Below are 52,884 nucleotides of genomic sequence, written 5' to 3'. Positions count from 1 at the left end.
CACCTCCCCCTTCCTTTCCCAACAGCGAAACAACAAAAGCTTCCAGGGCAATCTGGAAACTCATTGTGGGACATTGCTGTTAAAGTAGCTCTTTTGAGGTTTGTTTCTTGTAGAGCTCAAGGCATTTCAGCTTCAAAATAGTTCCCTTTTCATTCTTTGTTAGCCAAATTAAGCAGTGTTCCTAGGCTTGGGTACTCTGATGCCTGTAGCAGAGCAGGAATATTAATAAATTGACCTTCAGGAGAAACTAACCACTGCTTCCAAAAGCAATAGGGATAAAAAACTACCCAGTCCCCTGCTCTCTCCCCTGTGTAAAGCAGCTAAACTTCCCTCAGCACAAATGCAAGTCAAAGGCTGCCTGCACCAAGTTCAAGGTGGATGGAAGTGAATGCAATTGAAAGCAGTAGGTGATTAATATCCTAATAGCATCTACATCTTTGTTAAGTGATCTGAATATCTTCCAGTGAAACAAACACCACAATATTACTACAGTCTAAACCCAAGTAGAGGGTTATTCTTATTCTGCATCAACCTACTGTTACTAATCTTGGGTTTTTCTCCATGGCTACAGCATCAAAACAGGAGATAACGATAACAGCGAGAACTTATGCCTATGAAATTTAAGACCATCTCTCTGAAGAACTTGGATACCGAAAGACAATACATATGTTCAATGCTCTGCAGATTCTGAAATTTTCACAGAGGTTTCTGTGCCACACTTTTCTGGCAGAGTCCTCATGTTTACTTAATGGAGGTGGGATGGTGTTTGGCTTATGCAGAAATAACAACAAAAAATTAAGTTTACAAAGCACAAGGGTAGCCTTTTAAGAAAGAACATCAGCATTTGTTAGCAGTCCCCCTCAAAGAAATACCTTGGAAAAATGCTAATTTTTGTCTCTTGCAAGTTCAGGAACAATTACAACATTTAACTATTCCTGCTCTCTGAGGATCACAGTGCAGCACTTGAAGAGCTGCTGATGATGTGAGAGCACTCTGAGACCCATCAAACTGCCATGCAGGACACCCTGCCCTGGCTGCTTCTGCAATCAATGGGTGCTGAGCCCTCCCTCACCTCCCAGAGGCAGGAATGTAGAAATGTAAACCCTGAATCTCAGGGGCCATTTCCAAAGTATGTGTATTACCTTTTGGGCTTCAAATTTCCCCAAGGTTCTCCTGGCACCTTATTCTCCAGAAAGAGGAGAAATCTCTTTCAGCTGGAAATCTGACCTGAAATTTTTGGAAACAGAATAAAAATAAACTCTAAAGCACTATCGAAAATAAAAGCTCTTGAGATTTGTTGAGGCCAGATCCTTACCTGGCAAGCCTGCAGCAAGCTCTAGAAGGGGGCAGTGTTCTCAAGCCCTTTGCTTTTCTTCTTGCAGAGATACCAGAATCTCTCCTGGGAAATCCACAAACACCTAGACTCTACAAACACCTCCCAGTTGTTCCATTCCACACTGAGAAGGTGGCAGAGAAGCACCAGGTAACTGTTTAAACACTGTTAAAACAAAATAAGAGTGGAAAATAGTGACATCTTTTTGTCCTCCAGTAATTGTCAGATCAGAGTCTGCTCGCTGTATATGCGCGCGCGCACACACACACACACACACACACGTTTTACACGTTTTCTGTAGTTTAATTTACTCCTGGGCACAGCTTGGGAGTGTTTCTAAAATAAAACGTTTTGGTGCTGCAGACAGCTTGGGAAAGGATTTGCCTCTGCAGGCAGGAAATAATTCCAAGCCCTCCTGTGTCTCTTGGAGGAATTTTTAATTTTAAAGCATTGATGATTATGGTAATTAGTGCTTTCCCCCAAATGACAATGGAATATAAATGTTGATAGTAGCTAAAACACACTGCAAATGTGCAGCAAACTCTTCCTCCAGAGACTCATCTGTGTTACACGATAGCTCAGCTGGGAAGAGACAGAGTTCTTCCACATGGAAAAGCAAAGCAACTGTATCCTCAATCCATATCATCCCAAGGGAGAACTTTTAGACTTTTCTGGCTAGCCATGAATCAGTCCTTACTTCATTTACTTTTCCATATAAAATGCATTAAAGTGTCCAGTTTAGTTCTCAGGTAAACATGAACCTTTCCCTTAGGTCAGATGCACAAACAATATCAAGGATTTAGCTAGGATTCTTAACAAAAATATGAATTGGAAGTGAAGCTGTCCAAGGATTGAACCCACAAGGGGCTGAAAAGCCTGGTTCCCAAAGTGGATTTCAAGAGGACTGTTCAGGGCCTTGTCTTGCTACTGGCTTGAAACTCACGGATCTAAAAGCTTGCAAAATTCTGAATTCTCTAGGCGCTTGCTAGAACTGAGGAAGGAACTCAGGAATACGTTTTCATAAAGTTGTACTTCTTAAGCGTAGGGGAGTAGAAATACCAAATGAGACACCTAAGCAAGCAGTCCTCAATATAAACAGGCAATAAGCCCTGCTTGGATATTCTCTGGTAGATGCTGGACTTTGGCACTCGCTCCTTTTTGGCCTCCCCTTGACCCAGGTCTCCGGATACGAACCCTGCTTCATCTTCCAGCAGGAGCCCTGGAGAAGGCAGCCTGGGCGCACGCGGCTAAAACGCTGCACGCGGTTATGGCATCTTCTGCTGCTCACAAAGAGCCAATTTGCTCTTACAAGCACGAGGGCCCTCCACGCTAATAACCAATACATAATACATGAAGATTTCTCAGTGCCTCTTCTGCATGTTTCCAGACACTCTGAAAAGGACAAATTCTCCCACAATCTAGCAGGAACTATGCATACCAATTCCCCCCCACATGCAACCATTTTCCAAAATCCTAAATACATAATTTTTAACATTTTTAAATAAATTATTTTTAAATCGTTAGTTCTAGCTCACGCCTGTTTTCATCTAAGCATTAGGAATTTCAGTCCAAATAAAAAGCACCACCGTTAGGTACTCCAAAACCTTTCAAGCAGACTGGGTTGTTTGACTACAGTGCTTAAACCTGGGGAGATACCAGGTAAAATCTGCTGCGTTATTCTGCCAGAAGCTGATTGCCATTAATTCCTAATGACATTCATCTGAGCTCCTTCAGAGCCCTTGCAGTTTGCAGGGAGTACTGTCTACCTGCTCCTTTATCTTAGGGACAAAATACTGGCCCTGCTACCAAACCGAATTGCTGGTAAAGTCCCAGCTGCACCAGCCACTCTAGAACAAAGGTTGAATTTTTCAGTCCAACTCGTTAGTAAGAGCATCTGATAGGTGCCAGATCCTCATTAGAGATTTCCCCCTAGCCCAGTGCTAGCATAGAGGATAACACAGCTCCTTGAATTCACAACATTCACTGACAGAGTCAGTTCAGCAGCACAAGTCCTACCCAAAGGATGCCTGTTGGTCCAAACAGTCCAAAACCAGGTGGACTTCAAAGGATACAGCTGACAAAGAACGTTGTAAGCATGCCCTGAAGTTTTCTAAAGGAATTACAGACCCTTGTATAGCTAATTTAAACCTACTGCCAATATGCTTGCTTGTCTTGGTGATCTTTTGCAGACTGCTTCAATGTAGTGCCTGGAATTCCAAGGATTCCCAGCTCATAGGTCGAAAAGAGTCCTAAAAAAACAGAATGCTTGTATTTACTTTTGTGAAGATCATTTGCTAGATTTCCCTTCGGCACTGTCACAGGATGAATTTTGGGACCTAGTTGAACTCAAAAGGAATTTTGCCACCAATTTAAATGGAGCTAAAATGTCATCCCTGCTATTTATCAACTCAATTGCAACCAGACAATACCTCAACATCTGGATGCAACTGCACACACAGAATAGTTCACTTCCTCAGCCTCTGAAGACAACACAGGACACTGGCTATCTCATTTAAAATGAAAAATCTGTTCTTGGCAAGCTGCTTGTAATGAAGAGTGAATCCATCCACCAACACTATCAGAACTAAATCCCCCATTGGCAATAGCATCAATGGGTTCTCTGTCATTTTCTGGGAAGAATGTCAAAAGCACCCATCTACTGTCGAGAGTCATTGTGCTGTAAAAACTTTGTTTGTAACAGCAGATCCATCCTTGTCTGTGGTTTCCCACAGTCACGGGGAGTTTTCACCCAAGTCATCTTCAGTTTCCCAAGCACGGAAAGAGTCCCTTGCTAAGCTAGAGAGCAGTTGTTAATCCAGCCCTCTGAATATGGTGATCAAAGGTAGGGCTGAAAGATAACTAATAACGGAAGCACAACTGATGTGAGTTAGTTTCCCCCACTAAAAATCCAGTTGAGACACAGCATTGTTAGTTTCTTACAAAATATTTGGGCTAGGTCAACTAAAAGTGGGTACCTCTTTTTATGGCAATAAGAATAAAGAAAAATAGTGGATCAGTGGAGGCACAAAAAGTCTGCCCACATGAGAAGAGTCGTCAGTGTTTGTAAGGAAAGGGACATACACAGAGAGATGCTTTTCTGCGTGAGGTTAGAAAGGGATCCAGGCTGTTGCTTCCTGCTCCAAGTAGAGATGGGCTAACACACCTGTGCAAAACCAGCTTCCTTCCATCCTGTCCCATCCCCTGGGGAACAAAACCAAAATCAGGCTCCAGCATCTGACGAGCCTTAATTCCCAGCACTTAAATAATTAGCTTCTCAAATGTACGAAAACAACTCTCATTTTCTGGATTAATGAAGGAAGCTGGGTTCCACTGAGCAAGGCTATTATAGAGCTGCTAATGCACGGTTTGATTTCATCGCCTGCCACTAAGCACAGAGCGATGGGGGCTCCTGGGAGAGCAGAAACACAAGGAGGGCAGCGACGGCGCTGGCGGGTTAAAGTGGAAAGCAGGAGGGGAGGCCCCAGCAGTTCAGTGCTTTGTGGTTTTATGCAGAGGGAGGGCTGGTTTTGTTTATGCATCTGCTGGATTTTATCTGGGTTGCAATGATGCCATCTAACCCAAAAGAAAGCCAAAGGATCTCAGGGAGATCCTAGAGGGTGGACGGTTTGCTTAATCACAGACCATTCAGAAGCAGTTTCTGAAGCAAAGTGACAGAAATGTAGCACACAGAGACAAGTCTAGACTTTAGGTAGCCACTTAGCAGCTTCTGCGCCAGTTCAGCAGTTTTAACAACACAGTATTGCAAAGAGCTTTAGTGCAATGTCTTTCACAGCTGGAAACACTACAGTGCTATCTGAATATAATTGTCCTCTCTGCCTTTGGCTTACAAGTTGATAGGAAATTGGTTGAAAGGAGTCATTTTTTTTTTCATCTAGGCAGGTACAAGCATGCAAACTCTTCAAAACAAAATCCCCTCCTTTCTTTGTTATATTGGCAAAGGACTGATGACTTGCTGGTTGGAGTTCCTCAAGCGGATTTGGGACTAAACAGCTTCTTACAGTGAAGTTCTACCTGCACTACTGCCATATGCCTTCAAGCACATCACATCAGTCACACTCGTCCAAAAAGGATCAAACAAAGCCTTTGACCTTTGTAAGAAAAGCCTGAAGTTGTAATGGAAGCCTTGGGTTTAATAAAGAAACCTCGGTGCAGATATGCAGCAGTAGTTGAGATTTCCATAGAAATCAAGGGAACTGCAATGCTTTATGCAGCAGAGTTTGTGCGTCATAGTCTGACTTTCAGCCATAGGGACCAAGCCCTGTAGGGACTTGCGTGTACTCAGGAACCTCAGCACCTTCCCAGCTGGTTTTCTAGAGGTGGTCACTCAAAACTAACCATCTCTTTGGAAATGCAGACCATGGTGCTCCACATATTCTGACAATGCTTGTTGGACCACTGACTTGAGAGGAGTTACATCCCGTGTAATTTAGCTGAAGCACTCAGGAAATAATTATGTACAGTGGAGAGTTAAAACAAGGTAATTAAACTGTACAAATAAATAACTGAAGTGACTAAAAAAATTCACCCAAAGGCTACTTTTGGAACATTATTTAATGTAAATGAATCACTTAGTGGACAATGCAACAATCATCTGTTCAGCTTCTATTCATTATCAAAAACAATACAAAAGGATTGGCAGGGAATAGCCATGTGCCAGAGGGAGCCCTTTAGGAAATACCACAGAATCTGAGCTGGCTTTTGTCTGTTCTTCTATTGTTTTCTGAAAATGCCTTGCTAATGAGTGTCCAACTTTTCAGTTGTCTCTCTCTCTTTTTTTTCTTTCCCCAAAAGCTTATCACTATTAATGCTGCCCTTTCAAAATGACCTGAAATACTTGTTGAGGTTAGAAGAGCTCTACACATCATGGATGAACTTTGACTAGACCTAATATGCTAAGGATGGGTGGTCTTAGACAGCCTGGGAAAACCAACCTGAGATGATGAGGAGGCAAAATCCTTTATTTGGGAAAAAAATCCATTAAGGGTAGCATTAGGTATCTTTGAAACCTGCAACATGTCCTGATTTCAGTATATGAGTTGTATATGTGGCAAGTTCATCCTTAGTTACTCAATATGAAGCGATGCTAACTTCATTCTAAGAAGCAATCAACTTTGCAATGGGGCATATTTGTATTCATCATTTAAGCAGGAAACTTAAATTACAGGAATTCTCATTAAGGATTTGAGGAGGAAAAAATATACCAGGTAGATGCCCTCGCTAGAAGAAACAGAGGTTAAGAAGATACTATTAAGCGCTAAAATACCACAATTATAATTCTGAACTGACGATCCCCTGGCATTTGCATCTCTTAGAGCTATTTTGGAGTATTTGATAGTTCAGATGTGTGACAAGGAACCAGGGTACCTTGTTCTCACCTGGTCGCTTGGCTCGTTCCTGCTGCAGCTCATGGTCCCTGTAGCACTGCTGCTCTGACTCTCTGCAGGCCGCAGTGGCACCCAAGTCCCTGAAACCATCTGAGGGAAGAAAAAAAAGGCAAAAACAATAAACATGAGAGAAAAGGGTGGGTCAGATAAGCAGGCTTTGCTGCTGAGGAAAAGGCATGTGAAACTGCACCCGGATTTGATTTCTCAAGGTTGTCATCGGGAGCCGAGAAGCACTTGGTTTGTTTTAGTTTGCCTTGAACAAAAACTTGGGACTCTGCCGCAAATTTCTGCAGTCGGAACTTATTTATGTCAAACCCAGTGACGACAGAATATGTGGGTTTCTAGTTAACACTGGCTAGAATCCGAGATAGAAATACACTTCATAAAATCTTGTGACATTAACCCCCCTTGGGACTCACTCCTGCAAAATCCCCACTAAATTAGCTGCATAACTTGGCTTGCAATCAGGAAGGGGGTACTCATGGCACACTCGGAATCCCACTAAAGAGGGGGGGTCTCCAGAGGAGTCCTGTTGGCCCATACTGGGGCTGTTTATGACATTGCTGTTTCCAGCTCTTACCTGTCCTTCAGCTGGAGGTTAGTCCTGCTGAAGCAAAGCCTGCAAATGGGTGGCCTGTCCTCTCCGTGGCCACCAGAGTTCAGTGCTGGAATATTAACGCGACCTGAAATAGTTGGCAGTTCAGATTAATACGGTGGGCTGCGAACGGTGACGCACGGTCCCGCTGCCACCTCTGCTGCAGGACAGGAACCTCCGGCTGAGAGATGGGGCAGCCTCACCTAAAAGCTGCCTGGAGCTGCTCGAGCTGCACAGGAGACATCACTGCCCTTCCAGCCACTTCCCTCAAGGGATGCAGTTCTTGGTACCTCCCAGACGGTCTTGCACAGCGTGGTTAGAGCAGAGAGGGAAGCCTGAATGCGGCCTTTTGACTGAGTATTTTCACCCCTGGGCAGGGACAGCTCTGCCCTTCTGATAAACAACAGCTCATTGCACAGAACCATCACCACCGTTTGTGCCAGTTGATGCTTTTTGTATGGCCTCTACTAAAGACAAAAATTTCTCAAGGATGTGTTTAAAAGGAGAAAAATAAATAAACAAACGTGATTATGTTAACTCCCAGCTTCTTAAGGGCATAATCCTAATATTGGGATATGTGGAGAAGCCAGCAGCCTAAATACCCCTCCTTGTTCTACAAACTTGCCCTGAAATATCCCCAAAATGTACTCAGTAAAACCCTGTTCCTCCCTGCTCCAATAAAGTTTTCTTTTTTGTTGTTGGTCCCTTGAGTAGTTGCTTAAGTCAGGTCTCCCTGTAATTACATCCCTCGCAGTGGCACGGGGACGTTTAATTAAGGGAGTCGCTGTAGGTGAGTTGTCACACAGACACAGCGAGTCCTGCTGGCAGAGGGGCCTGGCTCCAGTGGGTATTTGAGGTATTTGGGGCATTTGGGGCTTTCGCACTAGGACAAAAGAAGTTTGCAAGGGGTTTCAAGGTCCTCCTGCAGCCGGACGCCCGTGGTAGCCGCTGCTCAGAGCCTCTCGGCTCCATCGCTGGCCGGGCTGCGGTTTTGAGCATCTCTCCGTGCTCACCAGGAGCGGCTCTGCCACACCGAAGCATGTGAGATTCTCCCCCCGCCTCCTTCAAAAAGTGTGACTCACCAGTTTCAAACGGTGACATTTCATTCCCCAGCTATTCCGGGAGCAGCTGGCTCCATGGCACATGGGGATACGGGGAAAGGCAGGGAGAGCAGAACCAGATTGCAGGGCGCAAACCGCTCGCTCGCTCCCCCGCACAGGTACGGCGCTTGCATTGCAGATCCACAGAATTCGGGAGATGCTGGCAAATTACCTAAGAGAAAAACAATAAATCAAAGCACATTTCAGAGAAAAACGTCTGTCTGTGATGCAATCTCATCTCAGCCAGGACAGGCTGGGAGAGCAGCTCGCTCTGAGCTGTGAGGAAATTCATGGTCCCCTCTTCTCGCCCCTCTCGCGAACGTGAACCCTGCAGTTCTGGGTGGCTCTTGCAAACGGTTCCCCTGTGAAGCAGCCCCAAGTTTCAGTCGTCACCAATATCTCACTAACCATGAACAAATGTACGTGCGGTGGGAAGATGACAACAAGGGGAATGACAAAGAAATCACTGTCAGCTCCCAATCCCGAGAAGAGCTTCGTGTCACGCTGCAGTTCAGCACAGCTCGTGTCCCTGCGGTGGGGACGTCACTGCCACAAACACAACATGCAGCACGTGAGCAGGGGGCTGCTGCAGGCGCCGGCCTCGCGGGTTTGTCGGCACACGTGAAACCGCTGCTGCCAGTGCCAAAGGCAGAACCTCTCCTGGCCCTCGACTAGAAATCTGCGCATGGCCGACTGGCGTCACAGCAGCAACCCAGCCCCGTTTGTTAATGCTTGTAGAATCCCCCCGGGGAAGCAGCGCTGGGTGAAGCAACCCGCAGGCTCCCGGAGGGGAGTGTCCGGATGCGGCCGGCAGCGCCGCAGCGGCCGGCACCCCGGCGCGGGCACCGCGGGCCGCCCACGGCGCCGCGCGGGGACAGCCTCGAGGCGGCCGCGGCGCCGCTGCGGGTGGCACGGCGGGGACAGGCGCCACGCGGTGCGGCCACGGACGGTGACAGCTCCGCTCACCCTGCTTCCGCCCGAGCTCCCGCAGCGGATGCTCCGTTACGTTCCCGTTCCGCTGCCGTTCCTGAGGGCGGGCTGCTCCGCGGCTCCCTGTGCCTGGCAGGCAGCTGGCACCAGCCGCCCCTGGCGTCGCCCACGGAAGCGGGGCAGGAATCAGCGCAGGAATCAGCGCTCCTTCCACGCAGGCCGCTTCACCCCGGCGTGCGGCTGGCAATGACCTTGGCTAGGGAGCCGTTTCCTGCATACAAAGATGGATATAAAAGCAGCAATTGCCTTTTTAAAAAGCAGCCGATGTTCTGCTAAGGTAGGGAAAGGCGGTGGTTTGTTAAATAAATGCATCTGTCAGAGCTAGGGTTCTTTTTTTTTTTTTTCCAGCTTCCCTAAATGCCCTTCACCAGCAGCGAGGGGGAGGGGACCTGCTCTTTGAAGCTTTTTCCTTATGGGAATAGAAAACACGGAAAGAATTCAATTCTCTGCCACAGCCCAGCACCGCTGATCCGTGCTTCAAAACCCAAAGCCCAGCAGACGAGCTGGGTGCGGGTGCCTTGCAGCACTTATTACCTCCAGAGCAGCCTTGCTCAATACCCTGCACCATTAAGTGTCCCTCGTAGTGCTAAAGCACAGAAAGAGGGAAGGAATGGAGAAAGGGGAAGAAAAATAAGGAAACTGGGCGCAGAAAAGAACTGCAGTTATGGCAATCTTTGATCCAAAGCACCATCTAGTGAAACCTGGGAGCACTGCAGCCTAAATTGCTGGGAGAAAGGCAGCTGCATCAACCACAAATGGAACTGCATTCGTACCACAGGTTAGCCTAGAAAAAATACATTTATATGTGACGATATTCACTGCCAGAGCTATGTCTGAGTGGACGTGTTCAGGAATCACAGCCCTGCGTGTGAATACTTGTCCCGTGGACATGGGCCCAGCTCCTCCGAGAACCTCCCTACCCTAAACCCCAGCAGGGAATGAGGCGCCACCGGAAGAGAATGATTTCCCTGTTGCGATTTGGGAACTAAGGAAAAGAAAAGGTGAGGGAGCAGTCCAAGGTCATGCAGGAAGTCGGAGGCAGATCCGGGAATAGAGCCCGGCAAGGCAACCCTGCAGCCAGAGCCCTGCCTGAACAATAGAGCAGCCGCCTTCCCTCGGGTGCTGCTTAACTCCTTCCTACCTCACCAAAAACCCGGAGAGGGGCAGCCCGTGCCCTTCCCTGCAGCCTTCACCACTCCAAACCAAAGAGTTTGGAACGGGGAAAGACAGGATTTGTTTATGCTGAGGCCAGCAAGTGCTGCAGATAGGCAGCATCTCCGACACACCAGGCCTGAGCGGTCCCCTCGGCAATGAGACAAGCCCAGTTGGAAGCTTTTTGGGAAAACAGCACCTCGGCTTTGCCAGGGCTCCATTTCTGCAGGACACAACATCCCTGCTAGCTCCCCTGGAGACATTCAGCTCCGTTAAAAAGGCTGTGGAATGGCCAGGTTTGGGGCATTCAGCCGTGGGAGGGGAGGATGGTGCTGCCTCCTGCCCGGCTTTTGGGTCAGCTGCAGAGGTTGGGGACTCACAGCGAGACCCCACGTCAGACCCGCAGCCTATTTCCACATGGAGCTTGAAAACGCTGCAGTGCAGGGACCAGAGGAGACAATTATCAATTATAAATGACTTGAAGCAAACCGCGCAGGAACAAACTCAAAAAAAAAATAAAATAAAAAGGAGAAAGACAGGTAATGCAAAAAACCTGCGAGTCCAGGGAGCTGAACCTAGAGAAGGGGTGGGAGGCTGGTGTCCAGGTGTCCAGAGCAGTTATCCGGGAGCAGTTCAGAGCCCCTGCAGCGGAGCCCAGATCCAAACAGGAATGATGCCTGGGACAAAAGTCAAGAGCAGCTTCTTGGGCCCGTTGCCTGCAAAGGAGACAGAGGACTGCTCTGCTTAGCAGGCGCTGAGAATGGGGGAAAAAATGCACTTATTTCTCTATTTTCTATCTCACGCCTCTCTCTCCTCCCCTACCTCCTAATCTGTTTTCATTCCTCGGAACCCGATCTATGCAAGCGGGGAGGGCAGGAGGAGAGCTCGGCTCCTACATCAGAGGCTGTGAAAGGAAAATCTTGAATCACGCCGCAGCCCTTTGAACATTCACGTTTTCTAGCCAAAGGCGCTGTGAAATTGGGAGCTTTTAGTTCAAACCAGTTTAAGGATATTTCCCCCGGGGGAGGTTTTGTTACCCTATGGGGATCGTTGCACAGAGCCGTATTTCTTCTAGTGACTATCTGGTGCTCTCAGGATAAGCCACCAAAAGCGACTCTTTCTGAAGAGAGAAGCCACATCTTATGCTCCCTGAAAAAAAAAAAAAAGGCGACAAACAAAAGCCTGGAAGAACTAGAGCACAAAATTGTTGCCCTAGAGAGCAGGGTTAAAAGGCTGTAGATCTGCACTCAGTGATGCCTGCAGCAAAGCAGATGTCACCAAACACAGCTGTAAGAATGTCCTTGAGTTTGGAGACTTTTTTTTTCCCCTTCAAAAAGAACCCCAGAGCTCCTGCGCTTCAGGAGGGCAGCAGTAGAACAGCAGGATGTTTGTGAAGGAAGTGCTAAAATGCTAAAAGGATTCTAGCCCTTTGCAGCCCACAGTAAGAAAGTAGAGCTAGGAGGAGAGGCTGAGTACTAATAAAAACAGTGGGCATAGCTTTAAAAGACTCTAACAATATTTACCAGTCAGGCCTGTATGGTCTCCAAAACAAAAGCCCTAGACTGAGCATAAACACCTCTCCTGTGTTTCTGGTAACACAGACATGTCCACAGAAGGTAGTCACCTAACTGCCTTCAGTGATCTAGGCCATTCGTGGGTCTGGCCCAGGGATCAACCGATTCAAATCACAGGTGAATTTGCTGCTAATTAAACTAACTTAATCTAAAAAAGTAGAAATCCCAATAGAAAATAGAAATCGTAATCAAAGCAATGAAATGGAGCCTTAGTTCACCGATTTCCATGTCTGAGTGTGAGATGGAAGCTCATGATGGAAGCATTCTGTAGCTTAACCCTTTGCTGCTTTGAGTTGCTGCTCCTACAGCCACAAAAGGGCATCCAGTTTCAGTCGACGTTGCCACCACCCGGAGGACACTCTGGTGACAGTGACTGCTGGAAGCCAAGTGACGGGGCAGCAGGAGCCGAGAGGATTCCCGGCGGGTTCGGATGTGGCTGTCAGGCAGGTGCTCAGGGAGAGCCCTGCAAGAAAGGGAATGAGTTAGACCGGCTGCAGCCATCCTGCCTTGCTTTGGCAGGAAACATGACCTTAACTGTTCTTCCAGGTCTGAATATTTTGAGTCGATACTGACACAACTTACTATGGTAACATTGCCACAACAAAAATGGCCTTTTTATGCTTTTTGATTTCCATTTTGCTTGTACAAATAACATTATTGATTCTTCCCTTTCATTTCACTTTGGCTCTGAAGCCAGTGAAGTACATGACCATCAGACCTATCTCGGTGTGATTCTTAGGATTTTTTTTTCCCTTTTTTCCTGAAATACTGCTCCCTTAGTCAGGACAACTGCAAACTAATTAAAATTAATTAATGGCTCTAGTGCATATTCCTTACCAGAAGAGAGGACCAGGATGATATTATCACATGCAAACTGTCTTGTGAAGAGCTGTGCTAAAAACCCATCCTTTTTGTTGCTGCCCTGCGTGGATAAACACAGCGGAGACCAGCTGCCTCTGGCAACGCTGCAGCATCCCGCACTGCTCCTGCAAACCCGCAAATGGCAGGAAAAGCTCCCAGGACAGCGATGAAACCCAGCGCCCTTCCCAGGAAAAGCTCCTGGGAGCTCGTCCAGGCTTGGGGATAGCGGATGTTAGTTAAAGACAACAGTTAGGAAGCAGTCCCGGTTAAAGAAATAAGTAAGTTAATAGTTAAAAAACAGTCTTAGTTAAAGAAAATAACTTAAACTTGGGGCTTTATGTTTCTTGGAGTTGTGGCCTTGCCCTCGTGCTGACACGTGGCCGCGGCCGCCCTTCATCTCCCGCCATAAACGGGGGGCTCCCGCCATCACCACCCCCGAGGGGAGATCCTGGCTGCCCCGTCCCCTTCCCTCCTGCCCTACGGGAGCCCCGCGCCCGGCCCGGGACAGACCCCTCGGGGCAGCGACGCGGCCCGCGGAAACGGCCATGGCGCCGCCGGGGGGAACCCTCGGCCGCGGGCGCCGCTGCCCACCCGGGCCGAACCCGCGGGGCGGACCGGCGCGGCGCGGGAGCGCGCTGTCATTGGGGCGCTGGCGCCGTGACGCACTTCCGGCGGTGGCCATGGTGACAGCGGCGGGCAGGTAGGGCCTAGCGGGGCCCCCGGCTTCGTCCCGCGGCGGGACCGGGCCAGCCCCGTGGGGGCCAAGGCCCCAACGGCGCTTTGAGGGGAGGGCTGGAAACGTCCCTGCCCAAAACAGCTCCTGGGCGCTCGGCTTGTGCGCGCGGGGACGCGGGTTTGTCCCTCTCCGCGAAACGTGGAGCGACACCGGCGTTTTGGGGTACAATTGTGCGAAGTCTTAAGCGCGCGGCTCTTTAGCGGCCATTCAAAGGCAGGGGGGTGTTTCCGAGGGCAGAGTGCGATGAAATGCTGGCGAGGTGAGCGGCTTGTTCAAATGCTCCTGGAAAAAGTTAACTGAAAATACCGTATAATCACTATGTCTACGTAATAATAATATAAGCATATAATACATTATAATAAATAATAATAATAACACGACTAGGGAGTCTCAATGCTCTGGTCATCGTTGCCAGCCACATACAATGCCAACTCACCAGCCTCGTGTCCCAGCTGCTGCCGGTCCCAGCGCTGCCCCCCTGGGTTCTTCCTCCTCAGCCCCTTCCCCACTTTCCATTTGAAATGGTGGTATTGTAATGGGGAGCTTTTCTTTCTTTTTTATATTTATTATTTTGTTTGTTTGTTTGTTTTTCTTTAGCGGTTTCAGTGGTTTCTAATGACCTCAGTCTATTTTTGACATAGCTGTTTATTGTTGTTCATGAAGTTGGGAACAATCACAGGTTATGGAAGTGCAAACCAGCATTTCACTCATTTAACAGAACAAGTAATAGCTATGGAGCCTGTATCGTTTTCATGTTAGATTTTAAATGTGTTTTTGAAGTACTGGCTTCAGTACTAGAAATTATTTGTTTAGGACTAGAAATAATCAGATAATCATCAAGCACTCTGTATCAGTTTGTATTCACCGCTGTCTTTTTAATCTGGAGGGGTTAAGTTACCCCCACATTCAAAGGTCATGGTCTCTATTCCCAAGGTTTGTTTTTAGAGGCAGTTCTTGGCACTCTGTGCCAGCACTGGACTGAGTGGATTTGCTTGGACTGCTGCCATTTCCTAATTTAAGGTCTGTCCTGCGCTAAAAGACCAGAGGGAGACACCATCTCAGAGTCACTGACAAGTGGGTGCTTTTCAAAGGTAGGATCTTGTGCTTTCTTCAGAATAAAGTTGGTAGCTAATAAAGCTTAGAGCGGCTGTGCTTCTGGACAAATGCTTCCTTAGGAAAAATGTCTTTTTCCTTCACTTTTTTCCCTCTAAATGACGCTTTTTGCTGTCTGAAAATAGCCTCCCAGTTGCTGCCATTTGTCATTTAAAGAACAATGTTTTTCTAGGTGGCTGAAGCTACAGGAGAATACGTGATGTTTAGGAAAACGATCGTGTTTGTAGAGTCTTTTTAGGACTTCAGTTCATCTTAACTACCATTAGTTCCTGAGATTTTTAACTAATCCTCCTTCTGAAATACTCTCCTGTTATCCTGTCCTGGATGTTATAGGAAAACATCCCATTTACGTTTTAAGGGTTTTTAATGAGCATGCATATAGATATGATTTATTTTACATTAAGCCTTTTCAAAAAGATTCCAATCAGTATTTTCATTTCTGTTCTCTAACACCCTAATCCTGCTTTTTGGGATGGGGAACTGAAAACTACGGGTGTTTGTCTGAGACAGTAATGAGCAGTGGCTTCCCTCGCAAAGATTAGCAAGAACAGAATTATCAGGACAAATAGCAGATCCATGCTTCCCCCCCGCCCCCCCCCTTTTTTTTTCCCTTTTTTTTTTTTTTCTCCCAATATATATAGCCAGATTTCAGGACAGAGGTGATAGTGGGGTCTTAGAGCTTTCATAAGGCTGTCTTAGAATATCCAGTTCTCCTTTGAGGTTTTTATTTTGTCCCCCCCATCTTGTTTTTAGCAGCCCTATCTGTCCTGAGATGCCTTTTGCTAATTTAAAAAGTTATCCGTCTTAGGCTGAGTTTTATGCTTCGTATCTTCTGCCAGGTTTTGTTTTGTGACTTACCATTTTTTAATGTAAGTCAAGTCCTTTTATCTGTGGTCTATTTCATTCTCCTTCAGGTTGCTGCAGATTCTCTTGTTTGGCTTTTTCACCAATAAATAATCCTAAAAACTGAGCTGAGTATAATTGTCACCGTGTTGTTTCAGTAGCCCAGCATGGGGCTCCATGAAATGGATGGCTAGTGTTGAATGCATTGCAGGATGCCGTGAGTTGATTCCCATATTCATATTTATTTTATCAATGGCTTGCTCAATTTTACAAACTAAAAATAAGTACTCGTGGTTTTGTGATACAAGCTGGTCCATGAATCAAAAACTCTCTGCGTTAGGTGTGAAGTGCTGCAGCAATTCTTTGGTCTTTCCCAAGCAGTTTAGTTCAGACAATTCATCTTTGCTCTTTGTCCTAGTATTTCAAGTGTGACTGAACTGGGATGTTTTTTGTTCTAGGGCTCTTTTTAATTTCTGTACCTTCCTTGGAAGATATATTAACTGTATGACCTAAATAAAAGGGACCTGTATCTCTCTCAATTGCTCCCCTTCTTCATCCAGTCTTTCTCTTTCCCCTGCTCTTATACCTGTTGATTCAGACTCTAGTCTGGAAGCTGCTAGAGCAGGTTTCTGTTGCTGGCTCTGCTTATGGCTGGCAACAACCTTCAGGCAGAGGTTGAGTAATTTCCCCTGTTCTGCATGTCATACAGAAGAACAAAAAGAGAAAGAAAGAAAACAAACAAACAACAACAAAAAAACATTAAAAGGGTTAGAAAGATTGCCAAATGAAAAAAAAAAAAAGATTAAGGGCAGAGCTGCTTTGTTTAGAAAGTTGATGAATAATACGTAATATGATTAAGGAATAAAATGTATTAGCATGTTGACAAAGTTAAGCTGGCATAACTGGTTCATACTGATGAGCAAGGGATGCTACATGACAAAAGCCACATTTAGCTTTTAGTTGGTAGGTCTGGGGGCTCTTTTCCAACAGCCACTGTGGTGGAGAGGTCAGTGCTTGCAAACTCAAATTTTATTTTGCCAGAGACCTTGAAAGAACCAACAAACTGTGGCACCAGAAAAATGCCTTCTTCACAGAAACTACTTCATCTCCTTTACAGTGTCATCTCCATTTTACAGGAATTGGATGGAAAGGTGTTCAGGGCTAGATTTTTTTAAATGAGTCAGCTTCATCATGGGCTCATAAATCAGTGACACTCCACCCATCAGCTCTCACTTTGGAAATGATGAAAGGTCATAAATGGAAGCTGAAGAAAAACATTCCCTAAGACACAGTGGTCAGGGTGATTCCTGCCACCCGCCTCTTGTCTTCTGAACCCCAAGAGACCCCTGAATGCAAAGGAAACATAAGGAAGGCAGTTGCTCTGTATGACTAGTTGAGCATGAGCCACAAGGAGCATCTCCTGCTTATCCAACCTGAAGATGGCCAGGAATTATTTTAAGGGTGTCATCAACTATAAAATCAACTACACCAGTCCTCCGCTATCCATCTGCTCTCTCCCTTCGGCCGTACTCCCCGTGCATGGGGGACCTTGAGGCCTGCCTGTCTGGGACCGTGCAGTTACTGCAGAGCAGGTCGTTTCTGTAGAGATCCCTGAGTGGGCTCAGGAAGCACCATAGCAGCTTGGGCAGAGCTCTGTACCAGCTCACCAGGTTTGTGTTTAGACCTAGTCAAGCTCAGCTAGCTCAGCTCTCAAGGGCTCTTTTATTGTGTTCTAGCTATGCCATCCGAAGTGCTTTATTTATACCACAGTAGTGGTTCAGCTCTCTTGTTTGAGTCTCCTTGCTTGAGGACTCTGTTCAAACTCTTGATAGCAATCTGGGAGAGCCTGGAAATTTTCCAGCTCTGTCCTGCGGCATGTAGTCCCCTCTTATCCCTTTTGCTCCATACAAGCTGAGTACTGCTTAGTGATGTTGAACTATGGCCTAGCATTATTAGTTACCTCCTTATTTTGTTCTTTTCATGCTGTCCTTTCTATAAAGTGTTACATGAGTTGTATGCTCAGACCCTGCCAATATCTTCCCGGTGAAGACTCATCTATCAGTGTTCAAACTCCATCTATAAAACAGAGAAAAGATGCCAATACTTGGCTTTGGCTTTATATGTGACCCAAAAGATGTATAGATTCCTGGGAGAGGTTACAAGTGGCTTTACTTCCCTGTGACATTGAACATAAAAGCCTGAGGGGGGTAGAGTGGGCAACTCGGTGACCCTGCCTACAGCAGAGGTATCGCTTACTCTTTGGCGATGTAATCGGTTGTAACATAAACTTCTCCCTTGAAGGCCAGGCTTAGCTAGGAGATTAGGACTCTGCATTGGAATCAGAATCCGGTTCCAGGGTGAGTTAGGTCTTGTAGATACCTATAGCTTGGGTTTCGTTCACAGATTTAATTTCAGTATATTTCAGAACACAGCTTCTCTTGCTGTTAAACTGTATGATTGATATCAGCATAAAAGCAAAGATCATCAATGTGGCTCTAACCTATTAGATGGGACATGTAGTTAATTTAAATCAGATGATTTGTCCCTGCTAACAGGCGTTGAAAGACACTGGAGTAGGAAGCACAGATTTCACCACATTAAGCAAATAACATGCTCAGAAGGAAAGCTTATTCTGAGATCCCAAATGTTGGAGTAGGTTATATCCATCCAGGATAATACACAGTAACTGCTCTCTGCTACTTAGATACTGCAATAAATGCAATTTAACAAAAATCTAAGAAGTTTTAATAGGATCATAGAGACATATAGACATTTCCTATCTCTGAAGAGCTTTCACTGTAAATAAGTCCTGTGCCAGAGAGCAAGTCTAAAGCAAAATGGAGGAACACCTGGGAACAGCTACTTCTGTCACACAGCACCTGAGAAGACCCAATGCCAAATGTCCTTCTGGGATGTTGAAAATAGTGTTTAAATGCTTAAAATTGGATACTGATGTGAATTTTTGTAAATCAAAATGAGGCCGTGAGGAAATGTGCTGAAGATGTCTCTGTATGGAATCTGGTTATTGGTGGTCTGAGAGTCTAAGGCAGTGGGTGGGAAAGAGGATTGTGCTAATTTTAAATCTGGTGAGACTTCTTTAAAAGAAGTATTTCCCTTGTTGTAAAGCCTGTGCTAAGTTTCTCAGTGGTGAAATGCTCTGTTTGCTCTGATCTTGTGGTTCTAGGAAGCCTGTTCAGAAAGGGAAGCTCATGGATCTCACAACCACAGTCATCATCCCGCTGCTTTTTGGCAGTTTGGGCATCTTCACCCTCTTCCGGCTGCTCCAGTGGATGCGGATGCGAGCTTACCTCCGGGAAGCAGTGGTGGTGATCACCGGGGCTACCTCTGGCCTGGGCAAAGGTGGGTGTGGAACGGTAGCAGGAAGGTGCTGTAGGCAGGAGAAGCAAAGGGATCACACAGACCTGCTGGAATAAAGCAATAACCATCAGAAAGGCCCAATCTCTTGAAGAGAGGTACCTTGCACAGCCAACCCCAGTGCAAACTCTGAGGTAAAAATAAAACTCTCCAACAAATACTGATACTAATTTTAAGCATTCTGCATAAACTGAAGCTCATCAAAGCAAGTAAGAGTCCTGTGATGTTAGACATCCTTTTTCTAGGTCCTGGAAAAGTCAGGAAGTCAAATTTTTTCTAAGACTTACCAGACAGAACTACTGTTCTGAATTCATGTTTGCAGTTGTGTTTCCAGATACCTTGTCCTTTTTTTTTTCCACTTATTCCCACCTTTTAGCCCCAAGTTAAGCACCCTTCCTCTTTTACAAATCCCTTGATTTTTAAATTCAGACTCTTGGTAACATTAATGGCAAGAGCCAGTGAGTAATCCAATAGCTTTTTTTCAAAATAAGTATTTATTCTTTGCATGGGTGGATATGTTTTCTAATTCTGCTTTCTATAATTGCTTTAAAAGCTTCTTGAAGAAAAGAGAAGGGGCTCTGCTATTAAGGACTTTCATTAGGATGAGTGTATTTATAGAACAAATAAAGTTCAAATTGATGTTGTCTTTGCATGCAAGTTTGTCCTTGAGGACAGGCATATTCAGTAGCTGAATGGCCAGAGGAGACAAAATGGACCTTTCTGCCTGTCAGAACCAAAGATTGATAAAAAAAAATAGCTTTCTTATCCAGAAGAGGTAGAACTAGTATCTCAGGAGAGACCATCCTACTGTGCCACACTAGGCAGATGAAGCACTGTACATTTTTGGGTGGTCCTTCCCATTTTTTTTCTTCTCATCTCACAGACAGCTAAACCAGGATGGAAACCCATGATGCGAACACCTCAGTATAGATCTCCATCAGTGTGCACTGAAGTTTCCTCCCTTACTGACTCATTAGCAAGATCTGTGCTATTCCTCCTCTTCCTAGTCCTTAATACTGTAGAGGACCTCTGTTTGCTGCGTGCACCCTTTGTTACCATCACACTATAGTCTCTTGTGCAAATAAAGGGAATTTGTTTCACTAGATCACAGAGAAGTGGTTTAGAGGAACATGGGATGCTTCAGCAGCTGGCAGCATTGGCAGGAGGACAATATCACAGCATCTATTCTGACTACTCTTGATTCAGATCACCTTGATGAAGCAGCTGCTAAGACCAGGTCCCCACTATCATAAATGATACACGCACATGCAGGGTAACAGTGGTTCCGCTTAAAAGCACATGGTTAAAGATTAAGAGGCACAGGCAGAGTTAACTGGCTGCTGAGGGAGTGTGTGTGAGCAACACAGGAACTGCATGATCAGCATAGTAACTGTGAACACAGCAGCTGCCTCATCATTGTCATGTGTCTGTCAAAGTCACTGGGAAATTGCATCTTGCTGTGACTTCACTGCAGCTCAGCCTACTGCTCAGGGATAATAAGGCTGCCCTAGACCCTTGCCAGATAATAAAAGGAACAAAACTGTTTTTAGAAACCACCTTACCTGGCTAAAAAACAAAACTGTTTTTCAAACCGTGAGATATGGATATGCTGTTTGTGCCTGACATTCAAATATCTGCTTTTCTCTCTTCCTTGCTCCCTGCAAAGAATGTGCAAAAGCTTTCCATGCAGCTGGCTCCAAGCTGGTGCTTTGTGGCAGAAACGTCGAGAAACTCCAAGAGCTGGTGCAGGAGCTTTCTGCCATGACCAACCACCGAAAGAACGTGAGTGTGGGAGAGGGAGGGCTTGTTGGCTCATGCGTCAGGGCTCTCTGTTCATGTTATTATAGAAGATACAGAATTGCTTGTGGCTTGTTCTGGCTGTGTTGAGCAATAGGAAAGATGCAACTCTGTGGTTAGGAATAGATATTACTGTAGGAGTTCACTGAACTGACAGGTCGTGTCTTGCAGAAACCATATGAAAACAAAGTGGCTGAAAAAGTACCCTTGTCTTCTAACAGAAATACATGCACATGAGAGTGCAGAGCCCTCAGCCACCCTTTGCATCTTATACAGTGTCTGAAAGAGACTTTGCTTGTCTTAGCCTTTATTTTCAATGTTTATTCTGGTGACAGTATATAAGAAAAGCAGTGCCGACTTCTGACACACAAGTTAAGTCTTTGAATGCCTTGTCTTTAATGAAGCAATAGCAAACTTTATTATCCAAGGTGAATCTAACTTGCCTCCTTCCTAGCCTCTAGTACAAGGAACAGGCTACAGGAGGAAGAAGGACCAGAGCACAGGCTGCTCCTATCACATTTTTATCATCTAACTGCTGAACTCTAATCAGACAAGGTCTGGATGGCTCTGCCAAAGCTAAAAAAATCCCATCTCTCCTCTAGGTCACAGTTATGACTATACTGCACATCCAGACCTGGCCTTTTGCTACCTGTTGTTTATTCACAGGTGCACAAACCTCACACTGTGGTCTTCGACCTCTCAGACACTAGAAGGGTCATAGATGCTGCTGAAGAGATCCTGAAGCTCGTGGATCACGTGGACATCCTGATCAACAATGCAGGGATCAGCTACCGGGGCACAGTTGTGGACACAGGCCTGGATGTGGACAAGAAATTGATGGAAACAAATTACTTTGGTCCTGTAGCCCTCACGAAAGGTATCTGCAGTCAGGATTACAGGGGACAGATGGATTTAGCTGTTATCTTTTTTACGCCAACGCAACTAAGCACAGCTTAACTTGTGACTCTAGTTGTATTTGGTATAATACAGTGCAAGAGGGAGGAGCAGTTTGTTTTATGGGCAGGCCTTGAGGATGCTGGGCCATGACTGCACTGGTAACATCTGATAAGAGATGGTATCTTGTTTGTAACACCACCTGACTCTAGTCCCGTGGGCGTTTATGGAGGGAGATCTGGTTAGTCTGTCTGCTCCAATAAAACACTGCAGGACGTGGTCTGGATTGTAGGTGTAACTGTAGCTGTCCTAGGATGCCCTTTTGGTTGTGTAGCAAGCTCAGCCTGGAGGGTGTCAGCTACAGACACTGGAAAGATGAACTGGTGGCCAAGAAGAGCAAGTGCCTATAGCTGTGGAGACCATAATGGCAATAAGAGCCTCTGTGTGGCCTCATAGGCACAAGGCAATGTCCTGAGCACATTTGCACCCAAATTGTTGTGACTGTCCCAGCCAGACTGCAGCCTCCTAGAGGTGTCCTGGGCACCATCCCTCTGCCCAACCCCTCCACAAAGGGAGCATCTTCTGTCTGGCCTCAGGCTTCCCCAAAGCCCCGCTCTGAAGGCACCGATTCAGCACTGACAGGTTATCCTGAATGGGTCTTTTCTGTCTCTCACTAGCACTTCTGCCCTCCATGATCAAGAGGAGACAAGGCCACATTGTGGCCATCAGCAGCATTCAAGGCAAAATCAGCATCCCCTTCAGATCAGCCTGTAAGTACCACTCAGACAGGAGGAAGTTTGGGGCACTGCAGCAAGTGGATACTTGGCTGCTGCTTCCCCCTGTTGCCCCCAGAACTGGTGACATGTGGGGAAGGCAGAGCTGCACCTCATCCTCAGTGTGTTTGTGGGTCCTGGAGGCCACTGAGGAAGGTATCTCACATACAAAACCTTAGCCCTGTCCTCAAGTTACTAGCGACAGGGAAAGGAAGGAGAGAATGGGGGCCTTAGAATTTTGATCTGAAAGCTGCTTGATATTCTCATTTTAAAACTTGAGTCCTATAAACTTGCTAACCATTAGGATTCATCCCTTGATTTCACTGCATTTTATCCTTGCCAGTTTACCTGGTTAATCACCTCTGGGAAAGTAAAAGCTTGTTTTTTGGCTTAGTAAGTTCCATGGTACAACCAACGCCAAAACAAAAGCCTAAAGGGTTATATAGAGTCAGGAAACTCTTATGCTAAATCAGTTATGATAAGAAATAACATCAGTGAGATAACTGGAGAAGCCTTGTAAAAGATAGAGGAACTGAAAGTGTTTGGCCTACCAACAGCTGTAGATCACTGAAAAATAAACAGAAAAATAGAAGGGCTGGCATAAAAGTGGTAGAGCATAATGAGAGTCTGAATGTTGAGTAAAGGCAGCTGGAAAATCTGGTCTGTCTTTGCTCCCACAGGCTGCAGGTTTGAACACACAAATAAACCTGTTCTGAAGAGCTTCCAGAGCAGCTGCAGAGCAGGCCGGGCTGGGCGACACGGAGCTCAGCTCCTACCCAGGGCCTCGCAGCTCCGTGTGCTGGTCTCCCAACCCCGCAGCCACGCTGGCAGCAACCAAGCACGTGTGGAAAGGGAGCAGGGCAAAGGAATCGCCCAGCCACTTAGAAGGGGGGAAAATCCTGCCCTAGGCCAAGCTGCAGTGCGGGATCAGGTTTGGACTTGTGCACAGGCGGGCCCTGAACCTGCTCTGCCAGTCTGTAACGCTGGGTGCACAGAGGCTGCGCCGGGTGCCGCGTTCCCAGTCCCAGCCGCTCTCCTCGAGCGCTTCCCAGCTTTGCGTTTCCTTTAGCGGGACTGGGAAGCAGCCTGGGTTCACTCTGTAGTGCTCTGGCACGGCTCAGATATTAAGCTCAGGATCCTAGCCAGTTTCCAACTTGAGTTTTTCCATTTTGCCTTCCTAACTTGCCTCTCACTCCCACTACCTGTTGTTGCCGTACATCAACAACAACTAGGAGTCAACAGCTGCTGTGCTCTTAGAAGCAGCTTCATGCTGGGGACAAATGCCTTCAGGGGGACGACCCCCCAGCCCTGCTCCTTCTCCTCAGCGCAGTCTCCTCCTGTCCTTGTTCTCCAGACGCTGCCTCTAAGCACGCTACCCAGGCCTTCTTCGATTGCCTGCGAGCAGAGGTAGAGCAGTACGACATCGATGTGACCGTTATAAGCCCTGGCTACATTCAGACAAACCTTTCTCTCAACGCTATACGAGGAGACGGATCTCGCCATGGAGGTGAGAGATGATTTTGTGTCCTATAACTAAAGTGTCTCCACCTCTCCAAAATGCCTGAGCTTCAAAGGGTGCTTGTAACACACGACCTTTGGTGGACACACAGGTTAACCTTAAAGTATTGACAACTTTGGGCACAAGGTAAGAAAAGCAACCTCCCTAAACTGAGCCTTCCTGGACAGAAACTAATTTGGAGTTATTGAGACTTCAGGGTATTTTATAGCGCACATAAGTGCAAACATTTGCTCTGAAGGACAGCTCTGTACAGCCTACCAAAGACTTTAGACCTGCAGTGTGGGAGGGTCCCAGCAGAGATGCTAGGTGTGGGAAGGAATAGGAGAAAACTAATTCCAACTACTGATGGGTAATTTAGGCTGAGCAGTAGGATAGAGGATGGCTGCATCTTCTTCCCCTCTCCCTAGCATCAATCACCAAGTCACGGCTGGAATTGATAGTTCCAGCTAGAACATACTGCAGCTTTCAGCTCCGAGAGTGGCCACACAGAGCCACAGCCGGGGAGCGGAGCAGGACATACTAATTTCTAGCTCAATCATAAATGATACTGACCTAAGCTCCTACACACCTTTGCTGTAGAACCCAGAAACCATGTGTGGCTGGAGCAGAGCTCTCCTAGGAAGGGTTCTTGCTGCCGTGGTGCTTACGTGGCTTTGCTTTGGCAGTCATGGACAAGGCGACCGCCGAAGGGCAGACAGCCGCCGAGGTGGCCCAGGTGGTTCTCAGCGCGGTGGGACACAAGAAGAAGGAAGTGCTCGTGGCTGGTCTAGCTCCCTCCTTGGCTGTCTACCTGCGAAACCTCTTCCCCAGGCTCTTCTTCACCTTAATGGCATCTAGAGCAAAAAAGGAGAAAAAAGTAAAGGACTCTTAAAACTCAGCACGCTCGGGCGGTGACTGTAGGGAGAGAGGGAACCCCTACAGCGTGGCCAGGACATCAGGGGAAGTGCTGCTGCTGGAAACGTTTCTGAAAACGCTGCAACTTCTTATTGCATGGAGAGCGGGGAGCCGCCTTCGCCGCCCCGGGGCAGGCCCGTGTGCCAGGAGGCAGCACCTGGACCTCACCTGCACATGGATGTTTGGAACAGAGAGCCGTGGCTGCCGGGGAGGGTAACGCAAGGGACCGAACTGGGCAGCAGGGAGGCCCAGCACCTTGTTTTACCTCCTCCAGCACCTTGCTCTGTCTCCGTGCCAGGGTCCTTAGCTTGCCCCAGCCCACAGCCCCCGGGAGATCCAGTCCCCAGCTGGGTGCGCTCACGACTATCGTCTCCAGGCAGGGCTCAGTGCTTGGAGTGCAGTCACAGAGCTCGCAAACAGGCTGGATCAGCTGGGATGTTAGGCTGAAGCCAAGTGCAGTGCCATTTTAAAAAGTAACCGATGCAGAATGCAAATTTTATTTGGAAGTGGTTTTTCCTCTCTCTCTGAATGTGCCTCACTGGAGTACAGGGCTGTTTGTACTGCTTGACAGTACAGTATTAATGCCCAGCACAAATTAATGCAGGGGAAACACTGAAAAAAAATAAATAATAGTAGTTTTTAAAAAGACAGCATAGCAAAGTGTGCTGTTGAGGGCAAATCCTGTGTGGGTGCTGGCCCAGCTGCAGGCCTAGAGAGGCCAGGAGGCAAGCGGACAGTCTGTGCACAAGAGACGGACGCTGTGCAGGACAGACCCGTAGTTCTCACCTCCTCTAAAGCAATCACAGGTGCTAATTAGGGTCCGCTGCTACCACTTCCATAGGGAAAAGGTACCCGCTTGTTGAGGTCTCACGGGCTTCAGCACTCAGGGTCAAGGCGGGGGCATGTTCAACATGTTCAAGCTGTCATCGTTGTCCTTGTGCTCAGCAGGGCTTTGTCCCTTCCAAAACGAGAGGGAAGACTTGAATCCTGCCCCTCTGATCCCCAGGCAGCTCATGGTGTGAGGGCAGCTACTGCACTGGGAACAGCTCCACAGTTCCTGGGGCCTGTTCAAAGAGGACAGAAGTGGGTTCTTGTGTGTGTGTGTGTGTGTGTGTGTGTGTGTCTGTTTTCTTTTTCTTTTTTTTTTTTAATTTGAATAAAACCTATTACTAGAAACTAAGGTCCAGATCACTGCTGCCACCTCCATGCACTTACCACCAGCATTCTCCATACGCACTGCCCTGTGTCCTGCCTTTGAGCACTAATCTGATGACAAATAAATTATATATTGCCATTAAATGCATCTTTGTTGTATTTAACGTCTCACAGCATTTTCCTGATCACTGCAGAATCTCTGTTCCCCAGGAATCTTAGTCCCAGTGATTACCAGGACACGTTTAACGAGCCTAGTTCTGCTCTGATAAGATACACGCTGTGATTATCACCATGCTGAGGCTGCAGTTTTGTTGTAGAAAGGCCTAGAGTTGAACTCACAGCTAGTTGAAGCTTTCAGCTGTACATACTAAAGTCTGGGATTGTTTTTCCCATCGACATATGAATACAAGGCATTACCTTGTCTCCTCAAGGAGAGCTTCTGTTCTTTGTCAGCTCTGCTTTTCCTTTCACGTGACCAGGCTTTGATGTGGGTGAAATAACAGTATTTCCTGCCTGCCTTGTCCAACTGCTCCATCTTCCACTGTTTCAACTCATGGCTGCTCAGGAAGGACCATGTGGCCACTTGGCACTTCTGGAATTACCATCCAAGGTGCTGAGGGCTGTAACATCACGTCTGAGGAAGGAAACACACACAGGAGAGCCACTGTTGGAGCTACAGCTCCAAACCGCCTCCCTGCGCAGCAGCTGGGCTTGTCCCAAGCCCCTTGAAGCCACCAGCCGGGGAAGCAGGACCAGACGGAGCCCGGCAGCCCCCCGCGCCGCAGTGAAACGCGCGGACGCTGCCGCTTCCTCCCCATCCTGCTCCCACGGCGCGTTGGCACCATCGTGGCACCCACTTCCTGGAGCCAGGACGTTACCGGGCACCTTAGCTGGATCGTCGCTCACTGCTGTGAGCCCCCCTGCACCTCCTCTGCCTCCGAGCAGAGCCAAGGTTGTGCTTTCCAACAGACCTACCTGCTGCCACCGCCAACTTACCTGTTCATTCTGTTCATTCAGTGCCCACAGCAGCTCAGACTCCTTTTTAACTCCAGAGCCCTCCATGTTAAAGCAGGCTCTTAGGCAGCCAACCGAGGCCAAGCTCTTGATGTCACGTTGACCATTCTGGATCATGCAGAACTTAACACACATTAGCAGGACCATCGAGGTTCGGTGAAGAAAAGGAGCTATTACCCCAGCAGCTCTTCTGCACTGATTAAATAAAAAGGCACAGAGGAATGACTCCTGTGCAGGCAAGACAAGAATATTCCAAGGTCTTCTGCAGCAGTGAGATACACATTAGCTACAGAGATCTGACACTAGTTTAAATTCATCCAGAAGACGGGACTTGAGAAATGAGCAGCAGGAGGGCTTGAAAAGCTCCCTCTCCAGCAGCCACAGGCTGCCTGCAGGAAGATGAAGCGGCTGCGTTTCTTCCCCGCCGCTCTGCCAAGGCAGCTGTACAGCCTTGCTATAAATAGAGCGCTCTGGATCCTGCCTTCTTTTAACCTTGGAGGGAGGCAACGCAGCCCCTGCACCAGCAAAGAGGCAGGGGCTGCAAACAGGGCCACTGCCCCCAGCAAAGCGTTGGTGCCGTGGCAGCTCCTTCCAGCCCCTGGGCCTGTTTGGACACAGAAGGGGATTAAAGGTGGTAAAAGCTCCTGCTCAGAGCTCCCAGCAGGCGCCGTTGTGCAGGACGTGCACAGCTGGGGCACGTGCTGTAGAAACGCTTCATCAGCGGAAAAACCCAAGCTGCAGCCTCCAGCCAGAGCCCTGCTGCAGTCGGGAGGGGAGAGGGAGCTCTTGCTGCAGTTTGGGAAGATAAAGACGGAACCGAATTCGGTTTCTGACCTCGTGAGACTCCCTCCAAGGTCGGCGCTTCGGCTGCCAAGGTCAGACTGCAGCTCCTGGCGCGGGCAGCTCACCTGCGCGCGGGCAGCTCGCACGGGAGGCCTTTGCTCCGGTGCTCGGAACGGCGCGTGAAGCTGTGCCAGGCTGCCCTTCCGCACGCGCCCCCGCCTGCCTTCTAGCTGCTGCCCGGAGATTACGGAGAGCAATCCTCAACACTAACCATCATGTCTTGCAAAACGGTGAACAGTCTCTCTTCAGAGAGGAAGATTTTGACAATTTTGCAGCTGGATGAATTCCCATGCAGGACTGAATCCTCAAGTCTGGGACTGTAAGTCAGGCGGACGGCAGGCTGCCTCCGGGAGCAGCGGTGGCAGCTCCATGAGTTGGGCTTTCCAAGTGAGCCCTGGAATTGCGGCCTGAGGGCAGAGCTGCCCGAGCGCCGGCTCCAGGAGAGCACAAGGCGTGCGGGGCTCTCAGCTCCGCATCCTCGCGGCGCGGCCGGGATCGCAGAGCGCCGCTTCCACCCTTGGAGGTGGCGGAACCACTGCCGAGAAACTACCGAAAGACACAACCCTGGGGTAACTAGGATTCCCTCTTCCAAAAACACAGCTAGTCAAGCGAGAGGAAAAGCACCAGTGCGTGGCCACTGCCTTAGCTGCCAATAACTCGGGCACCGCTGCAACGTGCTGCCAAGCAGCAGGTCTGTGTGGGCACAGGGCTAGAACCGTCGCCTCTCGGGCTCTCACGGCATGGATGGCACCTCTGGCCCCTGGAAACTATCAGGAGGAACTAAGTTAACAGTAAAGAAAATGCCAAAGCATTTGAAATTCTCATCCTTTAATGGTCAATGATAACTTCTGGCTGGTTCTGTGTAATACAATTAAACAATATACTTAAATGTTTCCAAAAAAGCTCTCCTCCCTCCCCCCTTTCTTTATATATCTTTCTTTCCCTGACATTCCACTGCTGGATTAGACTCCCATGGCCTAACATACAGCTCGCTCACATCACCGCACATCCACATCTTAAGTGTAACAAAGAACTGAAAAACCTTGGTGCACCTGTGATGTGTTATTTAAAAAATAACATCTCTATTAAACCAACTCCTTCCCAGTCTCCACCGCTTCTCAAAGAGGAAAAACAAAATGTTACTGTGGGAGTCTTAATACACTTGTCTTTGCAGATTTCTCTCTTGCCTGCTGAAGTCATACGGCGTAGAGTTCATAGATCTTCTTTACACAGTACACCAGGGCAGCGAGTGCTATCGTGTTGTGCAGTCTCTTTCTGTGCAGGTCGTCCTTCCTCACCAGCACCACCGGGGTGGACGAGGTGAGCGTATGCAGGGGCAGGCGGGAAAGTTTATAGGCATCGTACTCCACCTGGTACTTGCAGCACGGATCGAACTGCCATGAGATGCCGTAGAGGGTGCAGCAGGCCATGCTGAGCACGCCGGCGGGCAGCGAGATGTAGTGGGAATAATCGACGGGAAGCGCCAAGGGGGTGAAGAGGCAGGTGGTGCCCGCGAGCACGGCCGTCTTGTGCAGGCAGTTCCCCACCGTGATCCAGCGGGCCGTCTCGTCGCCGATGCGCGTGGGCTCTATCACGATGTACTTGTACTGCGCTTCCAGCGCCTGCTCCAGCTCGTACTCAAACTGGTCCTGCGCGTTCTCGCCGTTGTAGATCTCGTGCACGATGTAGCAGTCCGTGGAGGACAAGGTGACCCTGCGAACAGGAAACACGCGGGATTAAAGCTGCGGAGTGGAGGGATGGGCTCTCCATCAACCCGGGTAGAAGAGCAGGAAGGGCAGCCCCTTGAGGTCACTCAGCCTCTGTTCGACAACACAAGTTTGTACGAACGCAAAGTCATTTCATATCAGCTAATTACGCTCTTTATTTTCATCCTGAAATGAGGCAACTTGACGTTAAATTCTCCTAGCTTGGAGGAGCTAAAAGCATTTTGAGAAAACAGCATCTCCGGTTCTCCTAAAATGGTTCCTCTCACTGGTACCCAAGCGGCTGCTCTAGAGACACGGCGAGTATCCCACCCCGGCGACCGCGCTGCAGGAATCAATGAACCACAGAGACCTCGAGTTTTTGCAAAGAAATCAGACAGCTCATCCAGTGGGAGGGCAAATTGCATCATTTGAGAGAAAGCACCTTCAGTTGTGTTAGTTTTCTCTCTACAAAACCCAACCACCCTTTGCCCCCCGTGCAGCTATTTGATCTGCTGTGTTAAATCCAGGCTACGAGGATGGCAGAGAAACACTGCGGGCAGATGAGAAAGGTGCCAGAGCAGCCAGGGTTTGTACAGGACAGTTCACTCTGCTAAAACGGGGCAGCAAGCAAGAAAGGAAAGATTTTATCCAAAATAGGTTTTAGCAGCGACAACAACAGTTTTTTTGCTACCTGGAGCAGGCTCCCTGCTAACAGGCAGTTCACAACACACTTGTGCAGCCCTGATCCAAGTACAAGTTTCAGCTATTGAAAATCCCATCAGCTCCCAGCTTCCCTCCACCCTGTCTGCACGCGCCTGCCGCCGCTGTCACACCTGGGTGTCACCAGGAAAAAGGGACAACTGTTGCCCTGCATGGAGAGCGGGTGAAAACCGCCCACCAGAAGGCAGCAAAATATCCCCTCACCAAACAGAAGAAATAATCATTTCTGACATAGCTATGCTAAACCAGAGCAAAACCAGACACGTGGCTTCCCAAGGATAAAAATATCCGGCAGATTCCTCTAGCAAAAGGAGGACAAATCGCGCACATATTTGACCTCATCGCAGCAGACAAAACCTCATCCCAACAGCGTTTAGACCCTCCCGATGCTGCTGAAGGGAAGCAGGAAACGGCGCTTCTGGCCCCGTCAGCACGATCGGCCCTGTGTGCACGCACCGGGAAACACGGGACAGAACGCGCGCGTTGGAGCTGCGCGTCCCACGCGGTACCCTCAGCGCACGGAGGTCACCGTGATCGAGAACGTCGCTGCCTTCGGTGCCAGGAGCAGCCTCTTTGGTGAATAATGGCAAACGGAGCAAGCAGCAGGAACCAAGACGCACCAACCCCTCTCAATGCAGGATTATTAGCAGTTTCTATAAACGTCTGGCTAGGATTTATACAAACCTACACGGAGAACTCCCCTCTGGCTAGTTATTGGGCCTGTCTGCAAATAGGATGGGAAATTAAAATCCAGCTGAACACTGTGGAAGCCAGGGGCTGGTTTCAGGCCATCCTCTTGTCAAGCGTTGTCAGGAAAATTGAGTAGGAAAATTGAGGGAGACTCTTCACCTGGATTTTTAAGGCAACCTTTCCAGCTGAAGGATGGAGCCTGCAAGATTAACCTTGCAAGATTAAGGACAGCACTTGCATAAGCATTTATTAGTATTGTATTTAATGCAAAAATCACAACTGTTACACACAGAATTAATCCATCAGGTGCTGCACTTGTGTGGTAAGGACACAACTGGTAACGGTTTCTGCGCAGGACTTTTTTCCTGACCAGCCCAAATGCAGCCTGAGCCAAATCAAGATCCCCAGTTTCATTTCAGGAGACTCCCTGAGTAGGTAGCTCTGGAAAACACCACCCATGACTACGTGAAACCACTTAGTAAGCATTAATGACTCCAGGGAAAAACTATTGCTGAAAGGCATTTTCAGCACTGGGGCAGCTTCCAGCATAACCCAACTCTCCAGTTCAGATATTACTTCTTTTACAGCAGTATTTTTCAGGTTGAGAGGAGAATTCAACAACGTTTGGTTTTCTGAAACAGGTAGGGCCATGCAATGTGGGTCTGCAAAAGAGAGAATTAGAAGCCAAATTCAGCTAATTCAGCTCACATAACCCAGAACCTGATGGAGGCTCATGACAGCCTGGTCACCATGGGATCTCTCTACCATCAATGGGAAAATAAGAGGGAATAAACCCATTTCTTGCTGCCTGCAGAAGAGCCTCAGGCAGCTGGGGTGTCCCTCTAGGAAGTTCAGTGAGATGATGCACAACTGTGGATGTCTCCAGACCTTGGCCAGAGGCACTTCTGTCCTTCCCTCCTCGAGTCTTGGGCTCTGCGGCTTCATAAAAATGAGGCCCAAGCACACTCCTTCCAAGCCAAATAAGCATAACTTAAAATATTTTCCATTTAAAAAAAAAATCACCATGAACACAAAAGCTTCTTCCCTGAAAGAGCCTCGCACCGAAGTGAGCTCTTTCTACAAACTAATTCCCTTTTTAGGGGACTAAATCTCTGTCGCAGTGCTCGAGCTGCAGCTGGCAATATGGAGAGTCCCAAAAACAAAGGATGAGGAATGAAAAATCAGCTGCTCAAACAATGGGACACAGGAGGAGCCAGCAGGGTGACTCGAGAAAGCCTCCGCTCCGTGAGGAGGGGAGTTCATCCTGTCCTCCTGCCCCTCGACAAGTGGCTGCTCCTGGAGGAAGCGAGGCCAAAAGCAGAGTTGTTTTAAGAAGGCACAGAAAGATGTGGCTGAGATGCACAGACTGGAAAGAGGCTTCAGACATCTCGGGATGCAGGGCAGGACCGAGGACTTGAGCTGTGCAGCCCCCCAGACACAGCCTCTCCTGACGCAGCCTTTCCATTGAGCAGCGGTTGCACATGAACAAACCCCGTCAAAGCAGCCGGATTTGCTCTGCGGCGCTTCCCTGTCGGGACGTGTCCCCTGCCACCTCCCCAGCAGGGAGGGACGGAAAAGCAGGGCTGTGCACATCAATCCCAGCTGGCACCCACCCGTGCGAAGCACTGCTGATTTTACGTAACCCCCATCCCATTTGAAAGCACAGTAAATAACCCGTGTCAGGGATAATCTAGTTCCAGAAGTCATCCAATCCTGCCCCAGGTCAGAAGTCCGGCACGCTCTTTAACAGCCAGACCAGGCCCTACAAAGGGCAGCATTAACACTATCCAGCCAAACTGTTTTCCAGAGCCACCCCCTGCCTCCACAAAACAGGGCTACATTAATCATCACCTTCCTCCCCCCCAAACACCCACTCAAGTTGCACAGCTCCTCTACAAGAGGAGTGCTGGAGTTTCCATCCAGGCAGTTCACTGGGATGCAGCTTCCTGCATCCCCCTCTTGCTAACGTTTGGCATGCCATGTTCCTGGTGCCAGCTGCATCCATGTGTGGTGAAACCAGGCAGTTACTCTCAACTATTTTAATATAAACGGTATATAAAAATCAAGACAAAATTAAAAGTCATTAATGTACAATGTTGGCAATGCCAAGGCTAAAAATTAGAAATCGCTGTTCACAAAGCTGCTACCAGCAGGAGGGACAGAAGCATCTGTCCTGACCGACCATGGGGTAAGTTTCAAATTACATTTGGAATATCTTCCTAACATGGGAATATCGGAGAGCACCAAGGAAGGATTCTGCAGCTGGCTGAACAATGAAACCTCAGCAGCTTCCCCAGTTACAAACCTCAAACCTTCCCCAGTTACAAACCTCTCTCTGCCTCCAGCTTGGAGGGAACCTTCTAGCTGCCTCTTGGCAACACCAGCCTGTCCGGTTAAATAAGGTTTTAACTGGACAACCCATAGGGATTAAGGAAGAAACACGCTTCTGGGGAGGGACAATAAGAGGTGTAATGTCCTCAATGAGGAAAGGCTGTAAGTTTTGCCAGGTGCCAGCTGGCAAAGGGAGAAACAAAGGAGCAGAGTGCTGAAAAGGGGGCGTGGGAATGACAACATCCTGGAATAAATCCCGGCATCTTCCTGCGGCTGTTGACCTGGGAGGGAGAACGCCCCGGCCCCACGAGCGCGTTGCCTTTGGCCTAGTGGTGTTGCTCAATCTGCCAGAGGTGCTTTCAGCGAGGCTGCGTCCTCCGGAGATCTGCATTCTGCAAAACGGCCAGAATCACCATCAGAAACAACCTCGACCTGCACAGAGCAGCAAGCACCGCTACAGCACAAAAAAAAAAAAAAAAAGTTTTGAACTCCTCCCTTAACATTTTATGTAACACAGCACTGAACATTCAGCTCAACTATAAATGCAGACAGACTCATTTGATTTGTACTGAAAAAATAAAAATAAAGGAGATCCTTGCAGTAGTGCCACAGGTAACACCTGTGGCTCCAGAAGCCTGTCACACGCAGCACACACAGTCTAGTTGAGCTGGGGACCCGAGGCCACTCGTGCGAGCGGCTCCAGGACAGGCGCCTTGCAGAGGGCAGAGCACCCGGCGCCTGCAGCATCGCAGCGAAGCCCCAGCAAGTCACAGGCCGGGCAAGACGAACGCAGGCACCGTAACTGAGCCTCCCTCCCCCACGTCAATCCACCTCCAAACTTCATTAACTGCAAATGGGAACACGAACCTGAGAACACAGGTGAGATCTGCAAAGGGCCTTGGCAAAGAGACAGCGCCTCGTAAGGAAAACATAACGAGGCCACAAGAGAAACCACCAGCCACCTGACCAAAGCGAGGTGTCAATTTTAAGTCAACTAATGATTAGCCAGGCTAATGGAAACAGGTCAATCATTGCTCCGAGCAAACAGAGGACCAGAAATCTGAGCAGCGCAGGCAGGGAAAGGAGAGATCTTTAAGGGTGCAGAGAAGCCCACAGAGCTGGCGGCGCTCACACGAGAGCTGCTTTTTCTGGAGCTCGTTAGAGCATCTCCCCGGGAACAAGCGGTTCTGTTGTGCGCCCTGGCTGTCATTGTGCTGGGTCTTATACACAAACTCCGAGCACAATTCAGGGTCTGTTCTGTATAAAAAGTTGTTTTCGTCCACAGATTAACAATTCCCTTTAGACGGTCTCCATTAAAGAGTCTATCCAGAATGAAGTAAAAACAAGCATTTAGTGGGTTCTTGTCAGGGTTTCGGGTTGCTTTCTTTAACCTTATTATTTCACCAACAGAGAGTAAACTGGAGTTCACAGCTAATATACTTTGATATTAATATATTTACATTTATTCCTAGTCAGTAAAGTCCTTTCCAAGCAACTACAGAAGCCCTTTTAATCAATAAAGTCATCTATAAAAGGACATAATCTCCACAGACATAGTTGCTGGATTTTTTTTTTTTTCTGCAATGAAAGCTAGTCTCAGGGCAGACAGTATTTTATTCACTACCAAATCCCCTGACGCCACCTCCCAACACAGATGCCTTTTAGACTAGCTGGCTGACAAGCACCAAAATACCTTGAAGCAGCTCGTTTAGGAGAGCGCTGGATTAGCACATTCGTGTTCAGTTTGAAGGAATGCATCTTTGGACGAGAACCCCATGCAGTGCAAGAAAACTGCGCTCGCTAAATAAAAAGCAGATGGCCTCGTGTGATGACATCAGCTCCGTCAGCCTCGTCTCTCACACACCTTGCGCCGCCAAGCAGCCGAATGAGCCGGGGAGGTGGGATTTGGGATTAGACACCGATCCAGAGGCTCCGTCACGTGCGTCTCCAGCTTCCCAACTGCAAGGGATGACTCCTACCTGCGTGACATCACCCGACACGCGTTAAAGGGATGATCCTGTGCAAGGCTGGTATGGCAGGACACCTCGCACAACAGGCATCTTCTGATAGGGACGGTGACACGGCTCCGTGGTGTATCGCAGTCACCATCAGCTGTGCTCTTGCTGTGTCACATCTGTCCTTCCCTACACACAGCCACATACTTCTCATTGTAACAGCAAAGCTAACATACGCTGAAGGTCAGTGATGAAGGTAACTCATGCCTATGAACAAGTTTTTCTGATCATAAGATGAACAAGAATCACAGCTCAAAAATACTTTAAATTTCAGTTAGATTACTGTAGAGTTCACAGGTTAAGTTACACAGCGACAACTCATTTTTATACCTACATGAGTTTTCATGCTGGCAGGATAATTTTCTCTGAAGCTATTAAATACCCTTTTTCACATTTTTTTTGTTCACTCCCCTTGGGAGGGAAGAGCTATGGCACAAAAGGCTCCGTGTGGTCAGTCCTGGGGCAGGCGCCAGCCCTGGACGCAGACAGTCTCACCGAGGTGCCACCGAGCTCCCTGGTGTTCCCGGCTGTTTATATAAACCACATTAATGCAGTAATTCCACCGGCGCTTCCAATTCAACTACTGCAAAGTTCCCTGCGCAGGCAGCGCTCCTGCGCCACCACACTGCCCGCGGCTCCCCTTGGCTGCACGGGTTTAGTACCGCCGCCACGAAATAAGTAAATGAATAAATAAAACAAAGACACTTTTGAAAGGAGCAAAATGGAGCAAAACCGCTATTAAAATAAATAGGAAAAAATAATACAGGGAAAGGGTAGTTTCTGGTAAAGCAGCAGAAAGGAAATTTCTGAAATTTCTGTTTTCCGCAAAAACGCGGCTGTTTCGAAGCAGAACAGGCGAAGGGCAGCGTAAGGAAACGCGGGACTCGCTGCGGCGCAGGGGGCAGATTTGGGCGGCTTTTCCCTCCTTTTCCCGCCGCTGGAAGTTGGGATCGCCGAGCCTCAGAGCGCGGCCGCTCCCGCCGCCGGGCCCTGCGTGGGGGTCACCCCGGCGGCCGCTTAAACGAGCGGCGCCGGGAGGCTCGGCGGGGCCGGGCCCGCTCTCCGCGCCGACCTTCCCCTGCGCGAGGCCCCGGCCCGGCCGCGCGGCGCCCTCCCCCCCGCGGCGCCGCCGCCCTTGCGCGGGGGTCGCGGGAGACGCCGGGGGGCCTCGGCCCGGCTGTCGGCCCCGCCACGGCTCCTCCCCGCGCGGACGGCGGCGGCTCCCGGCCCGGGCCCGGCCTCACCTCTCGCGGCCGCTGTTGGTGCTGCCGGGGCCCGCGCGCCTCCTTCCCCACGCCGCCATCTTGGAGACACTCGCCTCGCAAATGTCTCCGCCAAGGGGGCCCGGGCGAGGCCCGCTGCCCGACGGGAAATGTAGTGCGCGGCGCAGCGCCGGGACCGCTGGGAGGGGGACGCCCCCCGGCGCGTGGACTACAACCCCCACAGTGCCCCGCGCCGCGCGGGGGCCGCTGGGACGGGTAGTCCCCACGCGGCTTTGCCCGACGCCCCGGCCCTGGCGGCAGCGAGAGCGGCGGGCGGGGAGCGCGACTACAAGTCCCGGCGTGCCCCGCGGCGCCGCCATGAGGCCCGGGCCGTGAGCGCGGCCCCGCTCTTACCGGGGGACGAGGATTCCCCCAAAGCGGAGCGTTCGCGGCTGCCGTGACGGGACGTGTCCCCGGCCCGGCCCCGCGCAGCCTTCACGGCTTGTCCCGACCGGTGCCCGGGCTCCCACACGCTTGGATCTGCGGTTGGGGCCTCTCCGGAGCGCTCGGCTCTTCCATGACTTTTCCAAGGAAAGGGGCTCTTCTCTGGGCTTCGTTTTCCCATAACCAGCAGCTGCTGCTCCCCGTTCCAGGGGCACCTCCTCCCATCAGTGCCCGAGCAGCCCTCCTCCAGCTCCCGTGGTCTCTCACGCCATTCCCCTTCTCCCGTTCGTTTCAGATACCCTTCTCTTGGATATTCTCTTGGATATCTCGCTCCTCTTCCTCAGGAGACACCAAATCCCCAAGGAAAAGGGGCAGGGAGCACTGCAGCGTGCACAGCAGGGCGAATGGTCGAGAGTGCATTTGAGCAGCAAGTGACGCTGTCTTTGTGTCTCCCCTTCCTCGAAAATGCCGTTTTTTAAATAACGGCGTCTCCGAGCGACGCGCGGCGGCCGAGGAGAGCAGCGCTTCCCTCCCGTCCCCGGGCGTCGCGAGGCCGCGAGGGGGGCTCTGCCGCGGCCCTGCTCTCGCCCGCTGAGGCCGGCATCCCGCAGCCGCGCTCCATGCAGCGTTTGCATCCCGGCGTGGTCCCGACGAGCGCACGGAAGCGCTCCCGGCGCGCAGCGCGTGCTGCCGCGCGGCGGCATTGCCGGGGCAGGAGCAGCCGACCCGCCGGAATGTGGAATGTAAACAGGGAGCGTTAGAGCAACAGCCGGGCTTTGTGCTGGAACCCAAAGCCGCAGCTCAGCACCTTGGGAGGAGCAAAATCCCAGCCCTGGCCTGCTCCGATTGCAACCCAAGGGCCACACGCCACTTGCCAGGTTAGGTTAAATCATCACCGTAACTAAGCCGTGCCCCTGCTCCCCACAGTGCCCCAAACCTTGGGATTTTCAGCTGCTGGGAGTCTGCTCTGGCGCTTTAGGCAGCAGCACAACCACGCCGTGCTGGTTAGCACCGAGCGCTCCAGTTGCATTCCCGGGGTTTAGGAGCACGGGGGCCCCGGGAGGGAACTTCCTCGTGATTTTCTGAGTCACCTGCCCATCTGCCTTGCTTGGGGTGAGCACGGCAGGGAGAAACTCCCCTTGCTATTTAAATAGCTGTAATGTTTTCAAGTATCTTACCCTAACAAACACAAGCACTTAGGGCTTCACGAGAGGCTGCGTTTGCAGGATTGCTCCTGATGACTATTTGGCCCTGACTCTGGAGGAATGATGAGCACGAGCAGGGGAAGAACCAGGATCCCACTTGCCCTCTTCTCTCACCATCTCCAAGACACAGCCACGTGCCTAATAGATATTTTTTGAGACTTGGGGCCAGGTTAGTAAGAGGATTCCTTTGTTTTGGGGTTGTTGTGACAGGAGCTGGTGGAACAGGCCCTATGCTGAGTGACCCAGCCCTGCTGTAACGCTGCTGGGGATGCCTCGAGGTCCCCCTGCTCCTCAGCCGTGAACACTAAGGTCAGTTAAGCCACACTTTTATTGTAGTATACTCCATGCAATATGTTCACGTTTTATAGTATGACAGAGAGAGGGATAGAGATAAATGTTAGATATAAACAAAAGCAGAAAGGTCATTTGTAACAGGTCCTGAGAAGGAAAGGCACATTTGTAACCACTGAATTCAACAGAACGGAAACCTTGGACAGAGGAAGACGACTCTGGAAAGCAGATGAGAAAGGGGGGAGTTCAAGTGGGGTGATGTGGAAGTGAGTTTAACAGCAATTTGTATTTCCCCCCTCCCAAAGTCTGTAGTTCAAATGGGCTGGGGGACCTCGGTATTCAACCACAGCACTTCCACGCTCCCATTGCTGGAGAGTCCCCAACTCTCCTAGGCTTAGTCAGCACCACGGAGCGGCCCTGGGCTCGGAAAGCTCCTTCCCACACGGATGAGCGCGGAAAGGGCGGCTGGCAGAGAGGCAGGAGGGAGAAGAGTCCGACGCCGCCAGCCGCCTCGTGCCCAGCGCGCCGGATCACGGGAGCACGAGGGCTGCAGCATCGGGGGGACCCGCGGGTATTGCTATTTGCCGGCTTGGAAGCGACGGGGAAGGCCGGGGCAGGCTGGAGGGTGGATACAGCAGTAGAAGAGTTGGCACGGACACCGGCAGACGTCTCCGTCGGGTCGGGGACCGAAGGGGTTGTAGCACCTCAGAGGGAAGCAGCAGCAGGAGCGCGTGCTGTGCCTCGGTTAAGGCAGGGGCTGCCGCTTGGGCGCCGGGAAGCACGAGGTTCCTGCCAGAGCGGGGCAGGGCTCCGCACGGGCGCTGCCAAGGGACCACAGCACCTCTCCAAGGACACGGCGCGGGGCTGCCCCAAACCAGCACGCTGGAAGCCAGCGCAGAAGCTGGGCCAAGGCTCTCGGCGCCGCACGCCAGCTATTGCTCCTGAAAATCCCTTCCACGCAGCTGGCCCCGCCGCATCGCGGATACGGGGGTGCCTTTTTACCTGCTTGCAGAAGGGGATGGTTCAGCTTCACTTCGGGACAGCTCTGTCACTGCTTGGCCACAACACAGCCAACCCTGCTCTTACAGCTCCATCAAGTGTATTTTGCCTGTCGAGGGGCTCACATTTTGCAGCCTACGTTTCATCTCGAGCCCCTTTTCCTCAGCTCTCCACCCGTGACACTTGCCCAGTCCCTCTAAGACATCCTGAAGGCGGCAGCCAGGCTGAACCGGGCAGCAACGGACAGAAACGCGGGGCAGGGCCAGGCTGACGCCCGATGCTCCTCCGAGCCGCACAAGGTGACGGGGCTGCCACCCCCCCGCCTCAGGGAGGGGACACAGGTTCCCCCAAGATGGGCAAGGGGGTTCCCAGCAGGGCTGGCACTCAGGGGGGTTTCATGATGCATCACAGCCCACGAGGGAGCCCACAGCAGCAGGGCAGGGGACAGGGGCTTCGCCCTCACCAGGAAGAGCGCCGGGAACCCCACGCTGAGGCCCACATGGGTCTCCAGCTCCCGCTGATCCAAGTGGGAGCAAAGGCCGGTGGAGCTGCCTTGGCACACGTGAACCCCGCGCCGCGCTCCCAGGGCTGAGCTCTCTTGGCCAGGGCTTCATTCGGCCCCCGACACAGTGTAAACTTTAGTCCCCACCGAGATAAGCTCCACTTGGATTCGGCCTCGGGCAAGAGGCTCTTTATGTCGGTCTGCCCGGTCACAGCCCCCAGCGGAGCTGGCAGCGGCTCGGGGACAGCGTGCCAGGAGCTCTGCCACCCGCGGGCCCCAGTCCCCACAGCCCGTGGGGACCTCCCGTTCTGCAGGGTCTAGGTGAGGCCCTCAAAAACGTGGACAAGGCAGGACAGGACAATCCAGAGCCGATGTGCGCTCTGCTCTTGGCACCGCGGTGACAGTGTTACCTCTGCGTGTGACAAGGGATATCCTCCATGGAGACAATGTGACGTTTGGAGCCTGGAGTTCCTCCTCGCCACTGGTCAAGGCCCCTGCAGTGCCACCATCACCCAGGGACACGGCAGGGCTCGGAGCTACAAGGCTCTGGGTGTCCCTGCTGGAGCAAGGGGGGTTGGATCTCTAGAGGTCCCTTCCAGCCTCAGCCATCCTGTGATGCTGTGACAGGCAGGGGGAGGTGGGTGATCCCTCGAGTCCGAAGTCTGTTTCCCAAAGCTGCAAGGAGGGGAAGGGCAGAGCTGGAAGAGCCGGCACATGGGGGCCCGCAGCTCCAGCATCACCCCCCGGAGGTGGCACAGGACGGGATCCTGGAAGTTTCGCTCCCCCCAGCACTCCTGGGATGTGGAGAGGGCTCGAGGCCCGAGGCTCTGCCACAGAAACCCAGAGCCAGAGCAGAGGGAGAGGGAAGGTCCTTCCCCTTGAGCCACAGCCGCGTGCAGAAACCTGCGACGTCCCCTCATGGCTGCAGCCGTGCCGGGATGCCAGGCCCGGGAAGGGCTGGCGCTCTCCTTCCAAGCAGGCTGCGTCCACAATCCTGGCACCGGGGAGCAGAGGTGGAAGAGCAGCCTGGGCCCTGCGGAGACGCCGGGAGGCCGCAGTTCTTGCTCCGTGGGGTCGCGCTGCGGCCCGCGAGGACGAGGGCTGCCGCAGGAGGCCGCTTCTTGCTCCATTCCTCCCTCTGGAGGCTCGAAGGCTGCCCCGTCCCAGCGCCACCGCAGCCCACGAGTTCTCACCTGAGCCCCTCAGGCCTTGGGGAAGGCTCAGCGCTCAGCAGATGCTCCTGCCATGGCGGGACGAACCTTCCAGCCCATCACGTTTAATCCACGGCATCTCCCCAGCGGCTGGGAGGGAATGGGGGCGGATTCCCTGCGGCCACCCCTAACCAACATCCCCCTGCAAGTTCGTGGCCATTGCCGAGCAGTTGGAAGATGATGAGGTGCAAACTGAGCCATCCCCTGGTCTTGCGATGGAGTTTGGTGGAAAAATACATCCTCTTCCACCCCCTGGCTTGAGAAGAGAGCCAAGGGGAACGTGTGCCCAGAGCCAGCCCAGCCCAACGGCTGCAGCCATATTCACACGCGGGCAGAGGGAAGGAGGTTGTGCCCACACTCCTGCACCACATGGACACGCTTAAAAAAACGGGAATCGCGAGTGTGGGAGGCGAGGGGGGATTTCCTGAGACCGCAGAGAAGCGAAGGCCGCGCTGAACAGTCAGGACAGGCCGGTGTCAGGGCAGTCCTGCCTTAAGGCTGCAAGTGTTCCAGGTACTGCGGCAGCGGGTTCTCCTTGACGTATTTCTGAATATACCAGCACGTCAGATGGGCTTTCAGGTCCTCCTCCACCACGAAGTCCAGGGCTGCCTGCAACCAAGCGGAGCACAGCTGGGTTACCAACAGCATCCCCGGCTGCGGCTCTTTCCAGCGCTGGCCGGGACACTCCAGGAGGCTCTGGAGAGCTGGGGCTCTGCGGTCCCCCCTGCACCGGCCAGCTTGTCCTCATGTCCCCTCTGCATGAAGCGGACGGAGGGAGGGAGGAATCTGGTGGGGGAGGCAGCCCCGGCCCGCACCAGCCAGCCCCGGGTCGAGCGAGGACACATGGAGTGTCCCCGGCACACGCTGGCTGGCAGGGACAGCCCAGCCACATCACGTGAGGCCACCGCTGTCACTGCCTGCCCCAGCTTAGAGGGGTCATGGAGCATCATCACCCCAAAGTGTCACCTCGCAGCCCCCCACGACGCTCAGCAGCTCCTCAGCTCCCCCTGCATGGTTCCGGGGTCGGAAACGACCCCAGGAGGTAAAAGGGCTTCACGAGTCTTGAAGCCTTGGGGGGCAGAACACCAGCGCCATGGAGAAACGGGGAATCCGCTTTGGAGCGGGGTGGGAGCAAGGGCTTTTTCCTGGAAGAAGCTGGACTAACAGCTGGACATGCTGGAGCTCATCCAGCCCCCCTCGCAGCCAGGAATAGGAACGTCTCATCCCAGATTTCCATCTCTCCTGCCAGCGCCAAGGAAGGGGAGCGGGCAGCCCTGCCACCTGGACACGGCCTCGGTGGCACTGGGCCCGTGGGGCAGCTGCTGCCACCAGCGTGGGCCCGGCCTGGAGCACGGGGAGGAGCTGCTGCCTCCTCCTGCACCCCGGCCACCCCGAGCCGTCCCACGGGGCCACCCAAACAGGGAGCCAGTGTGGAGACAGCAGAGAAAGTCATGGAATCACAGAATGCTTAAGGTTGGAAGGGACCTCTAGAGGTCATCTAGTCCAACCCCCTGACACACACAAGTCGAGTAGATCTCTCCAAGTTTGTCTGGAAAAGGTCCAGGATGGGGTTCGGGGAAGGTGGATCCCTGTAGCAGATGAAGTGGATTCTGCCAATGGAATCCTCAGCCGGAATTTTGAAAGTCAATAGCAGGGGCTTTAATACAGCCAGGAAATGTCCCCTGTGACCCCAATGAATGGGGGAAATGCTGCTCGTGGAGCCCAGTGAGCGCACAGACCTGTGAGAGCTTCAGTCCCTTGCATTTCGGCAGGTCCCCAAATCACCTCTTCCACCCTATCAGCTGCCAACAGGCCACCCTGTCATGGGACAAGCTGCTCTGTTCTCTGCTCTTGAGTGCAGAGAACCTGGGGACCCTCAGCAGTCCCCAGTCACCTCTTCCCACAGTCCTCAGATTGGACAGAAACAAGAAATGAGCTGGAGGAGCAAAATGATCAGCAGCTTTCTCTCAGTAAATGCGATTTCCCCCCAGCCTAGGAGAAAAAATGGGTTTGGGGCAAAGCAGAGGATCAAAACCGGGCCTCCCTCCTGCAGCAGAAATGCTGAGGCAACAAGCTATCCCCCATCCCTGCCCACAACCACACCAGGAAAGCGGCCAGGAAGGCAGCAGGGCAGGACTGGGATCAGAAGGGATCCCACACGGCCCTGTGGTTGCACGCGGCTCCAGGAGATGCTCTGGAGCCGTCTCCTCACGGCTCAGTCCTCGCTGCCTCCTGTCCGGAGGGGATCCCGGCCGGCCCGAGCGGCTCCCGCTCCCGCCGAGCACTCCGTACCTTGGCGAGGTGCTTGGCGATTCCTCTTCCTCGATAGGCGTCCGGCACCTCCGTGTGCTGCAGGTCCACGATGCGCTTGCCCACGTACTCGTAGAGCAGCACGGCCCTGTCGTGGCAACCTGGGGGAGGCAGGAGAGCAGTGAGGCTCCGGGTGTCCCCTGTCTGCAGGAAGGGACGTGGCCTCGCCGAGGTCGCGTGTCCTGGAATGGCCGAGCTGAGATTTTGCTTTTGGGGACACTCACACATCCCTGTTGACCCCTCCGAGGTGGGATCAGGCAATTCCAAATCCCAGAGCCAGGGGCAAATCTTCTACCCATCCCTGCATGTGTCAAGTGTCAATATAAAATAACTAAGGCAGGAAAGCAGATGGCAACAGAGGTCCAAGGCACATGGAGTGGAGAGCAAGAAGAGCAGGGGGAAGCCGACCCAGGTAAAAGCTCTTTCCTCTGTACAGCACGTTTATTTTAACCATAAGACAGGTTTTCTTGGTGTGGCATTGCAGCACTTGGGAGCTAACGAGGACAGACACTTCCTGGGGAAGAAGCAGTGAGACAGAGCTCACAAATGCACAGGAAAGAAAGGGTGTGCAGGGCTGCAGGGGTGCGTGCACACACATTTACACACGCTTCCTGTCGCAACAGCTTGGCATCGCTCACAGCCATTCAGATGCAGCGGAGAAAAATAAGAAGTTTCAGTGCACATGTAAAACAGGAGAGCTAATAATACCCTCCAGCTTCATCTGCAGAACCTGAGTCTCTGTCTGCAGCTCGAAAGCAAACATTTCATTTCTGGAGGATTATTTTTAGATTTCAAAATGACTTCCAGAAACAAAAGCTTCCAAATACAATAGAGGAGGCCTTTTCTTGCCCTCCAGTGCTTATTGGAAGGTGAAGGGCCACGAGCTCACCTGCATTTAATGAATATTTCAGCTGAGCTCAGTCTCCTTTATTGCATTGCAGCTTGACTGACAGCAGCAGCCCTGTCTCCTGCATCTCTGTATGTGACAGACCCATTTGAATTTGGCATTTTGTGGCCAGCCTGGCAGCATGGCCACGGGCATTCCCCCACCCCGAGCAGAGGCCGAGGACACTGGAATCACTAGATGAAGCAGACACAGCCCTGCAGTCACCTGCGCAGGCACCAGCCAAGCTCCTGCGGGGAAGTGGCTCCTATTTTTGTTCCTGCTCCTTTCAGGCATCTCTCCCACTCTGGATGGAAACCTTTGCCTTTCCAGCCTGATTTTATTCATGCTGGTTTCTTACCTGCCCATTCTAGTGGTGATATCGTCCCTGGTGCACATAAATCCTTTCCTTTCCCAAATCCCTTTCCTGGGCTTACCTGCCTCCCTCCCCAGATACTTAAAGGCAGCAATCCCCTCAGCCTCCCATCTGCCAAGAAGCCAAAGGCCTTCAGTCCCCCTGCAGCTCCCACATCCCTGCGATTAACGCACCCTGAGCTTCCATCCCTGCTGCAGCCCCTTCCCAAATCCCTCTTTCTCAGATGGGGCCAGCTGGGATGGATGCTCATGGTCCAGCCCTCCCTGCACCACCAGTCTGGAGGTGGAAAGAGAAAAGCCCTGATGTCAGGAGGAGAAACTGGGATCCCCCTGGATTTCAGCCCTGCGAAGCAGCTCCCTGCCTGGCTTCTCCGCTGCCTGCGGTCCTGCCTCCCGCGCAGGTCCCGCAGGGACATCCTGCCGGGACGGCTCTCCCTGTCGCTGAAGCCAGGAATGGCTTGGGAAGGGGGAGGGAAGGACCGGCCAGCACAAAACGCCAAGGCAGGAGCCTGGTTCCCTTTGGAACAGCCTCTCCACGAGCCTCAAGGAGCAGCAGGGCAAAGCGAGTTGTTCCCTGCTCACCAGGGCCATCCCCAGGATCCCCACGAGCGACTCTCTTGGAGAACCTTGTTTTCCAACCAAGGGCCTCTCCAGGGGCTGGGAAGAAGGAAACGTGGGAGCAGAGGGGCTGCGATACCGCTGCTGGAGGTGGCCTCACAGCTGCACAGCCCCACGATCCTGGGGTGCTCCTGGCCCTCTCCCTATTCCAAGGGGGAGGAAATATTGCAAAGCTGAAACAATCTAACCCAGAGAGGGATAAGAGGGAGGATGGAAAAAAAAAAAAAAACAAAGCAAGCAAGATGCAAGGAGAGCAGAGGAAGCACGCGGGGAGCCAAAGGCAGTGCTGACCCTTTGCAGGGATCTGTGAGGAACAACCCAGCCCCGGGCTCGCCACACCGGGATTCAGCTCGAGCCTGAGGATATAGAGGGAGCCCCCAAGCACCTAGGGAAGCAGCAGCGCAACCTGCGTCACCTGGACCCCTTCCCTGTCTCAATCCTGACATCCCAGGGTCCCAGAGCCAAACTCGGTTTCTACACCAGCCCTTTCAACTCCGTCCTGCAGGGCTCTGCACTGGATCCCACCTGCTCCCGGGGATGCGATTCCCTCCGGATGAGGGGACACACACAGGCAGGAGCCCAAGCCCTCTTCAACTTTGAGACAGGGATTTTATCAGCCTGCCAAGAAGGGACTCAGCAAAACAGTGTGAGGGCTTGGCCAGCCCTAGCAGTGCCCCAGCAAGGCGGCTAATGATGTTTGACTTGCAGACACTCCCCTATGCATCACTTCGACCTGGAGACTCCCGGAGCGAGGAGGCCCGAGTCAATGCAAATCCGCGCCGGGCAGAGAGGAGCCGAGAAAGGAGCAGGAGGCGGCAGAGCAGCTGCTCCCCAGCCCCCTCTCTCAAATGGCCCCGTGCCCGAGGGGCTGGAAGCTGTTCCAGGAGGTGGGAAAGGGCCCGAGGAGAGGGGCCAGGTCTATATTTGTCCTCTGCGGCTGGTTTGCAGCAGGGCTGCGAGAACCCGGGGTGCGGCACTTCCCAAGCAGGCCGGACGGCTCGGAGCAGCCAACGCGGCCCCCGAGCTGCAGGCAGGGCCGACGCCAGGCACGAGCCCCCGAGCCGGGAAGCTCCTACCAAGCCTGATCCCAGCCCGAAAGCCAGAGCGGGACACGGCAGGAGGGACCTGCAGGCAGCAGCGCGGCCCAAGGCAGCCCGGCACCAAGGCAGAGCGGAGGGAGCCGCGGCACCGGAGCCTTCTCCTCCGCTCCGGCCCACAATACGGCATTGTGCGCGGGGCCGGCCGCAGAGCGGGGCCAGGAGGCGGCTGGCTGCTCCACGCCGCTGTCTTGGGGACAATTTCTGAGCTCAGTCACTGAGCTCTGGAGACAGCGGCCAGGATTCGGCCCCCTGGATCCTGCGGGTACTGATGCTGCAAAGCTAGGGAGCAAAGTGGGGGAGAGCAAAGCCCAGCCCCACGTCCTGCTCTCGGAGAGGGAAAGCCCGGAGACAGCTCAGCTCTCCTGGTGGCCCGTCTCACGTGACTGCTGAGGGACAAGATGTGCCAAGGAGCATTTGCACCCTGGGCTGGGGCCACCGCAGGCCGTGAGCTGGCCTTGCTCCCCGGCGAGCAACTGGCACGTTACTAGGGTGAGGAAACACAACAGATCACAACAGAGCGCTGAGCAGAGCCAGTGCCGGCAGCAGCGACCGGCCTCGTCTGCGAGACGGCGGCGTTCGGCTCAAAGCAGCTTCCCAGTTTGGGGGGCTCCCGAAATGACCGTGGCACAGGGGAAGAGCAGGAGGCAAATATCCAGCAAAGACACCCAGCACCACTATGGAGGGAGCAGCTTCCCCTCCCGACAGCACCTGCCCCGGCGGGGAGGACAGCGGGGAGGCAGGGGCAAAGCCAAGCCCGGGATCTCCCCGCGGAGCCGCCGGCTCTTGGGGCTCAGGTCAGGAGCCTGCGCAGGCCAAACGGGAGCTTCGAGTGACTGGATCCAGCCCAAACCCGGCAGCTGGGGAAGGAGCGGGATGTTTGGGAAGTGCTGAATGAACCAGGGCACGCGGGTGCGAGAAGCGGAGACACCACGAGGAGAGCGAGCGGCTCCGGACGCACCGTGAGCCCCTTTCCCAGCCACGGCGAGACGGATGCACTGCATGGACACTCCGACATCCAGCAGGTCACTGAGCTTCCCCGGGCTCAGCCAGCTGTGCCAGCAGGCAGGATGAGCTGCTGGCTGCTTAGGGGTGGGAGTCTCTTTCAGTTTCTTGTTTTGACCAGAAATTTTATCCTGTATCCAAAAAACATTTTTTTTTTTTTCCTGACAAAAGCAGCCTGTGAGATTCCTGCAGAAACTTCCAGTTTGGACAACTCCCATATCGGGAGCATTCTGGCTAGTTCACACTCTCAGGCACATCTTAGCCAGCTCCAAACCCAGCTGGGCTTCTTACTTTCTACCCTGCCCTCCGAAGGGATAATAAAGCTCCATGAGGTCTGGTTATAATCAGCTGGGCTTTCAGCTTCCCGCATTTGGGCCGCGTAGAAGAAAAGAGAACAGGCAGCAAGGAAAAAAGCTGTATCAGAGCTCTGGAAACTGCAAGGGCTCTGAGGAAGGGAAAGACAGGGGCAACAGGGAATGCACCAAATGCAATGAGTACTCCTGGTGTGCAAGGGGTAAGTCCTGACACGAGCTATCACGGAAGCACGAACAGGAACACAAAGCTGGAGCAGAGGTGATGCTGAGTTCCAACACTTTCATAACACAAAAGCTGTGTAAATGGTTATCTCGGGCCTGTTGTTACAGGGTTTTCCTTAAGGACATCACCACAGAAAGCTTCTAACCCCTGCAGACCACCAAGCCATCAACCAAGAGACCAGTAGAGCCTGACTCCTTGGTCCAGGAGCCACGATCCACCGGAATTTTTCCCCACAGAGAAGCTACAACTTGGGGACTGGCCCATTTCCTACAGGTCCCTGGAGCAGAGCAGGGAAAACCTGCAAGAGCCTTCAGCCCCATGGATAGTCATCATGCCAGGGACCAGAACGATGAACGGAGCTGCCAAACCACCAGCTCCCACGGGGTTATCTTCTGACCACGCTCCAGGGTCTGGGCGTTATCAGCAAATGCCAGTCAGGAACGGGGAGGGCTCCCCGCGCTGCGGGGACGTTCGTCACCCCACGGGCCTCCACGCCAGGGAGCTCCTGGCCCAGCTCTGCCTCGTTACGCGGCCAGCGCCGAGTCCGGGGGCAGCTCCGACTGCTCCGTTTCCACCAGCTGCCCCGAGCCGCCCGGGGACACGGAGGTGCCACCCAGCAGCAGCCCCGCGCAGAGCTGACGTCCGAAGCGTCCGATCGAGCTTTGGGACCGAGCTCCAAAAACCAGCCCAACCCCCAGGATCCATGTGCAACACAGGGAGCTCCATGACTTCCTCACGCTCCAGAGCGGAGTTCTGTGCTGGCTCAAAGCAACAGACTCACTCCAAGATACCAACAGGTGATTTTCCTCACTTGGAAGTTCACCCTCTCCAAGGCCCCACTATTCCCCACCTGGCCACCAAAGGTCACTCAGCCAATGGCTTCGCCAGCAGAGATTTTATTTAGCAAACCATGATAAAAAAAGAGTCATGTCTCCCTAGTAACTTTTGGTCCTTAGCTTTCCTCTATCCTTTTTTTTTTTTTTTTTTTTTGGTGTGCATAAGGTTTTGTGCTTTGTAGCTCTTGCTGGTGGAGCAGGGAGCCGTCACCCAGGATCTACCCCACTCTCCTTCCCTTTGGAACAAGCGGCTGGGGAAATAGTTTCCTCCGCACCCTGCGTCCGCGTCGCCTCCCGCCTTGCTCCACCAGTGCCGAGCCTGCGCTTTGTAATTAGACGTTGGAGAAGGGGGGGAAGTCTAAAATAAAATCCGGACTATTCTTGTTTTACTGAGAATGCCTCCTGCTGTGTGTGTAATTTCTGAACTAACTACCCTTAAAAAAAAATAGCAACTACCCTGCAATTTCTGTAGGGCAGTAAAATAGCCCCTTTTCCCCAGAATGGCTCTCCACATGGCAAAGGGACAAAAAGAAAGAGATCTTCAGGGTCTTTAAATATTTGGGATTAACCACTAAAAGGATGGCTGGAAAAGAGTTAGCCTGCTAAAAAGACATTTCAGCAGCACCTCCTTTTTTTACCTAGCATCTGCAGCAAGTGAAGGGAGGCTGTTTTGAGGGATTGAGCCGGGAGCACCCCAAGCCCTGGGCTGGCCGTCGGGATGGGGCTGATGCTGCGTTTGGAGCATGGGGAGGGATGGGGAGCTGCGGCGGGAGCCACGGAGCCGGGCCCAGGAGCAGCCCCCCCAGCAGCAAGAGGGGCGAGAGGCTGAGCAGAGCCGGTGCCACCCCAGGTACCTGCGAGGGCTCCGCTTGTGCATCGCCCCTCGGCTGTGACCGCGGAGGGCCCCGCTCCCATGGACCGGGGGGCTCCACGCTGCAAGTCCCGCAGCCCCAGCGCGTTCCGAGGGGTCTCCCAGCACAAACCACCCGCCATCCCGCGGGGAAGCGGCGCAGAGGCTCACGCAGAGGCCCGTCCTCCGCGCTCGCCCCGGCACGTGGAGATGCCCGTGGGGCACCGAGGCAGCCCCCGGCCCGCCCGCTCTGCGCCCCCCAACAGGGAGCTGAGGAGCCCCGGGGCCTCCCAGGGAAGGACGGGGCAGGAGGCGGTGCCGGGGGAGGCCCGGGGCGGGGGGACAAGGCAGAAATCGGAGCGGGACGAGGGGGGCAGCGAGGCGAGGCCCGGAGCGGGGGGGGAGCGCACGGCGAGGGCGCGGGAAGGGCCGCGGGGGGCGCTCACCGTTGAGGCGCACCGTGAACTGCCGCCGCTTGCGGTCGTGCTCCACCTGGATGGGGCAGCTCTGCTCCAGGAGGCCGAGCGGCGCCGCGTGCGCCATGGTGCCGGGCCGGGCGCTCCGGCGGCGCCGCGAGGAGCCGGCAACGGCGGCGGGAGCGACGAGAGGAGGCGGCGGGAGCGGGGCCGGGCGCGGGCGGCCCCGGACGGGCAGGCGGGCGGGCGCCGCTGGAGCTGCCGCCGCGGCCGCAGGAAACCAGCTGTGCGGCCACGTGCCCGCGCCGCGGCCAATGGCGGCGCCGCCCGTTTGTTTTGATACAGCCCGGGCGCCTCTTAAAGGCGCCGCGCGCGCGCGCGGGGCGGCCCACGCGCGACCCGCGGGCGCGAACCCGCCTGAGGAAACAGGCTGCCTCCGTGCACCGCTGGCAAGTCCAAGCGGCAAAATGCTGGCGTCTTTGTGCGTAAAGCTGCGGGAGGAGGGAGCTGCGTGCGCCACTAGCACAAGGGGCAGGGTGGTGGCTGCTTGTGTGACAGAAAAATATGTATTTAAAATCAGTCTATAATAACTGATTATCAGCATAGTCTGCACTTAAATAGCGTCGTGTGAAGCTAAGTCTTTATTTACTCGTCCCTTTGGTTCCTGCTCCCCGAAGGTTGAGTTTGTAGGCGATGGATTCCTCAGGCACTAGGTTTATTTGGCTCCTGCTGCTCCGAGGCTCCGTGTCGCAGGCTCCGGAGCCGAGCGCTGCTGTTCGGGAGAGTCCTCGGAGCTGCGGCGCCCGGCAGGCTGCAGGAATGGCTGGCTCTGATGGGAGAAGCCTTCCGCACCTTCCTGGTACACAAAAGGCTGGGAAAAAGTCAATAATGCGACGCTGTCCTTCTCTTGTGTTCTCTATGCGCCCACCTCGAGAAATCTAACAAATGTAAACGAGCCGCTTCCACCGCGCGCCCGCGCGGCAGGTTCGTGCTGTGATCTGCTTTGTGAGCCACGCACAAAGCGGCTGGGAAACGTGTCCCACGCCGCCTGGCAGCTCCGGCGGCTGAGGTTCAATCCCTGCCTTTGTTAGGGGCCTTCTGGGCGAGCGGGGATCGATCGCTCCCTCCCGGCAGCCTCCGCTACGGCCGTGCTCCCAGACCGTACGGCAGTGCTGGAAGATAAAGAGGGCAGGACATCGTGAGCAGGTGAACGCCGGGAATGCCAAATGCGGGTTCGGCACAGCTGTGACTTTCCAGGCTGGAAGGAGACGAGTGGCACAAGCCCGAGGGCAAGGGGGAGTCTGGCAGAGAATGGGCCAAATCCAGCACTCGGTCTGAGCTGGGAGGGAGCGACGATGCCTGCGAACATGCAGGAGATGCTCCCGGGAACTGCAGGGCTGCAATCTGGAGAAGGATGGAGAGGAGGAGCGTGTTCTGTGTGCACGAGGGAAGGTGCTCTGCAGTGGCTGGGGATGGTCTCCAGCTCTCTCCTTCAGTCACCAAAGGTGACTTTTGAGCACCAGCCCGTTCAGTGAGGTCTGTCCCGGCTTCTCTCCTTCCCTTCTGTCCTTCCAGATCCACAGATTTACCTACAGCATCCTAGAAATGTGGAACGGCCTTTGAGGAATGCTAAAAATCTACCACCCTTGCAGGAATTTCTGGGAACACTTGAGCTCTGCTGGGACATTCTGCTCAGCCTTCGCCTGTGATGATTACCTCTGCCTCGGGCCAGCAATTACAGCTACCTCTGATCTCCCAGATACACTTATCCGGCAAGGAGTCAGTTTGATCCGATGAGGAGCAGCTCAGGCAGACAGGAGGAGTTGCAGGCAAAAGGAACAACTCCAGCAGACACGTAGAGGCTGCGAAACAACATAAAGGTGCCCATGAGAGGCAACTGAGTCCTGACTCCAAAGAGGAAATGACCAAAGCACTTGATGGCTCAAATGATGCCTCTGATCCTGTTCCCTAACCCCAGTGAGATTTTTCATGCCGAGCGCATCCACATTCCCATTCCCACCTCTGCAATGCTCCTGAAGATCCCAGGTTACAGGCATCCCTGCTGGTTAAACTCCCCGGTGATGCAAGGAGGGAGAAAATGAGGCGATCGTTCCACCCACCCCTTTAATTGCCACCCGGGCTGCAGCAGGCAGCCATCCCCAGCCGTGGAAGGAACAGGAATCGCGCTGTGCAAAATGCTCCCAGCTGCAAGGGTCGTGTCCCGTGTTACACAGCCAGAGCCAGTGCCACCACGTCCAGCTGGGGACAAGGACATCTCCCCTGCGCCCCGGTGCAAGCGCCGCTCTGCAGCCTGGTCAATCTCACACCAAAGCACCGACCCAACCCAAACCTGTTTGCACGGGCCGGCCTGGAGCTCCAGCCCGGCTGCTGATTCAGATCCGCGAGGCCAAGAGCCAGGAAGGCCCGTGACGATCCCACCTCCTGCCCAGCCAGCCCAGGCCGCTCTTGCCTCACAGCTAATGGCCTCGCGGTTCAGTGGGAGCGGGATTTTTTTAACACGGCTCCTCACCCGCGTTGACGGGCTTGAAAGGTGTTGAGCCGGCCACGTCCCTGGGAAGGGTAATGGCTCTCGCTAATAGAACTCTGTAATTTGCTTCCCATTTGAGCATGGCTCGTCTGCACCGCCACGGCTGGACGAAAGCCGGGCTCGGCAC

The 52,884-nt window shown here is 52.1% G+C and overlaps 3 protein-coding genes across 3 annotated transcripts; 1 reads left to right on the top strand and 2 right to left on the bottom strand.

The window, feature by feature from the left end:
- The first annotated feature begins 13,669 nt into the window (after positions 1-13,669).
- Positions 13,670-24,961, top strand: DHRS7B (dehydrogenase/reductase 7B). Its single transcript, XM_010227589.2, has 7 exons — positions 13,670-13,710; positions 18,887-19,062; positions 20,744-20,859; positions 21,541-21,751; positions 22,446-22,538; positions 23,896-24,048; positions 24,726-24,961. Exons 1-7 carry the CDS (start codon positions 13,691-13,693, stop codon positions 24,929-24,931), a joined length of 975 nt encoding a protein of 324 aa, XP_010225891.2. The 5' UTR covers positions 13,670-13,690; the 3' UTR covers positions 24,932-24,961.
- A 3,815-nt stretch (positions 24,962-28,776) lies between these two features.
- TMEM11 (transmembrane protein 11) lies at positions 28,777-36,758 on the bottom strand. The gene is made up of 2 exons (XM_088527759.1): positions 36,673-36,758; positions 28,777-29,679 (listed from the first exon to the last, which is right to left on the bottom strand). Exons 1-2 carry the CDS (start codon positions 36,729-36,731, stop codon positions 29,163-29,165), a joined length of 576 nt encoding a protein of 191 aa, XP_088383885.1. The 5' UTR covers positions 36,732-36,758; the 3' UTR covers positions 28,777-29,162.
- A 4,864-nt stretch (positions 36,759-41,622) lies between these two features.
- Positions 41,623-50,391, bottom strand: NATD1 (N-acetyltransferase domain containing 1). The gene is made up of 3 exons (XM_088527828.1): positions 50,240-50,391; positions 43,575-43,693; positions 41,623-41,891 (listed from the first exon to the last, which is right to left on the bottom strand). Exons 1-3 carry the CDS (start codon positions 50,334-50,336, stop codon positions 41,775-41,777), a joined length of 333 nt encoding a protein of 110 aa, XP_088383954.1. The 5' UTR covers positions 50,337-50,391; the 3' UTR covers positions 41,623-41,774.
- Between the last annotated feature and the right edge of the window lie 2,493 nt (positions 50,392-52,884).

This window comes from Tinamus guttatus, unplaced genomic scaffold (assembly GCF_059628265.1).
Source record: "Tinamus guttatus ecotype Peru unplaced genomic scaffold, ASM5962826v1 Tinamus_guttatus_pri_ptg000291l, whole genome shotgun sequence".
Lineage (NCBI taxonomy): Eukaryota > Metazoa > Chordata > Aves > Tinamiformes > Tinamidae > Tinamus > Tinamus guttatus.
This window is presented reverse-complemented; position numbering and strand designations above follow the sequence as displayed.

Bases quoted from the DNA above. Each gene is read 5' to 3' on its own strand.
- DHRS7B (XM_010227589.2), top strand. From the start codon at position 13,691: ATGGTGACAGCGGCGGGCAG. The intron at 13,711-18,886 runs GTAGGGCCTAGC...TTGTGGTTCTAG, and splicing joins ATGGTGACAGCGGCGGGCAG to GAAGCCTGTTCAGAAAGGGA. The intron at 22,539-23,895 runs GTAAGTACCACT...CTTGTTCTCCAG, and splicing joins CATCCCCTTCAGATCAGCCT to ACGCTGCCTCTAAGCACGCT.
- TMEM11 (XM_088527759.1), bottom strand. From the start codon at position 36,731: ATGGCGGCGTGGGGAAGGAGGCGCGCGGGCCCCGGCAGCACCAACAGC. The intron at 29,680-36,672 runs GTGAGGCCGGGC...TCCTGTTCGCAG, and splicing joins ACCAACAGCGGCCGCGAGAG to GGTCACCTTGTCCTCCACGG.
- NATD1 (XM_088527828.1), bottom strand. From the start codon at position 50,336: ATGGCGCACGCGGCGCCGCTCGGCCTCCTGGAGCAGAGCTGCCCCATC. The intron at 43,694-50,239 runs GTGAGCGCCCCC...TGCCTCCCCCAG, and splicing joins GTTCACGGTGCGCCTCAACG to GTTGCCACGACAGGGCCGTG. The intron at 41,892-43,574 runs GTACGGAGTGCT...GCTTGGTTGCAG, and splicing joins TCGCCAAGCACCTCGCCAAG to GCAGCCCTGGACTTCGTGGT.